The sequence below is a fragment of the Mustela nivalis genome (genome assembly GCF_964662115.1).
Source record: "Mustela nivalis genome assembly, contig: HAP1_SCAFFOLD_1388, whole genome shotgun sequence".
Taxonomy (NCBI): Eukaryota; Metazoa; Chordata; class Mammalia; order Carnivora; family Mustelidae; genus Mustela; species Mustela nivalis.
Window position 1 is genome coordinate 45,216 of NW_028135276.1, and position 72,089 is coordinate 117,304.

Here is a 72,089-nt window from a genome sequence, read left to right on the forward strand (position 1 = left end):
TCCCCTGTGGGGCCTGGAATTGGTGAGTCTCTCCTGTGGGGGATAGCAATGTGGTGTGGGTAATGGGCACTGAGCACCAGGCGCCCCATTCCAGCCTCCCCTTCTGGCTTCCCCAGTCCACTTTACTGGGGCTTCCCTTCCTGCTTTGGACAGTTCTAACCAGCTTGTGGTGGAACGTTGTGGAAAAACTGAAATTCCAAAACCACTGCTTCTACTGCACCTGAGATACAGGGGCCCATGATTTAATCCTCCCACGAGTCTCTTGCTAACATGTGTTCTCTCCCTGTTGGGTGACCTGGATTTGGGAGGGCTTGGCCTCCATCCCAAAGTCTGATGTTCTCTCTGCTTCCGTGTCGTCGTGCTAACATGGATGTTTGGAGGAGTCATTTCCTCTGCGGTGATTTCAAAGTGCAGTCAGCTTGTTATAGCAGCACAAATACGTGCTGTCTCCACACTCAGATTCCCCAGCCGTCATTTCTTTACCATGTTTTGCCACTTCACACGGGATGCTTCAGTGTGTTTGATCCCACACCAGGACAATGTCCTGCAGAACCACCACATAACCTGAAATGAGGACATCATTACAGAACCCATCCAAGGGTTAGTGTTAGGAACCAGGGACATGGCAGGACTGATCTGAAGACCCCATGGAGAGCTGTCTCGGTGGCTGAGTTGACAGTGGAGGTGAGGGTGAGTGTCTGGCTGTGGCTTTGTGTCCAGGAGTCAGCTCTGTGTGGGTGTGTTCTCAGCTAGGCATGCAGATTTCTGCTCCTCTGAATCCTTTCCGGAGTTCCAAATGGCACAGTTTCCTTCTGGGCGGCAGGCTGAGTCCTCTGGGATTGCCCATGTGTCCCCAAATTGTAGGGCACCTACTGCAAGGCCTTTGGGGTCAGAATCCTGAGAACTAAACCAAAGGTTATGGTTAGGGCCCACCACATGGCAGGCCCGATCTTCCAGCACTCTGTCCATCTTTCTGGGGGAGGGGGCAGTCGAGGGATTTGTTCAGGGTGAGTGTCAAGCTCCAGGTTTGCATCCAGTGGCCTGCTGAATATGGGGGTGTCCAGAGGTAGGAATGCAGATTTCAGTTCCTCTGAATCCTTTCTGGAGCTACAAATGGCATGGTTCCTTTCAGGGTGGCAGGGTGAGTCCTATGGTGTTCCTCGCTGTCCCCAATCTCTGAGGCTTTGGAGCCAGGCCGTTGGGGACAGACCTCTCAGGACAGAATCTAGGCTTAAGAGTTTGTGCCTATGGGCATGGCTGCACTGATCTGAAAGCACTGTGGCGAGGATCAGAGGGGTCTGAGTTGAGAGCATGGTTCAGGATCAGTATCAAGGTCTGGGTTTGTGTCCAGGGGACCGCTGAATGTGGGGGTGGTCTCAGATGTCCAAGACGATTTCCCCTACTCTGAATTCTTTCCAGCATTCCAAATAGCCTGGTTTCCTTCTGGGTGGCAAGCTGAAATCTCTGAGATTTCTCAGGTCTTGCCCTTGCCCTTGCAAGGGCAAGATACTTTTTACAGTAAAAGAATTCACCAGATGAGCTGAACAGCAGAAAAGACACAGCTCAAGAGTTAATCAGTGAACAGGAATATCATGCCAAAACCTTCTTTGATAACACACTACAGAGCAAGGGAAGATAGGAGAGAAAGCTGAGATATAAAGGACAAACCCTCCAAGTTTCCAACATCATTGCCTACTTGTTTATTTCCATTGCTGTCAGCTTCTTCCCAGTCAAAAATAAGTCACCTGAGCCAGCCTTTTTTCTTCCTGAGATTGGGGCACTGCAAAGCCCACCAGAGGGGCCAAGGGCACCCCTGTACCTGCTGAGCTGAGCCCATTTGTACCTCAACCGTGAGAAGGTACCAGCCTGTCCCCCTGGTGCTCCATGGTCTGTGGCAGTCCTTCCTTCTGGACCCTGCTTTGCTGCTCTTTTTTCGCTAACCCTGGTCTCAAACTAGGGATTGCTCCTGGAAGAGGAACTCAGGGAGATGAGGCTCAGGAGGGTCTCCCTGCCTGGAATCTCCGTGTGAGGAGTGCGCAGCCAACAGATTTTGCCCAGGGACTTGCAAAATGCAGAGAGGCAGATTTCTTTTCTCTCTTTCTCTCTCTCTCTAGCCTCATACTAACCAGGAGTTCTTAGAACTTTCTTCAGTGACTTCTAGGTGTAGCTTGGCCACTTTTTCACAGAAAGGCCACTTGAGCATGATGAAACACACGTATAAGCAATTACTTTTAAAAAAATAAAAAGAATAAGCCAATGCACACAGACCTTTGACAGCAGCACAGGACGCTCAAGGGACCAGAGTCCCTACCTTGGGCAATAGTGGTAGAGGCCGGGTTCTGCCATGCAGGTCTCTAGACCTTTGGCAGTTTCCACGATTGCAAATCCAGACATGCAGAATCCTGAGGGACAACCTACTAACTGCAAAAGAGCAAAAAATCATCAGGATTCAGAGAGTGGAAATCCATTTGTACTGGAAAAGAAAGAAGTAGGCTTGCTGTGAATCCAGCAGGGAGGACAGGCATAGATAAAGGCTGGTGTATGGGTCACGGAAACTATTGTTTCTCAAGGGTCCTGCTGTCTCTGTAAAATGCTATGAGGACTGTCTCTTGGGGACCTCCTGCTTTCCTACCAGTGACACCCCCAGATTCTGCTTTGCTAGTCCCATGGATTCCTGGGGATACCCAGTTGATAAGCTACGCTGTCCTCATGACAACACTTGCTAATGGACTGAATGTTTGTGTCTTGTCCCAATTCAGATGTTGAAGCCCTGACCCTCAAGGAGTGCCATCAGGAGGTATGGGCTTTGAGAGGTGGTGAGGTCATGAGATTGGAACACTTGTGAATGAGATAAAAGCACTTCTGAGAAACGACCTGAGAGATTGTTCTGCCAGCTGTCATCCATGCAAGTCTACAACAGAAATATGGGCATTTATAGATAATGAAGCAGTCTCTTGCTAGATATCAGATCTCCCAGGATCTTGCTTTTGGACTTCTCAGTCTCTAGAACTGCAAGGAATAGTACATGTTTTGCTGTTTCAGCCACCCAGTCTGTCATCATGTGTTGCAGCAACTTGAACTGAATAAAGCAGAGCCCAAGTCCTGGTTAATCCCTGCTTCTACTCATTTCCCCTCAGAAAGAGCTTCTAATCCAGAACTGACCTCTGCTTTCCATACACGTGCTTCAGACTCCTTCTGTGAGAGCCCAGACTTTGTAAAAGACTCCTCCCTCATGGCAACCAGCATTCTGTGACTCCTGAGGACTGTCCTCCCTGACTGTATTGAGTCAATCAAACTGATTTTGATTCTGGAGTCCCAGGATCAAGGACTGCATCAGGCTCCCAGCTTCATGGGGAGTCCGCTTCTCCCTCTGACCTTCTCCCCTCTCATGCTCTCTCTCTCACTCTCTCTCTCTCTCGCTCAAATAAATAAATAAAAATCTTTTAAAAATCTGATTTTAACAGACCATAAGCTTGTTCTTGCTGGTCTTTGGAAGATTAGGCATTAGCCCTTCGGAGAAAGTTCTGAATGGCTGCTTCATGAAGGGGTGAACTGTGTCCCCAAAGTCTCTTTTTGCTGCCTTCTAATCACAGATGCTGAGACAAATCCTCCCAGGTGCTGGTTTTTCAAAGCACTTAATGCTTTGGCTTTGAAGTTCCTCACCTGACAGTTCTGCTTTAATCAGTTTGTGACAAAACAGCCAATTGGTGGTGGATGCAAAGTGCACTGATAAAGTTAAATGCCTAGAAGTAAAATGGCTATTTGTGTAACTGCAACATATTTTGCATTTAAAAAAATTTTCAAACTATTTTCCAAAGTGGTTGTATCATGATATATGCCAACAACAGTTTAGATTTTTTGTTGCTTCTCAATGTAGCTCAGACCAAGTACAATTAGCCTTTATAATTTTAGCCATTCTAATAGATACGTAAGCATGTCTCATTATGATTTTAATTTGTATTTCTTTAATGTCTAAATTTTGAGAAATTTGTCATGTGCCTCTAAGCCATCCATATACTTTTGGTGACATGTCTCTTCCATTATTTCCTTCACATGTAAAATTGGATACTCTGTTTGGTTATTAGTAAGGTTTTTTATTTTTATTCATTTTTTAATAATCAGAGTAGATATCCATTATCAGATATGTAATTTGGAAATCGCTTGTCCATCTTTACAGTTTCTCAATGGAGCTTTGATAGCTGTGTCTTTCAAGAAATATGCTACTTCTTTCCTGGTACACGGAGGTATGACTACAACATTATCAATGTTGACCTTTGCAAAGAAAATCATGGCTTAAGATATATGTAGTCTGCAGTTGTTGGGAGTGTTCACCATCCTTGCCTCTAACTCATCTCTCACTGCCCACACATTCAGATATGGGGGAATATTGATTGACAAAATATTAATTGCCAAATAACACTAGTTGGAGAATAAGAATAATGCAGGCACCTGATTATATAATATTACATAAATAAAATATGTTTTTATAAGTGCTATTAGAAGTAAATTCCTCAATACTTGAATCACACAGAATGATGGAATCCTAGATTTTTTTTTCTTGTATTTAGTAAGAAAATGATCATGCCTCAAGTATATTAAAATGGAATAGGGAAAATTAAAAATTGTTTTAAGATGATTTGCGTGTGTTGTGCGTATATGAGAGAGAAAATGAGAGAGAAAGATAAAGAGAAAGAGAAAGGGAAAGACAGAGAGGTGGCTGCAGTGAATTGATGAGTTGGAGGAGAGATTTTAAAGTTTTGTCTTTTGCTTTCTATATTTCTTTTTCCTTAGGTTCAAGAGAACAATCAGTAATATCTCAGAAGCCTGCTGGTAACATCAGCAGAAAGAATTAGAGGTTCCCAGAAAATTTAAGATGACATATAGTTTTCCTGACATAAGAAAATCATTTTTTGTCCCCAGCTATTTTCAATGATCTATACCCCACCTGTGTACTTGCCCAAGCACACTTCTTCCAAAACTTCCTGGGAGGTTCTTAAAAAGAAATGCAAAAACCTCACTCCTTAAGGATTTTGAGGGAACAAGGCAATGGGAAAACTAACAGTCACCACCAGACCAGGAAATAGCCTAAGCTATTGAGACAATAAATCAGTGGTAAAACTCCTAGTGCTATTTCAAAAGCAATCAAGGCCTTTCATTCCTTGTCCCAGAAAATGAGCCCAAGACCCCATCTAGTTTATATCTGCTCTTGAAGCCTGCAGAGTCCCTTTCCCTTGTCCAACAGTTACCTCTGCTTTATTCTAACGTTGAAGTTTCTGCCCTCGGTGGAATACAAGCTTCATTCAGGTGAACATGCAATACATATTGCACAAATACATATGTGGATGTGCATGCATCCACAACCTTATGACCAACCATACACGCGATAATAAAACTCTCCCTTCTGAGTATTCATCTTAAATACTAAATAAAAATCTCTCTCCTGTTCAAACAGTCAAGGCTTTGGAACTTATTCCCTGTGATCTCCTTGTATGTTGTAAACAAAGATTCCTTTGTTTGACAACTCCACCTGTTTCTGTGATTCACCAAAGACTGACCTCAGTTAGTTCAGTTGCTGTAATGGCTTTCACTACTCTGATTCTACCTCTGCAAGTCTCCAAATTTAACTATTTTTTCTCCCAATTCCGCATGTTCTTGGCTTTAAACTGCAACTCTGAAGAGAAGATTTGCTTGTTTAAAAAAAAATCAAGAAAAGTGAGTTGTAGTCAACATTGTTACTTTGAACTTCCTGCCCTAAGGGGCTCTCCTGTTCTTTCTCTTTGACTTCCTGGACTAAAACGACAGAAATTTGGCAGTACATCACTCCCCAATCCAGATTACTGCCAGAACAGTTTATACTCTTAGAAAAATATTAGTTTAAAAGATCACATAATTAAATACTTAAGCATGTAGTGTAATATAGTGGTTTACAAGAAATATATTTTGGTCATCTGAATATTTGGTTTTCAACCATGGCTACTGACTCACAGCTCCTAAAACTCTTGGGATTTCCTGTGATAAGGGTGAGAGAGGTGTGTTTTGTTATGTTAATGAAGTGACCTTCAGACCTCACTCAAGGCAAGGGCTGTTTGCCTGAAGGACCAACCACTTGGTGAAAGCCTTCACAACTTTTTGCCCAACGTGCCTCCCCTTCCTCCCAATACAGGATTATCTGGGGAGGGAAGAGGATCTGGAGATTAGATCAGCAAATGACAATGATTTAGTCAGTCATGACTATGTCATGAAGCCTCCACAGAAAACCTGAAAGGACTGGGTTCAGAAAGCTTTTAGTTTGTTAAATGTATGAAAAGGCAGGAAGAGTGGCAGTCTTACAGAAGGTAATAGAAGCTCTGTGCCCATTCTCCATACCTTGCCCTGTGCACTTCTTTATCTATCTATTGATTTAAATCTTCTATTATATCTTTTAATAAGCTGGCAAACATAAAGTAAGTATTTTTCTGAGTTTTGTGAGTCCCTGTAGCAAATTAAAAGAACGTAAGAAGTAGGCCACTGGGACCTCCAACCTGTAGTTGCTCAGTCACAAGCACAGGTAATAACCTGGGGCCTACAGTGAGACTGGCATCTGAGGTGGGGTTGGAGATAGTCTTGGAGGACTGATCCCTTAACTGATGAAATCTTACACTATGTTCAGGTAGATAGTGTCAGAATTTAGTTGAATTCTTGGAGATCCTGCTGTTGTCTAAAAATTATTTGGCATTGTTGGTATGATGTCCTAAAGCCCAAAAAGATATAGCTACCTCAAAATAAGAATACGGTTGACAGCTTATATATAATAAGTGAGTATTTCAGGGATTTAAAATATACCCAATAAATAATGTAAGGAAATAAGGAAAGACTTTGAAATAAAAACAAGAATAAGAACCTAGTGGTACTAATAGATTAAATATATGTAATCTAGTTGAATTAAGAATACAATGGATAGAATACGTAATGGATTCAATAGAGATAAGAAGTCAGTTAAGGATATAGTCATCTGGATACCAGCAAAGCATTAAAATTATCAATATAAAAGAGGTGTAAGATGTAGGTGATGTGTGTGGATCAAAAGCTAGAGAAGAAATTAGATTTCCTTACTACTCATAGCCTGTTGACAAGTCCTTGAAGCTCCTCTGGGGACTCAGCTGCTTCCATGTGGACACATCCACTCAGGGCAAAAAGCATTCTTAGTCCACCCCCCAGGATACTGAAAATCTACTTTCACATGTAAAAATTACTTTGGAACCTTCTTTATCTCTACTCCCCACCCCTGCCCTCAAGATATACATTGGCAATCATCTCCCAAGCATATACCCACTGATATACATCAGAAGAGTCTCTTCCCTGAGTTTTTACTAAATAGTAAGAAATGACCTTTCCCTAACAATAGCTAGCCCCCTCGAGGTCCTGGAAACCTTGTTTATAAAATACCTTGGAGGCTTGTGCTATCCCTAACCTCCTCCCAAATTGAAAGTATATAATCAGCCACTCTTCATGATCCTCTCTCTCTACTCCAAATAAATAAATAAATATTTTTAAATAAAATAAAATAAATGACTTTTTTTAAATGAAAGAAGAAAAAGGAAAGAAATATTTGAATATTAATGTACATCTATTTCTCAAGCATAAAATAGTCAAGACACTGGATTAAAACTTATATACAAGAAAAGAAAGAAAATATTCATAACTATAGTTGACTCTATGAATCCCAAACTAGGACATACATACCAAAGACACATAAAAAAAATCACAAGTGTTAGAGAGAAAAAAAATAATTCATTAATAAAGAAACAAGAATCAGACTGACAGAAATTTTTTAAATAACATCAGATATAAAAAAGAATGAAGTAATAGCTTTATTATCTTGAAAAAAAATCGCAAATGGAAACATTTAGATCCTTATAAAATGTCATTGGCATAGGAAGGCATAATAAAAAAAAATTTTCAGGAATACAGACCACAGATAATTTGCCTTAATTTGTGTAGGCAGCACTTAAATACTAATATTATTTTAACAGTTAAAATATACTCTATGACCTTTGAGGTTGGGGAAAAGAGGATGACCAAGTCATCTTGAAATAATTCAGTTTTATGAAAAAAGTAAAAAGATAAAAAAAAGACTTGTAGAAAAGAGAGATAAAACATATGCATAATAAAAATAAATAAATAAATAAACAGCTGGAGTGCCTGGGTGACTTAGTCGGTTCAAGTGTCTGCCTTCAGCTCAGGTGATGATCCCAGGGTCCTGGTATTGAGCCCTGCATCAGGCTCCCTGCTCAGTGGAGAGTCTGCTTCTCCCTCCCATTGAGAAAAAAAATTTGACTTATTTATTTGAGAGAGATAATCTTTAAATTTTACTTATTTATTTGAGAGAGAGTGAGAAAAGAAAAACATGCACACAGCAGAGGGAATAACAGAGGGAGAGGGAGAAGCACGCCACTGAGCAGGGAACCCCCTGCGGGGCTCTATCCCAGGACCCGGGTATTATGACCTGAGCTATAGGTAGACACTTAACTCAGATACCCCAATAAATACAATCTTTTAAAAAAAATTAATAATAAAAATAAATAATATTTCAGATAGTATGATTTTTTTACTGTCATACTTGGTATAAAAACAGGATGACATACTTGTCTAATTATAGCAAAAGACTTTGATAAGTTTAGATGCAGTAGTACATAAAAAATTTAACTTCTTTCATTAACTGATAATTTAATTAGATTAAATTAAGAGACATCAAAATTTAGAGAATCTAATAGTCCTGATCTATTAATAAATGTAGCCATCCTGACCCCAAAACAAGAGTCTTCAGTAAGTATATAAGCATAAGTTGAACATTTACACAAACAGGCCATTATTTAGGCCAGAAGTATATGCCAATAAATTCCTAGAGTTAAATATCAGGCTATATTTTCCAAGAATAAGGCGATAAAATTAGAAAACAATGACCAAAATATTAAATTCATATAATTGGAAGTTAACTTCATACCTAAAAAGAAATAATACAGCTAATTCAGAAATTTTTAGAATTACAGTACTTTGGTAATATCAACTCTCAAAATGAGTGACGGACAGGTGGGGCTAGCAAGAGACTCGTGGGAGGATTAAATCATGGGCCCCTGTATCTCAGGTGCAGTAGAAGCAGTGGATTTGGAATTTCAGTTTTTCCACAATGTTCCACCACAAGCTGGTTAGAACTGTGCAAAAGCAGGAAGGGAAGCCCCAGTAAAGTGGACTGGGGATGCCAGAAGGGGAGGCTGGAAGGGGGCGCCTGGTGCTCAGTGCCCATTACAGACATTTACACCTGCATCCAAGATAGCAAGATACCCGGGAGGCCCCTGAACCAAGAAAGTGACAGCCCTGCAACAATGATGACAGACAGGGAGGGGTACACACGGAGATGGGGAGGCACTGTGCTCAGGGAAGTACCCACACTGGGAAAATACCTACTCTCCCCAAAACCGGCTACAGAGTCCTCACTCTGGCTCCAGAATTTCCGGACTCAGCACAAGCCTGGAGTGGGTGTGGACACAGGAAGGACCCCGCAGGGCTGAGTTGGGGAGAGCACAAGCACCGAAGCAGGCGGACGCTCCCTGACTGCAGACCATCTGAGGAGCCCCAGGAACGGAATCCGCGAGCACACAAACACAGACGAGGACCGAGGAGCACCCGAGCCCAGAAAGGGGGGACCCCACAGCCCCGCGCACAGCACAGCAGGAGGCCACGTCTCCTCACACAAAACGACGGAAGCCCCAGTGTCTACACAGGGCGCCCATTCTCTGTGGGGTCCTGAGACCACGAACCCCTTGACAGTCCACTCAGGGACTTCTCCTCACCTCCTCCAGCGTCTGGTCCTTAGGAGGTTGGACTGCTGGCAGTGTGGTCGCGTCCTCCACAACGGGTCCGGTCAGTGTGGATGCAGAGCCACACCCTCCTCAGCTTGTCCTGTCAGGGTGGGAGGCGCCCCACATTCTCCAGAAGTCTCCACAGTGCATTCTGAAAAGGCAGGGCTCAGGTCCCAGCTGTGGCTGTGCAGCCTGGGCTCAGGGCGGGAGCTGGGGTCTGGCGCCCTCTGCAGGCGGTGGAAGGCAGTGCAGGACTGTGGAAGCTCACCCTTCAGTGGAAGGTCCTGCTCCCTCCTGGGGTCCAGTTTACACCATTTCATTCCGGAACTTCAAGCTGCATGGAGCCCAATACCCCCCAACTTCCCCCCAAATAGCTAAGGAACAATGAATTGGAAACAATGTGGAATTACAACAGTCCTTGACCCAAACAGTGTCACTGAACATGGCCCTGATGCAGACCCACACTCTGACCTCAACTTGGTCTCAAGACTGGACCCTACCCTAATCCAAGACCCTAACCCTAGCCCCCGACCCAAACAATGTTCACAAGAATCAAGAGGTAGAAACGGCAAATATCCATCAATGGCAAGTGCATAAGCAAAGTGTGGTGAAGGGTTTGAATTTGGGTTCAGGTTCAGGTTTTAGTCAGAGTTCTAATCAGGCTTTGGGTTTAGTGTTACGGTGATGATTTAGAGTGAAGGACAAGGGAACAGAGTTATAGTTTAGGGATTTAAGTTTATGATTTAGGCTTTAAGACTCAGGGCTTATGGGATAAAGTTCAAGGTCAAATTTGGGGTTTGACTTCATGCTGAGATTTGGGTTCAGGTTTCATGTCTTGGAGGTCTGGTTTAGGGTTTGGGTTCGTGGTTCAGGGCTTGGATCCAGGGCTCAGGTACAGGCTTTGGGTTCCATTCCAGGTTTGGGATTTAGGGTTCTAGTTTGGGCTTTAAGGTCAGCTTAGGTTTCAGCGTTGGTAGGGGTTAAGGTTAGGTTTAGGGATGACACATTTTCTTCACTTGTCATCATGGACAAAAAAATTCTATCTGAAGTTTCTAAGTCAGAAATGTATTTCCTCTGGGGGTGCCAGGGTGGCTCCGTGTGTTAAGCCTCTGCCTTGGGATCAGGTCATGATCTCAGGGTCCTGGGATCGAGCCCTTCATCAGGCTCTCTGCTTGGCGGGGAGCCTGCTTCCACATCTTTCTCTCTGCCTGCCTCTCTGCCTACTTGTGATCTCTGTCTGTCAAATAAATAGAATTAGTAAAAGCTATTATATGATCTTTTACAAACCATTTCCTATCTTTGCATTCTCATGTGCCAAGACAGACAGGGATTATTTAAAACCCTGAAGAGAGTGCTCTTGCTTTTAAATTGCCTGTAACCTTCGTGTAATAGATTTATGATTGATGATAGATTTAGTTAAAATATAACTATTTAAAATATTTACTCTCAGTAAACGATTTCAACCTATGCTCATTTAAGTAACTTGGTGCATAATCTCTTTTCTATTAAACCATAGTGCAAGGACCAATGCCGCGTTCCCGAGAGAACCCCAAGCTATTTTTCTAGAATGGCCATATGCAAATATATCAGGCGTCCTGTTTTCACTCCCTTTGTGGAGCACCTACCCTGGAGGTCATGTAATAACCAATGACCAAAAAAACAAACAAAAAACCCAAACATCCAGGTCGAAGTGCCATCCCTGCCTGGAGTGGAGGAGACTGCTCAGACAGATCCCAGGCAGGCATCTCAGCCCAGGCCTGTGCTGGAGAAGCTGGTTCCTGGCTTTGGGCGCAATCTGGAAGCCAGCAAACTGACCCAAGAGTGCAGCTGGTGTTTAGGACTGAGGATATTTTCGGAGCCAGGCTGCCCGTGGACACCGGCTCAGGGAGCCATGCTAGGAGTCTGCCCAGCGCAGGCGCTGGCAATGGGGCAGCATGCTAGGGCATAGCCCTGCACCCCACCCAGGGCTCAGGCCTCAGGAGTGAGGGGGCGAGGCCGGCGCAGAGATGGGTCTTTGCTAATTTCCAAAGCTGGAAGTGAGCTCTCAGAGGACTCAGGAGGGAGGGGGGCGGGGGCGGGGCGGGGGCGTGGCGGGGGCGGCCAGGAGAAGGCGCTTTGCTAATTGCCCAGGCGGGAGGAGGGGCGCACAGCGCCAGGGTGCTGTGCTACAGCCCAGTCGGGACTGCAGGACCCACCATACTCGCTGCCCCTGCGCTCCCATGCTCCAGCTTAGCCCCAGAGGCCGCGGTGTCACCTTCTCGTTCCCGCCGCCTGCTGCCCCTCCCTGCCCCATGGCTTCTCTGGAGGACCCTCTGCTCACAGGTAAAGTGACACCGCGACGCGCCCTCACCTGAAGCAGTAGCAGTGCTACTGGGCTTTTCAAGGAAGTCAGGCTGTCCCTTGGGACCTACTGGAGCCCACTTGAGCCACAGGAGCCCACAGGAGGGGGGGAGAAGTAAGATGCCACCGGGTCCTGTCCTGAGCTGCTCCCAGCCACCAGCCTCACCACATGGTGCAAGAGGGACCCCAGAACAAAGGAAGGATACAGGCCAGCATGTCTGCTGGTGGCCCTGGGCACTTAGCTCATTGCAGTGAACCACACCGCCTCCTCAACCCACGCTTTTAAAGCCTCCTTTTTCGTTTCTGGCTTTCATGTCTGTAGGAACATGAGCCAGATCTAACTCATCTCCGACAGAGAATTCTGACTCACCCCGTGTCAGATTTTTATGAGTGGCTGTGATAGAGTAAGATAGCAATGCTCCAACCAACGGACAGTTTCCTCCCACTTGACCTCAACAGTCTTATACATTTTCTTAGCGAAAACATCTTGTCTCCTTCCATTAAGCTCATAACGTGGTCTAATAGTATACATGCGCCTTCCTTAGATGCGAAGCGATACAGAGGTCCTTTTTTTTTTTTTTAATTTTACAAGGTAAAGTCAGTGAACACATCCAACTTGACGAATACATCTCTAAAATGTCAATCCAGGCAAAGCTTTTTCTGCCTACAGTTTGGAGCCTACCTGGTGACATTTTTAAAATGCTTTCAGTCCCTCAGTGAGGCTCTTAGAAGCTAGCCAGGGCTTACTACGTGCCAGGCACTGTGTCAGGTGTTGGAGCTAAAGGGAAGGAGAGCTTGGAGGCTGGCTGGGGAGGGACATCCATGACACAACCACAGCTAGAAACGGAGGCCAGTGCTAGCAAAGAGAGAGCAGGCTGCATGGAGAGTGTGTACCATGGGGCTTGTGAGCTCACGAATAAGTGGGAGTAACTGGAGTGGGGAGATGGGGGAGAGAAGAGGGTCTTCCCATCAATGGGAATCACCTGTGCTTGGAGGCAGGTGCCATGAGAGGTCTCCACAGGAAAAAGGAGGCAGTGTGGTTGAAGGGCAGAGAGATGGGGCAGAACAAGCATCTGTCAGTTGGAGGGGTATGAAGAGACTGATGGGAGGATTATGGGTGCCTTTGGAGGACTGAGAATTTGTTAGAAGATCAGTGCAGATTTCTATGGAGACAAATGCCAGGAACTGATAGGTCTTTGAAAGGTCACTCTGGCTGCCTTTTGGCAAAGGGGTTGGTAAAAGGCACTTGCAGGTGTGAACACACCAGGTGGGAGGTGAGTGCAGGAAATCAGGTGAGGGAGCATGGGAACTTGATCCGGGGGTATATAAGGGAGAATAGCCTTTAAGGAGTTCCACAAATTGGCACCAGCTGTGGCTTCATTACAGAGCTGGAAGGGGGAGGTGGGTGTGTCCTGGGGGTTACAGAAATTACATGAGAAAGGGAAGTCTTTTTAGATCTCTTTTTCAACTAGAGGAACTCTCACCTTATTGATAGAATTCCAGAGTGGGAACCAATGATATGAGGACATCTTTGAAAAGTCTGAATATGTTCTTCGACATCTTTGCAAGTGACGAGGAGACCTTGACCTTAGGAGGCCTTGGCCCTCTTTGTAGCCAAAAAGATTTCACCTACAGATTTGGGTTCTCCCTTTTAAAGTCAAGGAGTCAGTCCTTCCAAAGGACACCTCCTATCATTTTACCCTCTCATCATACCTCACATGCTGGCATCTCCAAGACCCTCTGTTCCAGGTTGAGAGTATCCACTTTGGCCGGGCTGGTCTTGCCAAGAACACCACCACAGGAAATCTAGAGCCTGTAGTGCTATTAATAACATCATCTAAGACTGTGTTTGCTGCCCTCATGGCTTCTTCCCACCATGACTCACTGAAGCTTTTAACACATTGTATCCATTAAGCTATAGTTCCCAAAGCTCATCTTCTCTAGTGCCATTAATTTTTAGGGGACCAGGCAAACCTTAAACTTGTCCCCCCTAATTGGATCCCTGTGCCCCCACAATCTATTTGAAAGCCTTTCACCATGATTCTTGAATGAGATCTGAGACCACTGCTGGTACCTAACACTTCTTGGCACCTTGTCTGTTAGGTTCTTGGAAGAGGAGATGGCTATGGAGGTGAGTGGGAATGGGAGTGGGAGGATTTCTCCCTTCACTTCGCTTTTTGTGTTTTCAAATAATGGGTTTTGAGGGGGCGGGAAAGGTTAACCAGACCATTTATTTTCCATCTCCCATCGATAAAATGTTTACCACTCCCCACTGGAAGAATTTAGATCTTTCCTTTGAATCTCCAGGAAAATCTCCCAAACCCAGACCACCACCATATGGATTCAGCCATCTTCTGATTCACCTCCAGATTGTCTCCTCCTAACTGCTCAAGCCACAGGTTAAGGGCGAAATGTTCAATGCCCAAGCAATTAAGTGGGGAACACGTTCATCTAAGCAATTGCATGCAGCTCTCTATCTGCATACAGGGGGTCTCTCCCAAGCCTTTCCAACCTCAGCAAAAGAAGACAAAGCGGCAGCAGTCTGGGGTATATATCATTCATTCATTCCTGTGTTCAACACTCATGGCGGATCCCCACCAAGACAGTGGGAGAGCAAGGACTGGAGAAATCCTGGAAGCTGAAGTCTGAGGAGGATTTCAAATTCAAGTCAGAGATGAAAGAAACATCTGGACTTGGTCCTCAGGTACATGCAGTATTCTGAACTGAAGCTAGAACCAGAGACCATTCTAATGAAAGGCCTCTACAGGTGGGCTCTCACAGGTGGGCTCCAACTCAGTTTCGTGTATATTCATTCATGAAATAGCTCTTTGGGTCAACATGCAGAAGAAAACCATTTCAGAAAACTGACAATGAGGAGAGGAAAGGGAAGCCAGAAGGCTTGTGAATGGGGAGAAAGGAGGAGCCAGGGCAGAAAACCAAGAATCCCTCCCTGCCCTCCTTGCTGCCAGGGAGGTCTGAGGGACTAGTTTCCACCTGGGATCCCAAGTCCAGAACAAAAGCAGCGGGGCCACCGCGGGGGAGGGAAGGGGGTCCTCAGCACAGGCACATGGGGCTTCGGAAAGATGGGGGCTAGCGTGCCTGCTGGCGGGGGGGCACCTCGCAAGGCGCTGTCCCCAGCCCGACCCCATGAGGACCCGGGTTTGGCGCAGCGCCCAGGGTGGTCCCTGTGCCCTGGGGTTCGCGGGAGGCTGGGCCTCCACAACCCCCCTCTCCGCCCCCAGGTCGGTCCGTGCTTTCTGCTCCAGGTGAGGGCGCGGCGCGGTGTCACTTTACCTGTGTGCAGAGGGTGGTCCAGAGAAGCCTTGGGGCGGGGAGGGGCAGCAGGCAGCAGGAGCGGGACAGCGAGGCTTCACACGGGAGCGCATGGGCGGCGAGTCCGGTGGGTCCTGCAGTCTCGACTGGGCCGCAGCACAGCACCGCGGCGCTGCCCGCCCGTCCTCCGCCAGCCCCTCCACCTCCTCCCAGACTCTCAGCCACATCCTCTGTGAGCTCACTTCCAGCTTAGGCAATTAGCAAAGCGCCTTCTCCCCGCCGCCCTTGACCCGCCCCCGCCCCCCTCCCTCCTGAGTCCTCTGCGAGCTCACTTTTTGCTTTGGCAATTAGCAAAGCCCCTTCTCTGCGCCGCCCACGCCCCCCTCCCTCCTGAGGCCCCGCCCTGGCTGGGGCGAGGGGGAAGCCCCGGGGGCTGCAAGCTTTGCCAGCGCTGGCGCTGGGCAGCCTCCTAGCCTGGCTCCTTGAGCGGGTGTCCACCCGCGGCCTGGCTGCAAAAAGAGCATCAGTCCTGTTAACCCTGGCTGCACTCTCCCGTCAGTTTGCTGGCTTCCAGATTGTGCTCAAAGCCAGGAACCAGCTTCCCCAGCACAGGCCTGGGCTGAGATGCCTGCCCAGGATCTGTTTGAGCAGTCTACTCATCTCCAGGCAGGGATGGCACTTCCACATGGATGTTTGGGTTTTTTTATTGTTTTTTGGTCATTGGTTATTATTACATGACCTCCAGGGTAGGTGCTCCACAAAGGGAGTGAAAACAGGATGCATGATATACCCCTCACCTCCCATGCTGTCTTTCTCTTAAATAATAAGCACTGCCGAACTATCTGAGATTCTGTACCTTCTCTCCAGCCATGAACCTATCACTGTCTTTAACTCTTGAAAACTTCATTAGACAAATTAATGTGGTGAAGGAAGCAATATGAGAAAGCCTATTAATCTGATGAGCATGGAACTGAACAAACCCTATAGATACTTTCCCTTTGATTTCTAGCCTATCAATACCTACAGTGAGTCACATACACTCAAGATTATTGTTTTTATTGTATACTTTATATATTCATTGATTTTGGACTCGTTATCATTTTGTTGAAGTGTTAAACTATGGTAATAAACAAACTTTTAATTAACTTTTCCTCCTACGATACAAATATAACTTGCACTTGAGCTTTAGCTAATTTTATGTTCTAAAATTGCCAAAACAAAATGATCAAGGTTTCTAGATTATTTACTGTATTTTCTACTATATAATATTGTTCTATCTCTTCTGTATAAAGAAAATGAATGCTTGGGGCTCTTGGGTGGCTCAGTGCATTAAAGCCTCTGCCTTCTGCTCAGGTCATGATCCCAGAGTCCTGGGATAGAGCCCCACAACAGGCTCTCTGCTCAGCAGGTACTCTGCTTCCCTTCCATACTCTCTGCCTGCCTCTCTGTCTACTCGTGATCTCTGTCTGTCAAATAAATAAATAAAATCTTTAAAAAAAGAAAATGAATGCTTGATAACTAAATGAATGCTTTACTGAACAAATTAAATATGGCAATAGCATTTTCTTTTATCATGCTTCACATATTAAACAATAATATTATATCACTAGTCTCCAAATAATCTACTCGCATAGTCATTTGGAAGCTTTTAGCAAAAGAATTCTTTTTTTTTTTTTTTTTTTAAAGATTTTATTTATTTATTTGACAGAGAGAGATCACAAGTAGGCAGAGAGGCAGAGAGAGAGAGGAGGAGGAAGCAGGCTTCCTGCCAAGCAGAGAGCCCGATGCGGGACTCGATCCCAGGACCCTGAGATCATGACCTGAGCCGAAGGCAGTGGCTTAACCCACTGAGCCACCCAGGCGCCCCAGCAAAAGAATTCTTCCTCCTGATTGTAGTATAAAAGCCACAGAAATATACAGAAGACTCCTAGGATAGAAAGTTAAATCCAGTTATCCGTGATGCCTTGAGTAGGACCTGACATATGTATGTCCTGGGATGCACTAGTAACTGTTACATGTGATAGGATTATATTTCATATATATAGTTTCATTTACTTCACAAAGGACATATAAATTTGAGAATAAAATATTTGATGAATCTATAAAGTCTATATTTATTTTTAACTAATGTGGTAGAATTAAGATGTTAATTTGAAAAAAAATTCATTGAACACATACACATATTCAATTGTTTTTATATATATAAACAGCATTATTTATTTATTTAAATAAATGCATTGTCAGTAAAATCCATTTACTTATCAATCATAAGGGTAATTTTAAGTACTAAGAATAAGAAATATGTGAAAAGATAAGTGTTCAAGAGTGCAGTTTGTGGTAATTAATACAATATGATAGGCTCATAAAAAAGATATATTACTTGAACTTAAAAGCTTCTATAATTAAGCGATGACCACTTGAAATTTGTAATTAGTCATGCTGCAGTTTTTCCTTGCACTAATTGCCCTTCCCCAGAAGTTCATTAAGAATTTCTGTGAATGTCCTTATGTTTAATCTCATTCATAGATTCCACTGCTGCTCATAAAACAAAGCCAAAAAGAGAGGTAACTCTATGTGGCACTCCATCCACAAGCAATACATTCATAAATAATTAAAAAGCTCTCTACTTCATTTGTTACCCATTCAGCTAATAATTTAAATGAGTAACTGAGGCCATTTTACCAGCACTTTTAATAGAATGCGACTCAGAAACTTCACAGTGTTATTTAAGAAGAAATGCTCACGTGTTAAGGTTTTTATTTTTTTTAAATCAACAAAATAATTTTCAAATATTAAAAGCAAATGTCTCCTTTTCCTCCAAGTTTCCTTGCTATGTCAAAGTTACAAATAAATACATTAAAATCGTATTTTGAGTAGTAGATAAAAACAAAAGTTTTGAAACTGTGGGTTGAGTGTATGGGTTAACTTGTATAAATATGTGAACTCAATGTATTTAGACTTTATTAGATTTTTTTTTTAGACTATTTAAAAATACATGCTCAGATAATGACAACATTATTTTATTCATTTTAATAAATTAATTAATTTATTTAATTATGTTTAGATATTTATTTATTAAATTAATAATTTAATATTTAATAATCTAAATTTGAAATATTTTAAATTCTAAAAATATTTATTTAATTAAATTGATATATTTAATATAAATATTTAATAAATTATTTAATCATTATTATAATTATGCAATACATTATGTATTGTGTAATAATTGCATTTTAATAAATAAATAAATGTATTATTTACATTATTTTATTTTATTTTATTTTATTTAGTTGACAAAGAGAGGGAGAACGCAAGCAAAGGGAGCTGCAGGCAGAAGGAGAGGGAGAAGTAGGCTCCCAGCTGAGTAGAAAGTTCAACCTGGGGTTCCATCCCACGACCTTGGGATCACCACCTGAGTCGAAGGCAGATGCTTAAGTGACTGAGCCATCCAGATGCCCAAGGCTTTGTATTCTTCGCTTCTAAATATTGATGCTCCTTCATCTCTGGAGTTAGTAAATTGATGTTGAGAATTCATATCAAAGAATTGATAGTAGCTGTTAAACAGAAACATATAATTTAAGGGGAAAAAAAGAGCAGAAGGAAGAGAAAGGCCAAAAGTCAAAAGCACATTAATATAAAATTTAATTAGATAAAAAAGCTGATATTCCTGAAGGGGGCTAATAAAAGAGCTGCAAAGAGCTGATAGGATTAGGAAAATTGTCCACTCCTGGTCATTTCATAATTTTAAACTATTCCTTATTAATAAATATACTTAGTTCCAGAAACACAATCACATAAGAACATTTCCACCAAGTTTCCTCTAACAGCATTTACAAATTAGACGTTCAAACAATGCAGTTCATTACATGTTGCATCTGTATCTTAAAGTTTAAACACTTTCTGTGACACATTTTCTAACAATTAAAATTAAAATATATATATACATAGATATATATGCATATATATCTATGTATATATATATATACCTTATCCCTAAATGGAAAAAATATATATATAGAGAGAGAAACCTCATCCCTAAATGAAACCTTTCTTTGTTTATTAGCTTAAATAGGTAAATTAGCAACAACAACAACAACAAACAGCTAATATTATAGAGGTAGGAACAATTGACCTTTTCATTCATTGCTATTTTCTAAAAATTCCTATTTTATTTTTTTCTCAAGTCTGTCATAATAATTTTCTAAATCTCCTGCCTTTTTCAATTTTTTTCTTTTAGTGGAAAACTCTATTTCATATTTATTTTCGCTTCCTCCACTCTTTGCTCTAATAATTCAATGTATTATTAGATTTTCTGTTTTTCTCTTTATCCAGATATATCTTTTCTTTCTTTCTTTCTTTTTTAAATAATTTGATTTGCTGGCATTTTACATCAGTACATGCTTTCTTATGGATGTTAGAAATGTCTGTGGAACTACTAGAAGAATAAACTTTTTTACCTTTAAGAAGTTTACAGTCTAGAGTGCCTGGGTGGCTCAGTTGGTTAAGTGTCTTCCTTCAGCTTAGGTCATGATGCCAGGGTACTAGGATCCAGTCCTGCATCAGCTGCCTGCTCAGCAAGGAGTCTGGTTCTTCCTCTCCCTCTGCCCCTCCCTCTCTCTCTCTAATAAATAAATAAAATCTTTAAAAAAAAGACTTACTGAAATCTGAGACTGAATTACTAAATTCAGTCTTAATAGAAGACAGCTAAACAAAGCAATGATCACAACTGGAAAATTTAGCGAGATCATGGTTTAACATTTTTGGTTGACACAGGACCTCTTTCAGAAACAACTTTCCCTAAATATCAATTTCTTTTTAAGGCAAAATATTTTGACAAGAAATCCAGATCCTTCTGATCGTTTTCATATCAATTTAAGGTGACATCCTCAGAGTATATAATCAAATATGTAATTATTCTATCTGTTGCCTTGTATATTGCCTGTATCTTTTTCAGACTCAAAGTTCCATTGAGGTAGAGTTTTTTTTTTTTAGCAGAGATTTTTAAAGTGTTTGATATATACAAGATGCTTAATAAGTGTTTACAAAGCCTATGTATTACAGAAGCCTTAAACAGGCTTTAAAATAATGTAGGTGATATTAGTAGTCATATCAAACAATTTTTAGTTTTCAGTCATGTAAATAACTACATTTCTGAGAGACAGAGAAACATACAAATGGTCTGGGTCCAGTAGGATAATGCTAGCATGTGTTGTAAATTCTTTTATATGACCTTATTCTTGCAAGAATTGATTATGTGGCAGAAAAAAAGGTATCACTATCTTATACTTTATTATTTAAAGAGATTTATGGAAGTCTTAATTTCTTACACTACCCCTTTGTTTCAGTGGACCCAATTGCCTACTTTCCTCTCACCATTACGTAGGCAATTTAGGCAGCAGCAAAAATCTCCTACAAGGCACTATAAAATAAGGCTTGTTCTAGATCATGGGTTTGTCCAAAGGGGAATGTTAAGGGGTAGAATGGATGATGGATGCATTGTGGACTTATAACTTTAAGATTAATACTGTTATGCCCCAATAATGGGTCTATGATTAAAGGAGCGAGACTGATGTAAAGCAAAGGTCAAGCAAAGCTTTATTTGATGCCAAGCATCAAGAATCTAACCGAACGTTCGGGGCCACACCTCTTATGAGAGAAGGCAACCCTTTGCTGTTTCACAGTCTAGCTTTTAAGGGCAAAGGCCATGCAGTCAGGCCTGGCCACGCACAGGTGACCAATGAGATTTTAACACACACAGGAAACTCCACAGTGAGGCTAGATGACCAATTGAGGTTCAATTTACCCTAGTATAGACATTTGACCCAGCCTATTACACCTTGATTAGGATTGGTGCAAAAAAGTTTCCCAAAGGGCGGAGGAGTGGGGCATACTCCTTAGTATCTAGGGAGACAATATGCAAACACCGCCCCCCTCCCGCTGATTGATGTCTCCACCTGGCCTGACCCACCCTTGTATATGGGCTTTGTTTCCTGGAGCTGATTTCCAGGACTTGTTTTTAAGTGAATCCCCTGGGGGAAGGGGAACAAGGACAGTTTAAGGGTTAACCTCAATGAAAGCCTCTTGCTAAAATATAAAAATATAAAATAGGTCCTTACATTACAACAACTCAGTAGGGAAAGTCCCAGTGTGGTGATAAAAGAAGTGAGGTAACTTGCATTGCACATTTTTTTTTAAAAACGTGTAAGTTGTATTTTTCCGTGCCATGACATCATTCCTTATCTTCATCTCTGTCTACTAGTTTAAAACTAGTTAAACAAATTGAACAATTTTTTAAAAAATATTTTATTTATTTATTTAAAAGCAAAAGCCAGAGAGAGAGAGAGAGAGCATGAGCAATATGGTGCTCGATCCCAGGACTCTAGCGATCCTGATTGAGCCAAAGGCAGACACTTAACTGACTAAGCAGATGAGACTCCCACAAACTCAACAATTTTATAAAATTTTTATTTGTTGGGGTGCCTGGCTGGAACAGTCAGTAAAATATGTAAATCTTTATCTTGGGGTTGTACGTTTGAAATCCACCTTGGGTGTAGAGGTTTCATTTAAAAATAAAATCTTTAAAAAAATTTTTTTTTCATTTTTTTATTTAAGCCATTGTATGGCAGTGTTGATCACTATATTGTACACCTGAAACTAATATTAACCTTATTTTAACTAACTACAATTTAAATAAAAACTTTAAAAATAAAATAAAAATAATAATCATAAAAATAAAAAAGAGGAAAAATTATTTGGCAGGCAATTTTCTTAATTGCATTATTATTTATTATTATCATAGTCTGTGTGTGTCGGTGGGAAGTGGCTGGTATTACAGTGAGTTCCATATCTGTGTTACACTGAGGTCCATGTCTGTAGTCAGTCTTTTTTTTTCTTTTAGTTTATTTTCAGGGATCCAAAATTCATTGTTTATGCACCACACCCAGTGCTTCATGTAAAAAATTCCCTCCTTAATACCCACCACTGGGCTCACCCAACCACCTGCCACCCTCCTCTTCAAAACCCTCAGTTTGTTTCTCAGAGTCCACAGTCTCTCATGGTTTGTCTCTCCCTCCGATTTCCCCCAGCACACTTCTCTCCATCTCCCAGTGTCCTCCACGTTATTCCTCATGTATTGAGTCTTATAAAAACTTTTATTTCTTTCCCTATTCTGCTTTGCATATGCTTACCTTAGATTTTAAAATGTTATAAACCTCTCCTGCCTGGTCCATTTTCTCTCTCTTCTTTTCATGATTTCTCATGCTCTCCCTGCCAACCCCACATGCCTTACAATATCTGGATATGACTAATTTCTTCCTGAGCTACTTTATTCTACTCTGCCATATGGTTGCCCTTCCCTCTTCTGTACCATAACTTCTATCCCCTGCATTTGTGCTTTAACAATACCTAATTCTTTTCACTACATCTGTATCTTTGAGGTCAATACTCAGTAGTGCAATCGCTGGGTCATAGGCTAGCTCTATTTTACTGGAAAGAAGGGCCATATGCACTCCAGTGTTCATAGCAGCAATGTCCACAATAGCCATTCTGTTGAAAGAGCCAAGATCCCCTACAACAGACAAACGGATAAAGAAGATGTGATCCAAGGATACAATGGAATATCACTCAGCCATCAGAAAGGATGAATACCCAACTTTTGCATCAACATGGATGGGACTGGAAGAGATTATGTTAAGTGAAATAAGTCAAGCAGAGAAAGTCAATCATCATATGGTTTCACTTATTTGTGGAACCTAAGGAATAGCATGGAGGACATTAGGAGAAGGAAAGGAAAAATGAAGTGGGGGGATTGGTGGGGGAAATAAAACATGAAAAACTATGGACTCCAAGAAACAAACTGAGGGTTTTAAAGATGAGAAGGATGTGGGGATGGGTGAGCCTGGTGATGGGTATTAAGGAGGGCACATATTGCATGGGGCACTGGGTGTTTTACACAAACAATGAATCATGGAACACTACTTCAAAAACTAATGATGTATTGTATGGTAACTAACGTAACATAATTAAAAAAAAAAAAGGAGGGGGACAATACCTAACACTCAATATTTGCTAGTTTCTTGTTTACCTCCTTTTAAGAGTAAGCTCATTAGTGTTTTTTTTTTTTGGTTTGTTTGTTTTTTTTTTGTCTCAACTAAAAGAAGAAAAATAATACACATTATTTTGAAAACTTTTTGAACAGTGTACAAACGTTAGTCAAGTCCACAATGTCTCATCTCTTCTTCCTCCTAACATGGCTAAGTTGAAAAACCCTTTATCTGGGAAAAGATCATTCTCCTGCCACCTTGTGTAAGATTTTGGCTTTAGGTTAGATTATCCTTTCTTTCCTTTTCTTTTTTTTTTTTTTAAGATTTTATTTATTTATTTGACAGACAGAGAACACAAGTAGACAGAGGCTGGCAGATAGAGAGGAAGGGAAGCAGGCCCCCTGCTGAGCAGAGAGCCCGATATGGGACTCGATCCCAGGATCCTGAGATCATGACCTGAGCCAAAGGCAGTGGCTTAACCCACTGAGCCACCCAGGCGCCCTCTTTCCTTTTCTGAAAATAAGTTGAAAATATTAATAGCCTCAGTTTCTTCTTCCAAAATATGACTGCTTCTTTACCAAGTGCAAAAGCAACCCATTTTGACCATAGTAAATAGCTTGGACCTACTTTTTTTGGCTCACTGTTTTAGTGAGACAAGTGGAGTGAAGATGACACACCTTTTCCAAATGTATTAATAATTGGTAGACCATACTTCTAAATTGAAGTTTTGTTGCCATTAAACTACGACCAGACTCGCTATAATTACAGAGGTAAATTCTTTTTATTTACTATATTTGAAATTACCATATAATACCAAAATAAAATTATGATTATGTGAAGAGTCTGTAATATTAAGAAGATGACTTTGAAATGATTGCTTATCTAAATGAAATTTCCCATTTTATAATCTTGTATAAGCTTCCGTTGTCATTTCCTATTTAGAATCTATTAGAAGGCACTCTTATTTTCCCTTAAGTGGGAAGTCAAATGTGGAACAAATTCATCCCAAAGGAACTGATTCTATGTTCCACTGAAGACCAGGTGGCTTCCATGTGGCATTTTGCCTCTTGCATATTGTTCATCTCCTACAACAAATGGGGGTATGCTCTTTTTTTTTTTTTAAAGATTTTATTTATTTATGACAGAGAAAGGTAGCAAGAGAGGGAACACAAGGATGAGGGAAATGGAGAGGGAGAAGCAGGCTCCCCACTGAGCAGGAAGCCTGATATGGGGCTCGAACCCAGGACCCCGGGATCATGACCCGAGCCGAAGGCAGATGTCCAACCTGCTGAGCCACCCAGGTGCCCCGGGGGTATGCTCTTTATTAAACTAATTCAACTCAATTAGAGACATTGTCTTCAAGGGATAACATCATAGAGACTAGAATCAGCATCATACTTTTGGGAAAATTGGGCCCAGGGTATTTGTTTTGTTTTGTTTTGTTTTAAGATTTTATTTATTTATTTGACAGACAGAGACCACAAGTAGGCAAATAGCGGGGGGGGGGGGGGAGGGAAGCAGGCTCCCTGCTGAACAGAGAGCCTGATGCAAAGCTCGATCCCAGGGCTCTGAGATCATGGCCTGAGCCGAAGGCAGAGGCTTAACCCACTGAGCTACCCAGGTGCCCCTGGGCCCAGGTTTTGATGGCTTCTTTCCTCAATCTTATAAAACCTATTTGAACTCTACTGGATGCCAGAACTGCTTAAAAATATTTGGTCCCTTGTAATTTATCCTTCCAGTATTCAATGCACCTGATCCATGTAATACCCTATAGTATTTTTGTCAAATGAAGACTCTCAAAGTGTGATTCTTGGGAGACACTTTTCAATTGGTTGCTTACATTTCTGCATTTATTATTTGTTCTAGGCCATCCTTTGAAGATGGTTGTATTGAATAGACTTGGAAGACAGAAATAGTATCTTTTTTTTTAACTTAACCTGTTGTGTTTGCAAATATTTTCTGCCTCTGTTTTGATTCTTCTTCTGAGAACTGAGGCTCAGAACTGATATATAACTCCCATCCCTACACACACACACACACACACACACACACACAAACACACACACACACACACACACAAATACTGTTAATATTCTGGCTACCTCTATTGCTGTGAATAATAAACTATATTACTTCTGAACCATGAGTCTGCGTCTTCTATCAACACCCAAGAAACTACGGCAGACTCATACACCAGCTTTCAAATAAGGGAAAATAATCTCAGATGCTTTATATTTTTTGATAGTGTTACCTACTTCTGAACATATGACTGAACACATACATATAAAGCTGGAGCCATGACCATTTAGAGCTTCTTCTGTGGAAGAACTATGCATTCACTAGTAAACAAAAGTAGTTTCATCTTTTTTTTTTTTTCCTCCTGGACACCATTTCCTCTCTCACACTGTTGCTCAAATTGGATGGAGTCTAAGGTCCTTTGAGGACATTTTTTTTAATGATTCAAAATAAAATAGGAAGAGTCTAAAGTGCTAAAAATACTTCTAGATAAAAGGTATAAGATAATGCCAGAAAGGATAGTAATTTTATCTAACAACTGCCTGTTCACCCCTTTTTTGTTCAATAACTAATCTCCAAATTCCTGACTAAATCCCTTTTGTAAGCCAGAATGTGAGCTAAAAACTGGGATTTTAAAAAATTTTCATTTGAAATTCAGTTAGTTAACATATATGTTTGTATTAGTTTCATGTGTACAATATAACATATAGCACTCAGTGCTCATCATGACAAGTGCTCTAATTAACCCCCATCACTTATTTAATCCATAACTCCTTTCAGATACCGTCAAGTAACCATCAGTTTGTTCTCTGTAATGAAATGTCTGTTTCTTGCTTTGTTTCTCTTTCTATGTCTTATTATTTCCCCTTTGCTTGTTTGTTTTGTTTCTTTTATTCCATATATGAGTAAAGGTATTTGTCTTTCTCTGACTGACTTATTTCACTTTTAGCATTATACTGTCTAGTTCCAACCATGTTATTGCAAATGGCAAGATTTCAGTCTTTTTTATGGCAGAATAATATTCCATTGTATATAGATACCACTTATTCTTTATTCATCAATTGATGGATACTTGGGCGCTTTCCATATCTTAGCTTTATAAATAATGCTGCTATATACATAGGGGTGCTAGCATCCCTTTGAAAAAGTTTTCTTATATTCATTGGGTAAATACACACCAACAGGTTTGTTGGATCACAAAGGACTTCTATTTTTAAATTTTATGGAAATTCCATACTGTTTTCAAATATGGCTGTATCAGTTTGCATCACCACCAACAGTTCACAATTGTTACTTTTTCTTTTTTTTTTTAAGATTTTATTCATTTGACAGAGAGAGATCACAAGTAGAGAGAGAGAGAGGAGGGAGCAGGCTCCATGCCTGGCAGAGAGCCCGATGTGGGACTTGATCCCAGGACCCTGAGATCATGACCTGAGCTGAAGGCAGAGGCTTAACCCACTGAGCCACCCAGGCAGCCCCCACAAGTGTTACTTTTTCACATCCTCTCCAACACCTTTTGTTTCTTGTAGTGTTGATTTTAGCCATTCTGACAGGTGTGAGGTGGTACCTCTTTCTAGTTTTGCTTTGCAATTTCCTGATGATACATGATGATGGCCATCTTTTCATGTATCTACTGAATATTTGAATGTGTTCTTTGGGGAAACACTTGTTCATGTCTTCTATCCATGTTTTTATTGGATTATTTGTTTTTGGATGTTGACTAAAAACTGGATATTAAGTAACACACAAGACAGGTTTCCTTGAGCTTAAATTTTATTTGCATGAGTATCATTAACAGGAAAAAATATGCATATGTGTATGTACAAGTGTGTTTATGTATACATCTATCTATCTATCCTCTATCCCCTGTCTTCTAATTGTGGTAAATCCTGTAAGGTGGGGAATGGGATAGTCTGAAGAAATATGCTTCTGGATATGCTGGGTAAGCAAATTTAATTGCACTCAGATGCATTGGATATAAGTGAATCACTCAAATGAGTTATTTAATATTATATAGAAACAAATTAAAAGTTTATGTAGTTGAAAATAATAGGTAGTTAAAATAATTTTTTTGTTTGTTGTTTTTGTGTCTTTTTTTGTTTATATATACTATGGTGTGAATGTTTATGTCTTCCAAAATCATATTATGAAATCTCACTCTGGAAGTGCTAGTATTAAAACATAGGGGCCTTTGGGAGGTGATTAGGTCATAAGTGGGATTACAGTCCTTTTAAAGGAGACCCCAGAGAGTTCTCTTGCTTCATTCATCATGTACGTTTACAGTGAGAAGATAGCCATCTATGAGGAAGTGGGCTCTCCCTGGATCTGCCCATTCCTTAATCTTGAACTTCTCCGTTCTAGAACTGTGAGAAATAAATTCCTGTTCTTTATAAGCTATTAAGTCTATATCATGTCCGTTATAGCAGCCTGCATGCAGAAGGACACTATGACCTAAAATGAGAGCAATAAATATAAAGTTTCAGTAAAGTCAGTTGGTACAATGTTTTTTTTTACTTAGAGAAGACATGCTGCTTCATGTTAAACCTTGATATTGTATATGTTTCTTGAAGGGCCACTTCTTACTCCTTTGTGTGTTTTCCACAAAGTCCAGGATGATGCCTTACATAAAGGTAATATTTTATAAATACTGTTGGAAATATATACTTCTCTAAAATCTTATTTTGCCTACAGATTACTTGGATCCACTTTGCCTTGTGTAGAATATTTGAAATATATTAAGAACAGAATGTCTCTCTAAATAACATTTAGAATCATCATTAGTTTATGACTCCTGACTCATTTGTTTATGCAGTGATACTTACTACAAGAACACTGAAGTTTGTAATATAATTTTGAATTAATCACCAAGCTAGTTTATTTTAACTTATGAAAAAATAATTTCTCATGTTGGTTTAATTCTGCTCTTATGTTATGGTCATGACATTTTCATTAAAATAAAGTAGAAAATAGAAGTAAATAATAAATGAAAAATAAAAACTAAAAAATAAAAAAATAAAAGCAAATCTCTTGTGAAATGTTAAACTTTTCTTACTTATTTTGTTTTGCTTTTCCTCTACCATGCTGGCAAAGCTGTATGTTGTAGATAGGTACAATTTTATAGGTGCTAGGTTTGTTACTTTTGCTAAAATTTTCAAAATATAAGGAGTTGAATAGTCATGGATTGTTTATTAAACTCCTTATCTACACATATAAAAATAAAACAATGATGGTGACCTGGGTATTTCTAAAATTGTATTCTGTTTTTCCATATTATGGTTTACAATGTAATTAATAAAGATTCTGCATATATTAACATCCATCCCCTTCTATCTCATCTGTATGTCCATACAGAGCATGTATGATTTCTATTCATTGCTATGTTGTGGTGAAGAGATTGTCTGAAGTAGCCTATATTTATGCAGGTAGATCTTAAGCTACGGTGCTCTTGTTTATTTGCTTGTTCATGATCAGTATGTCTGAAAGATGGTAACTATTGCATCAGGTGTGACGCTTAAAAAATATTATTGGTGCCTGATACACTGTGATGAAATAGGTAAGTCGATTCATAATTTGTTAATTAAATTAGAAAAGAAATTCCTTTGGATTTGTTCTTTATTAAGAGTTTTTTTTTTTAACGAATGCCTTGGGATGTTTTTTGTGTAATATATATCACATGCCTCAACCTTTAAATTTGAATTTAGAAAAGAGTTATCAGAATGAGCCTAGAAAATATTGTTATGGGGGCGCCTGGGTGGCTCAGTGGGTTAAGCCGCTGCCTTCGGCTCAGGTCATAATCTCAGAGTCCTGGGATTGAGTCCCACATTGGGCTCTCTGCTCAGCAGGGTGCCTGCTTCGTCCTCTCTCTCTGCCTGCCTCTCTGCCTACTTGTGATCTCTCTCTGTCAAATAAAGAAATAAAATCTTAAAAAAAAGAAAACATTGTTTTGAAATATTTTTGTTCTGTTATATTATGTTAACTTAGGAAATAATGGTAGTTATTTTTATTAGCATTTCCTACTTTCCACATGCTCTTACAGATGAGATATCATGTTTCTCCTACTCTTTTTATCGTGGTTGTTATATTCTTCATGATCAATAACAATCAATGAAAATTCACAACATTAATTTTCTTTGGGAAAGTGATATTTTAGCAGGAATCCATGACCAAAAATTTTAGCTGTTGTTCTTCCAGGAGATGAGACTATCAATGTTCCCGAAATTTCAAGAAATAGAACTTATTAATTGTGTTGGTTGATGTTTATTGTCTCTGAACTTAGAGGTGCATAATTCAATTTAAAATTTATTTTGGGGGCGCCTGGGTGGCTCAGTGGGTTAAAGCCTCTGCCTTTGGCTCAGGTCATGATCCCAGGGTCCTGGGATCGAGCCCCGCATCGGGCTCTCTGCCTAGCAGGGAGCCTGCTTCCTCTTCCCTCTCTCTCTGCCTGCCTCTCTGCCTATTTGTGATCTCTATCTGTCAAATAAAATAAATAAAATCTTAAAAAAAACGGAGTGGACCTTATGGGGATGCTTATCTGAAATTGAGGGACATTATAAAAAAATAAAAATTAAAATTTATTTTGAATTGAAAACAAGATCTTACTGAAGTTTAGGCATCCCACTTTATATCAGGCCTCCAGTACATTCTAATTTATTTATAGAAAATATCATAAACATGAATGACACTTTTCCTATTGCATTTATATGAAACTGCAATGACTCAAAGATGTCATATTTGAAAAGCACTACCTTTCTATATTTTCTGTTTCCTAGGAGGAATGGATATACCATTTTAGCTCAATTATCCAACAGTATTCAAAACCACCATGAATTTTAAAACATACTTATTACACCCTAAAAATCAAGTATGAAAATGTATAAACAACCAAATCTCTATCTGTAAATGAAATACTCCCACACAGACAGGTTTTAAAACTTTCTATCTTAAGGAATTTGGTAGCACAGACTCAGGGTAGTAATTTCAGTGCCTACAGTATACTTTCAGGGAGAGAGTAATGTAAGCTCTGAGTTACTTTCTGCCTAGAGATGACCTAATAGTGGTTCTGGCATTGTTTGTTTGTTTTTGAAAATACGTTCCTGGGCGTCATTCAGAAAATGCAGAGTTTGGCATCTATATAAATTAAGGATGATCTTTTTGAACTTTTGTCTTTCATTACATCAAATTAACATAATTGTACAGAAATTCCACTAAATTAAGCATTGTTAGGAAATGTGTAAATTGGAGCTACTCAAATTAGTTGCTCTTTGAACTATGTGCTGTTGGTTCAGGATTAGATAAGGATTTTGAAGGCAAACCTAAATCATTGCTTCCTTTTTTGAGAGATTCTCAGCATATTTTCTTAAAATTAGCTGAAATTAACAATGTGTTTAGTCGCAAAGTGATTTGCATTTTTGCACAAACTCCCTATCTCCTTGAGAATTATAACAGATATTTCATGAAACATCATTGATCTTTACTTTGTTACACTGCTGTAAAGTACATTCAGAGTTGCCAGTTAAAGGTGTTAGTGTTGAGATGAAATGTCATGCATTTTTCTTCACTTCCATGCAAATGAACACAGTAATTTATTAAGACACAATGAAGAAAAAAAAATTGACAATGAGTTCCAGATTTTAAAAATCACTTGCCATTCAATCCAAATTGTGAGTTTGATCAGTTACCGAACACTTTATAATGCACCCCCGGTAATTTTACAGAGATTACTTTTTTCTTACCAATTCTTGATTATTCTGTCTTGCAATGCAGAGAAAGCTAACTAATTTAAAATAAACTTCCGTTAATTTTGATTGTTATAAACTTAAAATTGACTAATTTCCATATACAGAGTTTAAAATGTTCACAATTTACATTAAATATATATTTTGTGTATATATTACCTTGGAAAAATTATACTGAAAATTGAAATTAAAATGATGTTGTATATAGCTGCAAGAAGCCGCCTGTCCCATTTCATCTTACTATATAAGTTGTGTCAGGTAATTTATAAAATCCCTGCTGCATAACAAATCTATTTTTTCTTGGAATGGGTAGTAATGTTTCTTCTTATTTCGAAATAAGAGTTGGTCTATGAGTGCCTCTGCAACTGTATTTTCCCTAAGTGGCTTCATGGTCTTGAACTGAGAAAGCTCAGAGCATTAAACATCAAAGTAATATATTTTGACATAATTAGACATCAAGGAAATGCAATTAAAATGACACTGAGATATCACTACACACTTACCAGAATGGCTAAAATAAAATATAATGACAAGCCCAAAAGAAAAAAATATACCATTTGATGATACACAATGGCAAGTTGTACCATAACTTAACCATCTCAGACTAGTGTAGTGTTAAATTTGTTTTTCTAAGCCATGTTTTGGGTCACTTACCACTTTTCAAGGATATAAAGTGCTATCATTTTACTTAAAACTGTGAAATTTGGTCAGATTTAAATTTCAATTTATGTTAAAACATTCTGTAAACTGTGTTAGTCTTTGACATTTGTTCCCTCAGTTCAGTGAATAACACTATATCATATTCTGAAAAATACGCTTATTTTTATTTTGAAAAATATCTCTTTTTCCTCTTATGGTAATTATTAATATGAATTAATAGTAGAATTTGATATGGTCCAATATGACCATAAATACTTTATTGTATATTATCAAATTTAATAATGAATATAATGTACTTCTTTGGACAATTTTTAAAGACCAGTCTACTCTTAAAACAAAAAAAATGGATTCCCACCAACAGCCACTCTGGAAAACAGCATGGAGGTTCCTCTAAATGTTGAAAATAGAACTGCCCTATGACCCAGCAATTGCACTATTGGGTATTTACCCTAAAGATACAAATGTAGTGATCCAAAGGGGCACATGCACCCGAATGTTTATAGCAGCGATGTCCACAATAGCCAAACTATGGAAAGAACCTAGATGTCCATCAACAGATGAATGGATCAAGAAGATGTGGTATATATACACAATGGAATACTATGCAGCCATCAAAAGAAATGAAATCTTGCCATTTGCGACAACATGGATGGAACTAGAGCGTATCATGCTTAGCGAAATAAGTCAAGCAGAGAAAGACAACTATCATATGATCTCCCTGATATGAGGAAGTGGTGATGCAACATGGAGGCTTAAGTGGGTAGGAGAAGAATAAATGAAGCAAGATGGGATTGGGAGGGAGACAAACCATAAGTGACTCTTAATCTCACAAAACAAACTGAGGGTTGCTGGGGGGAGGGGGTTTGGGAGAAGGGGGTGGGATTATGGACATTGGGGAGGGTATGTGCTTTGGTGAGTGCTGTGAAGTGTGTAAACCTGGTGATTCACAGACCTGTACCCCTGGGGATAAAAATATATGTTTATAAAAAATAAAAAATTAAATTAAAATAAAATAATAAAATAAAATAAAATAAAATAAAAATGGAGATGCACTTCTTTAGTTCACACAAATTTCATTTTATTATATATAACCTCAGATAAATTTCAACAAATCATAATTTATTAAAATCATGTCTACTTAAAAATCTCATAGAAGAGTTAAACCATCAAAAATAAAAATAAACACACACAACACACACACATCACCCATGTATTGGCAAATCACAATTGCTGTAACAATACATTAGGCATTCCACAGTTAAGGGCTATCAAAATTTCCATCAGTGACAAAAAGATTTGTATCCAAATGGACTGATTTTCCAGAATCCAAGAAAAAGTCTCCTAGGATTTATTTAAAGGTAAATATTTGAACAAATACTTCTTAAATTTAGGAAATTCAGAACATACGATTAAAGAATATTTGCAGTGCAGACTATATTCAATCCTTCCTTCAAAATGTGCCTTTGAGTACATAATTCTGTTTTCTCGATCTAAATTGAGCTGTCTTCCGAGGAAGTTTTCCAAAATGTGTGTCTCTGTGTGATAAATGTTCTAAGACCTAACATGCTTCATTGTATTTTACTGTGCTCTCAAATTTAATCAATAATTTGGATTGATGTATAATACCTAGTTTCAAATATCTTTTCCATCTATAAAAACTCCCAGCTGTCTCTTTATATGCTATTACTATTGAGAATTGTGCTGTCGGTATTATTCTTGTACATTTTAGGTGATCTGTTCTTCTCTTGGGCATCATTTATGCTCTTCTCTGTTTTTGATATTCTTAAAACTCACCATAATGTATATGAGTGGTTTTTAGTGTGTGTAGTTTTTGTTTTGTTTTGTTTCTGATATCTCATGTTTGGCATCATTTTAAGTCTGGTATCTTTTATCTTTCTTTAATTCTCCAAAATTTATCTCAGTACTTATTTAAATATTTTCTTTATTTTTTTTTCTCTTCTGCTGTATTTGGGCAGAAGTCATTAATTTGTTTGTTTGTTTTTCCCAACTCATTTATTTATTTTACAGCTATATTCATCTTAGTCTCCATTTATTGTATTCTTTATTTCAACAATTTTCACTTAATTTATATTCACAGTATAGTATCTTTCTTTTCCTTGTATATGTATATCATTATTTTATCATATACTTTTAAGCTATTTTTAAAAATATTTTATTTATTTATTTGACAGTGAGAGATCACAAGTAGGCAGAGAGGCGAGCAGAGAGAGAGGAAGGGAAGCAGGCTACCTGCTGAGCAGAGAGCCTGATGCGGGACTTGATCTCAGGACCCTGAGATCATGACCTGAGCTGAAGGCAGTGGCTTAATCCACTGCGCCACCTAGGTGCCCCTAAGCTATTTTTTTAATTCCTGTTCCAATAACACTTGGATTGCCATATAAAGTTAACCACATCATCTTTTTTGGTAAGTAATTGTACTTTTTATGTGCATAGTTATTTTGGTCTATGAGTTCAGCTCCTCTTAGGATCATCAAATCTCTGTAAAGTCTGGGTATGCTAGGATTTTCTAAGCAACAATAAAATACATTGAAACCTGGTAGCTTAATTATAATAATGTTTTCTTTCTCAATCATTCACAATAGTATTCCATTCTGAGTAGCTTCCTTCTATTTTGCAGCTATAGTGTTTGGTAAAACTTGAATTGTGATATCACTGTGATAATGTGAATTAATCGGGTTTTTCAGAGAATCGGGAAGAGAAAAAAAGGAAGATATTCTCCAGGGCCAACTCCAGAAGTGACTATTAAAACATCTGTCCAAATTCAATTGAACAAAACTCAGAAATGCCATCTCCAGTGAAATACAAAGAAGTTTATATATAGTTCTGGGCACACACATCTCATTTGACCCAATGTTGTACATCAATAAAAGACTGAAGGCCAATCACCACTCCATGGGAGAATTTAAAAATAAATTTACTATTGAGGCCAAGAATTCAGAATCACAAATACATCAGAATAATAACTGCCTTCACTTGATGTTATTCTATAAGATAAATCCTGCGATCAAGTTTCAATTTTAAATTCTTACAATTTTAAATTCTTAAATCCTTATGAAAAGGCATCATTTGGAGGGAGCAGTTTTCATAATTTATCATCCATCAGCCTTTTTTTAAAGATTTTATTTATTTATTGGACACACAGAGAGAGAAAGAGAGTGAGAGAGAGATCACAAGTAAGCAGAGAGGCAGGCAAGCAGGGAGGGAAGCAGGCTTCCTTTTGAGCAGAGCCCGATGTGGGGCTGGATCCCAGGACCCAGAGACCATGACTTGAGATGAAGGCAGAGGCTTAACCCACCACCCACGTGATGAGAGAGCCACTCAGGTGCCCCTCATCCATCAGTCTTAATTGATTGGAGGAAAATGTGTGGAGGAATAATGCCTTAGGGAGCTAATCTCTCTAAAGAATTTTCAAGTCTTTACCCCTTCAAGGTTTTTGTACAGTTCTGATAGCCTCTAAACATCCAGCGGATTTCTACAGTGACAGGCCTGTTAAAACCTGTCTTCAAACCAGGAATAGAGCTTGAAACATACCAGTCAAGGGCAACTTTGAGTCTTTTAAGGAGTTTATCATCATTTCTTTGTTTTTGGTTCATATCTGAAATAGTTCCATATTACACTTGCATAATTCTCCAGAGCTGACTTTGAAGGAGGCATTCAGTTCCAGCTAGTTCCATATTTTGGCAAGAACTATACTTCTATATTAAAAAAAAACATATTTTAGGGCGCCTGGGTGGCTCAGTGGGTTAAAATCTCTGCCTTCGGCTCAGGTCATGATTCCAGGTTCCTGAGATTGAGTCCCACAGTGGGCTCTCTTCTCAGCTGGGAGCATGCTTCCATTCCTCTCTCTCTGGCTGCCTCTCTGCTTTCCTATGATCTCTGTCAAGTAAATAAATAAGATTTTTAAAAAAACATATTTTATACCAGTTATTCATGTTTATTAACTAAGATATCACAATACAAATAATACAAACAGTTGCTCTTTATTAATACCTTCAACCAAGATCAAAAAATATGTCATATTTTCTCCAAAAATTTTATATCATCTGATAGGTGAGATATATATAAAATTACATTTAAAGTTTTAAAAATATCAGCAAATATTTTCATTTAAATGCCAATTTGAAAAGAAATCTACTTTTCCAAACACGACTTTTTATCCTATTTATTTTGAATTTTGTCAACAACTGATAAAATGTTTAGCGAGACTATAAATGTTAGATCGAAAAGAATGATTAATAGATGTAGGTTCAAATTATTATGTCCCATTAAAAATGATTTAGTCTTTGATGAACATCTGTTTGGTAATATGTTGTATCCAGATATAGTAAATTAAAGACATATATAAAATTATGGGAAATGACACCTTCCGTTCGATTATGAGTAGAGCTTTTTTTTTTTTTTTTTTTTTTTTTTTTTTTTTTTATTTTTTAACTTTTTATTTTTTATAAACATATATTTTTATCCCCAGGGGTACAGGTCTGTGAATCACCAGGCTTACACACTTCACAGCACTATGAGTAGAGCTTTTAAAATGCTATTTGTCACAACCTGTCATCTTGTCATTATGTAGCATTATGTAGCAATTAAAAAATGTATACTCTTCACTTCGAAGTCTTTTGGAAATCTAAAATATGACTTTCTATGGTTTGTGTCTCCATATTGCTTTATTGCCAGTTAAAACAAATCCACATGCTTTGATTCAAAGGTAATAAATTCCTCTTATTTGGAAAAGGGATGTTTATTTTTGTTCTCTCACCCTTAGCAGGTGGTTTCATTTTAGCACATTCAGAGTTATAATTTCATGCTTATTAAAAACATTTATTTTGATCTACATAGATGAATAAAACTTTTGTTTTATTACATTATTTGCCAAAAAATCTGTAATTTTTAAAAATGTATTTCCTTTGAAGGGTTATTTTAGAGCATTCAAAGAGGATCTAAGAGTGTGGTATTATGCAGTTTTTAAGTAGGTATGAAATGGTTAATTATAGGATTGTTTCTTTAAGGCTTATGTATGTTGTCCATTATATGCTATAAAATATGATGAAAGTAAATTTAAGGTATGTTTTACATAGTTTATTTTATGGAAAAAAATATTGAAATGACTTATGAAATTCAGTATACTCTCAACATTAATTCATTTTGAAATTTACCAGTTGTCTACTGAACTATTATATGGCAGATATTACTTCAGACTACACTGGTAAATGAAATACTTGGCTTTGTAGAACTTTTATTTTAATGGGTGAGGCAATTAAAAGCTATGAACCTTAATAAAAATGGCATAGTGCATTCAAAAAGGAAGAGTACAATGGGGAAAAAGAAAAATTCGATCAGGGTAAGAAAAATCAAGGTTGCTAGGCAGGGGATGGGGGGTTAAAATTTTTATTAGGAAGATCAGGGTAGTTACAATGAAGCTGACAATTGAACCAAGGTATGGAAAGGTGATGAATTTGCGCAGAACTATCAGCAATAAGGTCACTCCAGACAAAGGAATTGGCTATCTTGAAGGCCATAAGGTTGGATCATGCCTGGCATATCTGAGGAATAGCAAGGAGGCCACTGTGAGTGACTGAAGAGTAGCAGGGAAAGAGGTCACAGAGGTTAAATGAGTGGCTAGATCATGTAAAAGCTTAGAAGTCATTGTAAAACTCTGGCTTTTATATTTGGAAACTTACTGTGTGATAGAATTTCTGCTAATAACTGAGAGTTCAAATGTCCATAAAATTTCAAGGATTCTTATTCTAGTAAGACAGAATAAAGAGAAAGAGTTCATATTTTCACATGGTGTAACAAATGCTCGGAGATCCAAGTGTAGGAAGCTATGGGAGCACAGAAGAAGGCACTAAAATCACACCATATATTTGATGACTGTGACTATATATAAATTTGTATTTTCTAGATTTTTTGTAGTCATGGAATCACACAGTATATACTATTCATTGCCTGGCTTTTCTTTTCTCAGCATCATTACTTTGAGAATCTCCAATTGTCTTTGCTCTATTGATGGACATTGATGAACATTTCCACTGTTTTCAATTTTTAAAAATAAAGCTGATATGAAATTCATAAACAAGTCCTTGTATGAACATAGGGTTTGTTTCTCTTGGTGAAATGCCTAGAACAAAATGGCAATTTGTGTAACTGCAACATATTTTTCATTTAAAAAAATTTTGAAACTATTTTCCAAAGTGGTTGTATCATGATATATGCCAACAAAAAGAAAGTGAGAGAGAAAGAGAAAGAAAAAGAGAAAGGGAAAGACAGAGAGGTGGCTGCAGTGAATTGATGAGTTGCAGGATAGATTTTAAAGTTTTGTCTTTTGCTTTCTACATTTCCTTTTCCTTAGGTTCAAGAGAACAATCAGTAATATCTCAGTTGCCTGCTGGTAACATCAGAAGAAAGAGTTAGAAGTTCCCAGAAAATTAAAGAAGAGATATAGTTTTCCTGACATAAGAAAAGTCATTTTTTGTCCCCAGCTATTTTCAATGATCTATACCCCACCTGTGTACTTTCCCAAGCACACTTCTTCCAAAACTTCCTGGGAGGTTCTTACAAAGAAATGCAAAAACCTCACACATTAAGGATTTTGAGGGAACAAGGCAATGGGAAAGCTAACAGTCACCACCAGACCAGGAAATAGCCTAAGCTATTGAGACAATAAATCAGTGGCAAACCCCTAGTGCTATTTCAAAAGCAATCAAGGCCTTGCATTCCTTGTCCCAGAAAATGAGCCCAAGACCCCATCTAGTTTATATCTGCTCTTGAAGCCTGCAGAGTCCCTTTGCCTTGTCCAACAGTTACCTCTGCTTTATTCTAACGTTGAAGTTTCTGCCCTCGGTGGAATACAAGTTTCATTCAGGTGAACATGCAATACATATTGCACAAATACATATGTGGATGTGCATGCATCCACAACCTTATGACCAACCATACACGCGATAATAAAACTCTCCCTTCTGAGTATTCATCTTAAATACTAAATAAAAATCTCTCTCCTGTTCAAACAGTCAAGGCTTTGGAACTTATTCCCTGAGATCTCCTTGTATGTTGTAAACAAAGATTCCTTTGTTTGACAACTCCACCTGTTTCTGTGATTCACCAAAGACTGACCTCAGTTAGTTCAGTTACTGTAAGGTAATATCATGCATATCCAGTTAGTTGATCATTTTGTTCAAGTCTTACATATCTTACCAATGTGATGACCATTTGTCTATGTAATCTTAAAATAAGGGTGTTGAAATTATTTTCCATTTGTCGTCCAAGGTAGAAGTTATGATTTTTGTTCTTCGTTTTTCCCTATATATCCATAAATCTGTTGTTACGTATTAAAAGTCAAGAATTATTATACTCCCTGATGAATTCATCCTTTTACTCTTCTGTAATTTTGACTTGATCTTTATGTCTGATAATGAAATTTGCTTTAAAATCACTTTTCATTATCTTGATATAACCACCAAAGTTATAGTGTGATTAGAGTTAATATAGCATATTTTTTCTTTTACTTTTTAAAGCACTTCTATATTGAATCCCGACAAAGAAACAAAACAGCTTTTTAACTCTGGAAGCATCTTTCTAAATTATCTTTTTTTTTTTTTAATGAAGCAGTAGCAATATTTGTTAAGGGACCTAAACTGAAAGTAGGCTTAGAAATTTATTTATTTATTTATTTATTTAGTAAAAATTTTTATTTTATTTATTGAAAGCAAGAGAGAGAGAGAGAGAAGCACACAAACAGGGGGAATCATGTGCAAAGGGAGAGGAAGAAGCATGCTCCTTGGGGTGCAAGTAGTCCCATGCAGGGCTGGATCCCTGTACACTGGAATCATGACCTCAGCCAAAGGCAAACATCTGCTTAAACAACTAAGTCATCCAGGCACCCCTAGAAAATTTAAAAAAAAAAGACCTTTTAAAAACATTTTGTATCTTTCTTGTTTTTTTTTAAATATTTTATTTATTTGACAGACAGAGAGACAGGAAGAGGAACTATAAGCAGGGCAGAGGGAAAAGGAGAAGCAGGTTTCCCACTGAGCAGAGAGCCTGATGTGGGGCTCCATCCCAGGACCCTGGGATCATGACCTGAAAAGAAGGGACACTTCTTGGAGGAAGCCACCCAGACACCTCTTTTCTTTGTTTTAAATATATGGCAACTGATGCTTCCCAGCCACGAGGAGCATATTACCCATTGATTAAATCTTTGATAACAACCTATTTAAAAAGGTGTGTAAATATATACTTACTCAGATTTATACACTTTGTGTCTTCTTCATAGTTTGGGGCTGGACCCCATGGTCACAACACTGCTTCCAGTCTTTGCCTTCCCATCTTTTGATACCAGGTATTTGGTCAGCAAAGCAAATTAGTATCAAAATTAATAAGCCCTTGGCACCATATCTCTGGAGCAGGGCTTGCTCTTAGCCAAGGCCCAGAGCAGTTGACCTCCCCTCGCTAGTGCTATAGCCCCAAGGACTAGGTCCCTGCCACCAGAACTCAGTCTTACATGTTATGCTAAGCAGACAAAACCAAAACAGGAAAGCTCCGACAGCTTTCACTGGCATGCCTCATCTCCAACTCCCTCGACGTCTAGGCAGTACCAGATGACAGGGAGGGGTCTTGGTCCAACATATGGGAGGGAAGGAAGTAGCCACGAGCAAGTACCTGCCTCTCTGTTCCTTTCTTTCATGAGCAGGTTGTAAGGAGGAGGAAGAGGAAGGGGAAGAGAGGTGAACTTCAAGGGGTGAAGGCCTCAGGTAGGCAGCTGGCTCCTGCCAGTAGGAAAGGGACAAAGGAGAAGGCAGTGAGTCTTGCAGGGAGGGTGGGGGGTAAGGGTTACAGCTTATGATGGAATCTGGACAGGAGTAATAGGGATACTAGTCATTTGAGTCCACCATTGGCAAGCTGGGCTGGGTGTCAGGGCAGATAGGCCTCCCTGGGCAACGGCACATGAGAGAAGGTGGAATTCTTCTCTGAGGAGCAGGTGGAGCTTTGGGTGTTGGGAAAGCATAGACAGTATTGTTCCAGGGCCAAGGACAGGTCCGGGTACTCCTGGTTGGAGGTCAAGGCCACAGTATGATCCATGTCTTCTACCAGCAGCTTGAAGGTACCACATGCCAGCCACCCCTCATTATTGTGTCTAACTCTCTGGTGCACTTATTGGCTTATCCATCAAATGACTCCTTCAGCAGCTTGAAAACCACCTCCACAGGCACTCCAGGATATGGGAGGCTTCCAGAGTGAAAATTTTGCACAGGATCACCCCAAAAGACCAGAAGTCACTCTGGTGGATGTAGATCTGGTCAAACATGGCCTTAGGGACCATCCACTTCACAGGCAGTCCACTGTTGGTTCTCATTTTATAGTAACTGATGTGGTGATATCTCTGGCAAGGCTGAAGTCTGAGATCTTCATCATGTTGTCCTTTGTCACCAGCACTTCCCTGGTGGCCAGGTCTTGGTGTATGCACTTCTTGGAGGCAAGGTACTCCATGCCTCAGGCTACCTGGTAGGCACCGGATACCAGGTCCTTGGAGGAGAGTTGCTCTGCTGCATTGTGGCTGATATTGTAACAGTACTCCAAGTCAGGAGGCCTCTGGGCCTGGAGGTACTACTGTATGTTGTCTTTGGAGGCATATTCCATGATAGTGTACGAAGGACCATCCTGTGTGCAGGACCCAGCAGGTTGATGGTGTCCTTGTGCTGTCCAATCATCTTCATCATCTCCATTTCTGAGATTAGGTTTGACAGGTCTTTCTCTGTTGCATCTGACTTCAACATCTTCACAGACACTTTAGTCAAATGGTTGGATTTGTCTTTGTCCAGCCCAATGGCCTCCTTCAACACCACCTGCCCAAAGTAGGCTTCTCTTAGGGGTATGCCTAAACTGCCTACAACCAGCCTGCCTCAAGGCAGTTATGAACTCTAGATTATCCTCAAAAACATTAAACCACAAGCTAAAAATTCTCTTCACTAGGTCTCTGTCGCAGGTCTAATTTTCTTATCTTTCATCATTTATCTTTTTCCTAATTCTTATTTTCAGTATAGTTTATTTGGCTTCCAGGTGTTTCCCCGGGTTTCTGTATGCTGTTTCATAGGGAAGAATTATCCTGTCATAAAATTATTTCTTGAGCATTCATTACATCTCTCAGTTAAAATGGGTTCTTTTATGGTATTGATTCATTTGAGTTTTCTCAAGATGGGAAGAATTTTCAAAATGGTGTTTTCCTCAAGGTTCAGAGTATGTCTTAGCCTCATCTTTACTCTTTTTGAAATTCACTTTTCAAATTCTTGTCCCTCTTTTTATCTTTTTAAATTAAAATGTTTTCTTTTTACTATTTTTTTATTTGAGTGTAGTTGATAGTCAGTGTTACATTGGTTTCAGGTTTTCAATATCTCCATACATTATTCTATGATCACTACAAATATAGCCACCATCTGTCACCATATAACACTATTATAATATCATTGACTATATTCTCTACACTGTCCCATATCTCTTTTTAAAATCTCTGATTTTTATGTTTTCTGTTATTCCAATTTTCGACCATCATTTTACTTGGTTACTTTAATAAAATATGCCTGATTACACACTCTATGCTGAAAACCATAGCATTTGATTTATAGTAGTCTCCTGCTTTTCTTCTTCTTCTTCTTCTTCTTCTTCTTCTTCTTCTTCTTCTTCTTCTTCTTCTTCTTCTTCTTCTTCTTCTTCTTAATTAACATATAATGTATTATTAGCCCCAGGGGGACAGGTCTGTGAATCACCAGGTTTACACACTTCACAGCACTCACCACAGCACATACCCTCCCCAATGTTCATAACCCCACCACCCTCTCCCTAACCTCCCCACCCCCCCGGCAACTCTCAGTTTGTTTTCTGAGATTAAGAGTCTCTTATGGTTTTTCTCCCTCCCGATCCCATCTTGTTTCATTTACTCTTTTCCTGTTCCCCAAACCCCCCACATTGCACCTCCATTTCCTCATATCAGGGAGATCATATGATAGTGCCTTTCTCTGGTTGACTTATTTTGCTAAGCATAATACCCTGAAGTTCCATCCATGTCAACGCAAATGGCAAGATTTCATTTCTTTTGATGGCTGAATAGTATTCCATTGTGTATGTATATATATATATATATATATATATATATATATATATATATATACAAATATCATTCATTTGTTGATGGACATCCTGGTTCTTTCCATAGTTTGGCTATTGTGGATATTACTGCTATAAACATTTGGTGCACGTGCCCTTTTGGATCATATACAGTCTTCTTTACCTCTATCAGAACCCCAGGAAGCTTTATTTATTTATTTACTCACATAAATAGATGATCCAACACAACGTTTTTTGATGTTCAAATGTATTATAATGTCTTACCGCTTAACACTATGCTTACTGCTCTCTTTCACTGTCTGACTAAATCCTCATCATCACTATGCCATTTAATGAGAAAGAACATTTGAACTCAGAGTTCTCTCCATATCAGGGAATGAAGACTCCACCCTTCTGTTTGTGCAGGTAAAATAAATGTTGATGTCTGTCCTGCACATACCCCATCCTGTTCACCAGAATATTCACCATCAAAATATATACACAATGAAAACCATACCTCACCACTTCTATTACCACCCAGCATGCTAAAAACACCATCATATGTTCCTGAATTATTGACTTGATTGATAACCCCACTTCCACACATACTGCACTCCTTTCTCCATGCAAATTTATTTTGGTACAGCAATTTAACCTAAAAATCAAGTCATATGATTTTATTCTGCTGTTGAAAGACTTTTGGTATCTTCTGCTTTCATATTAAATAAAAACTGAAGGCGTTTCAATGTACTAGAAGGTCATACATCAATAAGTTCTTCCTCTCTCCACCACTATGAACTCCTCATTGGCCTCCTTGCTTTTCCTCAAAAGTAACAGACAAGCTGTTCACACAAAGTCTATATACTTACTTGCTCTGCCTAGAGCAATCTTTTCCTTTAATATTTGTATAACACTCTCCTTCACTTCCTGGGTCTTTGTGCAAATAACATCTCATAAATGAGATATAACCACCCAAAACAAAATAAAATTAACTTTCATCCCAGCATTCCCCAATGGCTTTTACCTTTCTTGTATTTCTTTGTATCACTTATCACCATCAACCATCAATTATTATTCTATTACTGGTTTATTTTCTTATTTGAGACAGAGAGAGAGAGAATTGGGAGGGTGCGCAGAGGAAGAAGAAAACACCCCAGCCTGCTGGTGAGTTACATCCCAGGACCCTGAGATCATGACCCAAGCCAAAGGCAGTCACTCAATGGACTGAGCCACCCAGGTGCCCCTCTATTATTGGTTTATTTCACTATTATATTTCAAAAGAATGTGAGCTCTTTGTGGTCAGGTATTTTATATGTTTTATTAACTGAAGTATTCTCAGAAAGGTAGCTGGCAGATTGTAAGGGCTCACTAAACTGTATTTTGTTGTTATTATTGGGCTCCTTTATGGGCTTTACCTCTTACGCTAGAAGTCTATCCTTCAGATGTAAGTGATAAGAATAGAGCCCTGCTGCCTGTTCAAATGTGTAAAAAGCCTGTATTAAGTGGATATTTTAAAAGCTAAATGAATGGCTTAATAGTTGTATATAGGGGGAAAGGGAACATATTTTCCACAGTTTAGAAGTGGAGTTCTTTTATAGAGTTCTTGTACAAGCCTACACTATGGAACGATAATGGGCAGTTGTACATTACAATTATACAAACACTTTGGTAATTTATATCCTTTTTTTATAATTCTTGACTGGATCATTTAATTCCTTAGGAGCATTATAGCATTTCAACTTTTCATGTTCAATAAACTTATTGGGGTTGCTACCTTTTTTATTCAAATGGAGAAATAGTCATGATTTAATCTAAATAAAGTGTTATTGATTGTGTTGTTTTCTAGCAATGAGTCGCACATGCTAGTTTAAAAGTTTTGTTAAATTCCCAAGTCTGTCACTGATAAAAGCCATTTGTAGATTAGTAACTTGATCAAAACGGAAAAGTTATGTAACACCAATTGTTATACTATCTTTGTTTCCATCTTTCATTGTAATAACACCCATCTTAACTCTAAGTCAAATCATTGCCAGATGGATTTCTGGCATTGATTGCAGGATATGAAATCTAGTATAACTAAAAGTTTTTGGTATTAGTAGCATATAAATCATTTTAGAAAAATATATGTATTTGAATATAAGATAAAGTTTTAAATTATTTGGCAATAGTAAACTAAACTTTTTTTTGTAAATTTTTATTTTCTAAAATTTCATTGAGCTCTTTTGCAATAAGAAACAAGTTACAAAAAATTAAGGTTTATTTACCCCAATTCAAAATTATTAGGAATATAATCATAGAGGTTGAAGTATTTAAAATATTGAACCCAAAATGTTTTATTAGGTAAATTCATGAATGCTGAGCATTCACTGTTAAAATATACTAATACTATTGATAGACTGGTAGAAGCCTAAAATCAAATATTTATTAAATATTTATATCCATATCTTTTCATAGCTTGGTAATTCATTTCTCTAGCATTAAATAATATTCCATTGTTTGCATGTACTACACTTTATTGGACCTTTCACCTATGGAAGTATATCTTGGTTGCTTCCAAGCTTTTGTCAGTTATGAATAAAACTACTATAGACATCTTTGTGGGTATAGATTTTATCTTCTTAGGATAAATACCAAGAGCTGCTACTGCTGAATCATCTGGCAAGAATATGTTTAGTTTTGTAAGAAACTGCCAAGTTGTTTTTCATTCTTTATTCTCAATAGACATGGAAGAACATTCCTGTTGCTCCACATCCTCACCAACATTTCGTGTTCTGTTGTCAGTGCTCTGGATTCTGGGTATGTACTGGTTTCTCTTTTTTGTTTTAATTTGCATTTTCCTGATGACATATGATGTGAAGCATCTTTTTATATGCTTATTTGCCATCTGTAATATTTTCTTTGGTGAGGTATCTGCTAAGGTCTTTGGCTCATTTTAATCAGGTTTTTCCCCCATTGTTGAGTTTTAAGGGGTCTTTGTGTATTTTTGATTAACAGTCCTTTGCCAGATGTGTATTTTGCAAATTTTTTCTCATAGTCTGTGCTTTGCCTTTTCATTCTCTTGGCATTGTGTTTCACAGAGTAGACATTTTTAAATTCAGTGCTTGTGCTTTTGTAGCTAAAGTTATTGTGAAAACCAAGGTCATTTAAATTTTCTTCTATATTACCTTCTACATGTTTCATGTTTAGGTTTATAATCCAATCTGAGTTAATTTTTGTGAAGAGTGTATGATATCTGCCTGGATTTATTTTATTTTATTATTTTATTTTATTTTATATTTTTACATTTAGCTTCACCATTACTCCAGAACCATTTGTTTAAAAGATTGTATTTTGCTCTCTTGTATTGCTTTTGCTTTTCTATTAAATATAAAATATAATTGATAATATATATTCTGTTGCTTTAATCTAGTCTTTCTGTGGTATTACAATATCTTGCTTACAATTATCATTATGGTAAACTTTTTTTTAAGATTTTATTTATTTATTTGACAGAGAGAGAGAGATCACAAATGGGCAGAGAGACAGACAGAGAGAGAGAGATGAGGAGAAGCAGGCTCCCTGCTGAGCAGAGAACCCAATGTGGGACTCGATCCCAGGCCCCTGGGATCATGACCTGAGCCGAAGGCAGAGGCTTAACCCACTGAGCCACCAAGGCGCCCCATCGTTATGGTAAACTTTGAAGTCAGTCCTCAGTCTTTGTTCTCCTTCAACATTATGTTGACTATTGTGAGTCTTTGCCTCTCCATATAAACTTTAAAATAAGTTTGTTAATATTAAAAAAAAAAAAGAACTTGCTGGAATGCATTAATTGTATAGATAAACTTGGAAACCAGTGACCTCTTGAGCTTAGCAGGAGATAGACCATGGACATCAGTTGTCACAGTGGTGCCTCTGGCAGAACCTATTGCAAATCCCTAGGCAAAATGACACCTCAAGGATCTGAGAGAATGTCTAAGAAGTACTTGATACATCCCTTGGGTATGGTTTATTGAAGTGTCCACCTGTCTGAAAGCTGGGGAATCTAGATAAGGGAGGGAAAATTAGTTATGATAAAACATATCAATAAACATCAATAAATTTTGTAAAACTAAATGTCATGGCTCATATACAATATGACCAACAGAGGGACCATCAGAAGGAAAGCATCAGTTATGTTTATTGTGAAATTTTTTATTCAAAATAAAGAAATGTGAGGGGAAGACACAATGAGAAAATTACCATTTTTTAAATGGTAAACTTCTTATCAAATGGAATAGGTTTTATATTCTAAGTAGTATATTGAAAAGTAAAACATTGGGGCGCCTGGGTGGCTCAGTGTGTTGGGCTGCTGCCTTTGGCTCGGGTCATGATCTCAGGGTCCTGGGATTGAGCCACGCATCTGGCTCTCTGCTCCGCAGGGAGCCTGCTTCCCTCTCTCTCTCTCTCTCTCTTTGCCTGCCTCTCTGCCTACTTGTGATCTCTGTCTTTCAAATAATTAAATAAAATGTTTAAAAAAAAGAAAAGAAAAGTAAAACATTAAAAAATACAATTTTAATGAAAGAAATCATTTAATTTTAAATAAAGGTTAAAAGTAGCAGAACCATTTTTCTTATAACTGGGAAACACATTGTATATACATCTATCAAAAATAACTTGTCATGGGGGCGCCTGGGTGGCTCAGTAGGTTAAAGCCTCTGCCTTCGGCTCAGGTCATGATCCCAGGATCCTTGGATCTAGGCCCACATCGGGCTCTCAGCTCAGCAGGGAGCATGCTTCCTCCTCTCTCTCTCTGGCTGACTCTGCCTTATTGTGATCTCTGTCAAATAAATAAATAAAATCTTTTATAATAAATATTTGAAAAAATAACTTGTCATGTCTGGAATCAGGAGCATATGGAAAAAAATAATATCTGAGGACAATACTTCTGCCATGTTTTGTGCCTTGCTAATATTTTTAAACAGTCAGGCAACTTTTAGCTTTATTGAAATACCTGCTAAGATACCTGCAGTGCCTTTTGGAGCCCTATGACTATAAAAATTAATTGCAAATATTCAAAATGTTTACTATGGTGTCACTATTTAGGGACTCCACCAAGTATGTTTCAGAAGTAAGCATAACTGTTACTCTTCCATAAGGCAAAAGGGCATATTTTCAGGAGTTCCATCTGCTGTACCAGGAGGTGAATCAAGTAATGATTTTTGTCTATAAAATAATTCACTTTTCAATCTAACATTCCTCATTCCACATTATAATAATAAAAACTAGGAGGAGACTAAAACAAACCAACAACTACAACTACAACAACCAGCTTTTCCTTCAGTGGAAAAGTAAATATAACCTTAGGAGTAGCCTGAAATTTATTTTTAAATATTTTTAAGATAAACGTTTTTGTTAGAAAACCATATATTTTATATTACTAAGAAATAACAGGCAACGTTTTATTAACTTCTAAAAAGTCTAGTTACTAATATTTATCTATTAACTCATCTCTTTATGAAGTAGAGCATGATCACACCTCTTGTATCTACCCAAGTTTGTATGCTTTGGTTATTTTATGTTTGCTATTTCCTTGCTTAATTTTTACAATATTTGATACATAATAGTATCTTTAAGTCCATCTATGGTTTCACAGAATTTGTTTGAACTTCATAAAAATGTACCATACTTTTTGCACTGTCCTTGTTTTACTTCTCTATTAGCTTTCCAAGTTTTATTCACTTTAGAGTGTGTAGCTATCATTTATTTTTACTCCTCCATAATGCTATGTTTACAAATTTGTATTTATCTGTACTTTTAAAAATATCTTAATTATATACCATTTCTCATCTCACGTAACACTCATGTTACTTCTACACTTATCAGATATTATGTAACTGAAAACCACAACTCAGCAACAATAGAACACCATTTTTCAAAATTAAATGGCTTACCAGAATTCTTTAATTCTATCCTTTATTTGTATTAGATGACCCTTTATTCTGGTATTTGGCATTGTTCATATGGAGGAAAGCTTATAAGTTGATATTCCATAAATAGAAGGATTTATTATGATTGATTAATTATTTTCATTTAGAATGCATAGAATATGGTTGATTTAATATTTCTTTCTTACTCTCTGCCTGGAACATAGTGCTATCTATGTAATAGCCACTAAAATATTAAGTTAATTACCTAGACTTTAAACTGCATATTAAGAGGAATAGCATACAGAACTCTTCTCAGATTGGGACACCTGGGTGGCTCAGTCAGTTAAACGCCTGAGCCTTTAGCTTGGGTCATGATCTCAGGGTCCTGGGACTCAGTTCTGCAACAGATTCCCTGCTTAGCCGGGAGTTTGCTTCTCCCTCATCCTGCTGCTCCCCCTGCTTGTGCTCTCTCTCACTCTCTCTCTTACAAATAAATAAAATTAAAAAAATAAATTCTTCTCAGATAGCTAATATAGAATATCGTCTTTGTATTCATCAAAGGGAAAGTGCCATATAATAATGAAATCCAGACTACTTCAAATTCACTTTTTAACCAGTAAGAAAGTACTGGAAACAAGCCAAAAATGTCTTCAATGAATTAAAGAAATAGATTGATTTTCAATATCTTAATCTTTCTAAAATAAATTGCAAGATTTTTATACTAGATATCAGTGTAAATATTCATTATACAAGGATATTCTAAAAATAAACCCGAGAAAACTACTTGACATATATGATGACAAAAACGAGTTTGACCAATGTCAGTTTGGGTAAAACTTACAACACCTACCACCTGAAACTCTTGTTCTATATGGTGCCATCTTGTGATGCTGGGCAGCGGCAGTGAGCCACAGCTCCCAGTCAGCTAGAAGATTACAGGGGTGAACACCTGATATTCCTACAAGCATTCTATATATAGAATATATATATAGAATATATATATTCTTCTTTTTTTAGTGTAATATTTAATGAATTGCATGTGATATTTGATACTTTGTTATAAAATAGGCTTTGCTTAAGATGATTTTGCCTAAATGCAGGCAAATGTAAGTGTTCTGAGTATGTTTAAATAAGCTTAAGGTAAGCTATGATATTTGATAGTTTAGGGGTATTAAATGCATTTTCAATTTTTTAGCCCCCTTGTAAGCTGAGAAACATCTCTATATGTATATGTAGCCTTGGTATGGCTTACATATTATTGGCATGAAACATCTAGAACAGTACGTGTGCCATAGAATTGTCTACAACATCAAACAAGTTTCTTGAAAACTTGTGCCAAAGGGGTTATGTCTTTAAGGATTCTTATTTCAGAAGGGTTCTCTCAAACGTAAGATTTTTCAGAAGTTAAGTGAAAATCTGACCAAACTAAACATTTTTCCATTTTCCCTAGTGAGCAAAGATAGCTAAAATCTATCTGCCATTTTCAACACTGTACTCAACGATTGTAATTCTAATTTAAGAACAGATTATTTATATCAAAACCACATGTTGGCCTAATCTTATACAATATTCATAAGTCACACTCAGACCCTTGGACACTTTTATTTGTTGAGTCTATATGGTACTACGGACATTCATCTGTTTTGACCTCATAGCTTCATGTATGTCTATACTTTTGAAAATACATGCATCATAGTTCCATTGTAAAATGTCTGGGTTATAAAATGTGCTATGCTATCAAAATGGTAATAAGAACATACAAATGACCTGATGTAATGAACTGGACCAGATTGCCAGATATCACATTTCATACCAGAAAGATTCAGTGGTAAGTTTTAAAATGGCCAGCTATACATTGACTGAATTATAACTCATTTAACTTCTTTCTTTGTGTACAGTATTATACATTAGTCAGTATTATAGTAGATAAGTACTTTGGACAGATGTAAATATGCTGTAATAAAAAATGTTTTTATTTTTTCTTTTAGTCCTTTTTACTTGTAAGACTAGCCACAAATACCACGCTTCCCCCAAAATAATTTGCAATCCAAATTTATCTCTAAATGAATTTATTGCACAGAAAAATATATATATATATATATATATATATATATATATATATATATATATATATACACTTACAGAAGACATGTTCAAAAATAGTTACACAACAGCAGGGCCCTAAATGTAAGCAGTATAGTTGTTTTGTTTTGTTTTGTTTCTTTTAAAAAAAGAGGTTATGTGAAATATTAGGATTTTATTTCCAGGCGTAGTATTTCAAGACAGTTAACTACACCTATGGTGTCAACAGCCTCTTGTTGGCAGTATGATTTTATTGGCTCTATGGAATAACAGCAAGAATTTACTATTGCTTCTTTCTTTTATGACACACACAGAATAAAAAAATTGACACATTTGCTCAGGACCAACCAGAATCCTTTTACCTATCAAAATTGATAGGAGGCCTTCACTGCCAAAGTCACTGCTGGGTTTTCACAATTCATTGCAGACAATCTGCTACTCCCATTATGATAAAGGAGAGAAGAGTCATAATCAGGGAAGAAAGCTAGATTAATACTTGTAATTATCATTGAATATTTAGCCTGCTATAGGATTATTATTATTAGTGTCATTTGATAATTTTCTCTCATTTTATTAAACACAACTGTGAGTAATTACGCTACCTAATATTTCTCTGTATTGGCTGACTAGCTAGCAAACATTCATGAAAATATCCATTAGCCACACATATAAAATGCTGCATTATGATGCTGTTGAATCAGAACATACCACTACCTGATCCTGTAGCTCTTTGAGGATTTGCAAATCAATTAATTCTATGTTTATTGGATTCTTTACTTTTACTTTACAAGAGATGTTTGAAAAAGTACTGGGGAATCAACTTTAATCAGAGATACAAAAATTTAATTGACTTCTGTAAAGCTACAAAGATCCAAATGATGGGAATCCCAGCCCGTTTAGGTTGTGGACCACAGAGTATTCTTCTCTGTAATATTTTATTTTCTTCCATGTCTACTAACTCCAGTCCAAGTTCACTGATCTCTTTTTAGATAGTGCAAAACATGGCAAAGAATACCAAACAAGTGCCCAATATTCTACATTTATTACATCATTTCTAACATATAGAAGTGTGTTATCAAGGCTGGTTCTGTGAACGAACCTAGTTATGCTAAAGTGTGTTTTGTTCTCCAAAAATTAAATTCATGATTATCACACAATTATAAAATACTTGTGTCAAGAATTTTTATTCAAAAATTAATAAGAGAAGCAGATATTAAAACTAGTTCACATGGTTATTTGGGATATAAGCAGAGTTGTGCAGCAGAAGTGCTCTGGGCCCATAATTTGCATTATAGAATTTATGTTTTCTAATGAAAAATCACTAACTTGCATTATTGTTAACAAGAATCCTGTGCATTACCATCAGTTTTCTACATTATAACCTCTTGCTCTACAGTTTGTAAATAACTTTGTCAATAGCAAGCTAATAAACGGGGTGACTCCAATGGATTGAGATAATCTCCAGAGTTTCTGCTACATAATGAACAGGACTCCATTGAAAGGACACCTAAGAATTTATTTTGCCCAAAAATTTGATCACTTTTTTCACTGTCCTTACCTATTTTCCAAACCTAGTCCTTTTCAGTCTACAGACAACCCTGTATCTGACTGACTTGTTAATTCTGGGAATGTCTTGCAGATTAATTTGCTTGCCCGAGGTGGTTCCTCTAATTGATGTCTAAGAACCCTAATTAGTTAAGAAAACTTTTTTTTAACATTTTCATTGCTATTTATTATTATTATTATTATTGCTAATATCTCTATTATAAATAATTCACAAGGGCATCTTTCTGACAAAAGACAAAGAGCTGGCTACTAGTAGAAAAAGTACATTTGACTCTGTCAGTGAAAGTGGTAAAGGGATTTGAGAAAATAAGGCAAAGCAGTGGAATTATGTGTTAAAACTTTAAATATTATAGACACATTTACTTAATTTCTAATACTGCTTATAATTAAAAAAGATGTTTTCCATGAACCACGCATTACAACAAATATGTTGTTTATACAGATTAAATTTTCATCAAAAGGGACGCCTGGGTGGCACAGTTGGTTAAGCAGCTGCCTTTGGCTCAGGTCATGATCCCAGCGTCCTGGGATCGAGTCCCGCATCTGGCTCCTTGCTCGGCCGGGAGCCTGCTTCTCCCTCTGCCTCTGCCTGCCATTCTGTCTGCCTGTGCTTGCTCTCTCGCCCACTCTCTCTGATAAAGAAATAAAATCTTAAAATAAATAAATAAATTTTCATCAAAAAATTATAAGTGTATTTTTTTGCAGGATCATGATAAGCATTTTGCAGATGAGAAAAGTGAAATTTAGAAAAGTATGTCTCTTCAAATCCCTCATACAATATCTGGCCTAGATAGAAGGATATACTATCACAATTGAGGAAGATAATTGAGATTACTTAAAATGATAAACTTTACTGTATAGGGTTTTTTACAAGTTTGCCACAGATTCACATTTTTTAAAATATATATCTATTTGTGTAAAGAGAATGCACTGAGAAGTAAAAAGATAGTGATATATCAGTGCTACCAACTAATGGCTATAATATCATCACCTTATTTATGAACAATGAAACAGTGTGTAATAATTAAATAAATTTAAATAAATTCCTATTTATTTTATATATTTATAAATTTAAATGAATTCCTATTTATTTATTATTAAAGAAATTCCTCTAACAAACAGTATGTTTTGAAGGTTGCTAGCAGGAAAGTGTTGTACGACATGGAAGTAATCAGAAAATGTGATCTAAAATTCTGCTTTCAAGGGCGCCTGGGTGGCTCAGTGGGTTAAAATTCTGCTTTCAAGAAGCTATCACAGTAAGTACTGAGCATTAGCTATTATATGCTATGGATGAATAACTGAAATCTACATTTGAAACTAATGGTACACTATATGTTACCTAATTGAATTTTAAAAAGTTAATAAAAAAAACCACTATTTTATAAAACAATATTCCCAACAGGCTCTTTTGCTTTAAAATACTCACTTTGTAATGAGAGTCCTTACTTTTGTCTAGCCAATTCTTACAGCACTGTTTATCCCTTCCCTGCTTTATCCCTTCCCAGTATCAATAAAGGCTCACTTGGGTTACCTAGAAGCCATGAGAAAGCTTGTAATAGATCTGGCTGGTTTTCACCAGCAATTTGACCACCATGTGCACAGGGAAGTCTATTGATAAAGGCTTTATTGCAATAAGTTGCAAATACATGGATGATTTTGAATTCTCTTTCTTGACGTCTTGTTCCATGATAATAAATTTAGGGTGGCTTATTGGAATGGATGTTATTAACATATCTTCATAGTTATAAGCACATGGAATTGTAAAATAGATGAATGAATGTGGCATTACTGACAACTGTCCTCATTTTGAAATCAAATTACAGTGTACTAAGATGAGGAAGCAAAGCAGATTTGGGATTATGAGTGAAATAATTTTAAAAAGTATTAGGGGTATGATCGGACTATTGGGTAATTCAGTAGAAAAATGTCAACTGATTGAGATTCTGTGTTCCCTGCTTTCAGAGAGAAGTTAAGATAAATAAGTAACACGAGGAGACTAGGAAGCCAAACATAAGTGATAATTTTGTGCCAGGGTGTGTATACATCTGTTTATCTTCTTGCTTTACCACTAAGGTTGCTCCTAGAGGAGAGTTTAAATATGTGTTGGAGCTAATCTCTGTGGATTACACAAGAAACCACATCCTACAGCTCTCCCTGAAACACCCCTTATGATTTCAATGTAATTTGGTTTTTGCATTTTTAGAAATAACAAAATACTTTGCAAACTCATCTACTTTATTACCATCACAAGTGAGTCAGCTGACTCCACATTTTAACACAGTGACAGTCACAGAGGAATGGAGGAATGAGTAGAGTTATCAATATATGTGCTTTTAAGAAGTATGACAGGGTAGCAGCTATTTCCAGGAACCAAAACATGGGTCAGCAGCTGTGCAGGAAAAGTGATGGAATAAATGACTCATTTCAGAGGAGTTCTATAACATATTAGTTCTATAATGTATCTTCAGCCCCCAATTACCCGCTTTGATCTAAAGATAAGGATTTACAGTTAAGGTCCCATTTATGATTTGACTGGTAGGGTCTGAATCATTTTTACTATTGTTTTGACTATTACTTGAAACCTATAGTAGTACTTGGGATATGTGTTGTGTATTCTGTGAACATGTGCTATTTTTAGATTAGATAATTTCTGTCTCGAACCCCTGTTCATTTGTTTGTTTTTGTTTATTTGATAGTGGTTTCAGTAAATGGATATATCTGAAAAATTGCAAAGCCACTATTAAAATAAGTTATTATTATATATAGCATGGAATTGCACATTCCTCCTTTGAATCCGACAGAGCTTCACCATATCCTTAACAATTTGGGAAAAACATGCTATTATTTTTCTTTATAAAATTTCTTCTGTTAGGCTGCGATGGTTGTCATCAGCAGTAACTCCTCTGAAGGCTTTGTCAAAAGAGTTGAAAAAATTGGAAAGGTGTGTGAATGAAGCTGTTTGCTGAATATAAAGAAAAGAGCATTGAAGTACAATTCACACTCTTACTTCTCCTTCTATGCTTTCAGATGTTTGACATTTGAAAATTTTGCTTCTAGAAGAGATGCCCTATATAATTCTTACTTTAAGGAGCAAGTTGCTTTTATAATTTTTTTTATTATTCTACCATTCCAGTATTTCCATTTAAATTAAATTCAATACCATTTAAAAAAAATCAAAAGTGCAGCCAGTATTCAATTCCTGGGCTAAATAATTTTAGAAAGCTTTGTGTTATTGAACCTACAGGGTTTTTCTGTAGTTTTAACTCTTTCTTTCCGTGATTTTTCCCATTAGTCACGTAAGTGACTGCAATATAACAGACATTGAGGATAAAGAAGGACTGAATAGAACAATCCTTGGCCTCATGAAGTTGAGAATCTAGCAAGGGAGTCAAACAATTCAATCATTCAGAGACAATTTATTGAGTGCCTGGCCTAAGATGAGCACAACAAAACCCCAGCCCAGAGGAATCATTTTAATGGGAGAGATAGATAATAGGTAAGCCAACTTTAAAAAAAAAAAGTACTGATTTTTCTTTAATAGAGATGCATATTTGAACGAAATAAGCACATTTTAAAAAGAGCAGTGATTGAGAAGAGGTTTTTAAACTGAGTGGTCCAAAAGGGCCTCCCTGAAAAAGTCTGTTTTGAACAGATTTCTGAATATTATCAGCTAGGAAGCTGCGTAAAAATCTCAGGGATGGGTGATTTTTCCAGTCGAAACACTGTAAAGGCTCCAAAGTCACAATAGAGCTATAAGTTTCTCTAATAAAGTAACTTCTGACAAAGAATGAGAAGAAATAACTAACCCAGGTTTGAAAGAAAAGGGACAGACTTTCTATGGAATTCATATTTAATTAAAGCTCTAAAGGACAAAAATACAATAGAGCAAAATTCTGGTCACGCTGATATACCTAACGAAAGTTCATAAACAAGGTGTGGGTAGCAAAGAGTGTGTGGCAATGTTGGTAAGAACAGTGGGGAAGAGTCATCCCTGAACATGTTCTTAAATGAAGCAATTCTTGTGTTGTTTTAAAGGGTAAATTGGAGTTTGCCTAAGTGATTAGAGAAGGATGCCTCAGCTTATGGAAGTTCAAAGCCATAAAGATGTGATAAACTACTGCAGATATTTTCATGTATATTTGTTGTTGCTTCTAGTAATGGTGATCTAAAAACTCCTACTTAAGACAACTAAAAATACAGACAAAATAGCTTTTAAAGTTAAAAATATCAGAATGATTATAAAAATAAATGAGGGATTACTGGGCCAAAATACGAAATACAATGAGAGCCTAGAGATATATGCCCTGAAGCCATTTTAGCTATGAGAGCATTTGAAACTGCTAAAACACACTGAGCTGTGTTGTTCATAGACTCTTGATACTAGAGAAACAAAATTCAAAATCCAGCAGCAATCAAATTTGAGGACTTTGGTACAACCCAAATTTAACTTGAGATCCCCAAAGCACAAGGAGAAGCAGAAATAAGACTATAGCCTACCTTGCCTTCTGTGTAAACTGAGAAAGTCAATCACTGAATTTGGAGTATGATTGTCTTGTAGAGTCTCAGATATAAGAGAAAATCCTGCCAAGGAGGACCATACCATTATTATAGCTCTTAATTATCCCTACTCAATAAGAGTTTCAAATATAATGTCTTGAACATAGCAAAATGTAACAAAGCACACAAAGAAAAACCATTAACAAGATTTGATAGACAAAATGGGATTAAGTATGATGTTAAAATGATCAATAAAGATTGTAAAATGGCTTGATTACTCTGCTCAAAGAAATGAGAGGGGAAGCAAATTGAACAAAAAACTGACACTAAAAATGATATTGAGAAAGGTTTTATAAATGAACAAATGGATACTCTAGAACTTTAAAAATATGACAGCTAATTTAAGGTACCACAGGGGTGCCTGGGTGGCTCACTTAATTAAACCTCCAATTCTTTTTCCTTTTTTTTTTTAACACCTTAATTTTATTTTATCTCTTTCAATTTGGCTCAGGTCATGATGTCAGGGTTGTGAAATAGAGCCCAGAGTTGGGCTCTGTGCTGAGCCTGGAGTCTGCTTAAGATTCTTTTCCCTTCTTTTTCTATCCCTCCCTGCACTCTCACTTGCTCGCTCTCTCTTGCTTGCAAATAAACAGATAGATAGATAGATAATAGACAAAGAAAAATAAAAGCAGATTATGAAAATAAATATAAAGATTTTGAAATGAAAACAAGTTCAAAATAAAATAGAGAAGACCTACACAGCTAAAAGTTCATTCAGAAAATCTACTATTAAAGAAGACAGTATGACACAATGTTAAGATATCAAAAGATTTGAGCATGCACTTTACAGAAAGGGTAATCCAAATGGCCACTCATATATAAAAACTGTTTATCTTTATTATGAATCTGGAATTAAATTAAATTAAATTAAAAATAAATTAAAACCTAAAATGACATACTATTACACACTTACCATATGGGGCAACAGTAAAATTGCCTTGCAAGAATGTGAAAGAATGAAAGTGCCCATAATAAAAACATTTGAGGTAAGTTGGACAATATTTAGAAAACTTAAAAATAAAAATAAAAATTTGGTCCATTCCTAGAAATACAACATGGAACTAAATGAATATTTTCACCAGGATATGCAAACAGATGATTATAGCTATTTCATTCATAACGGCAGATCAGTAGTGGTCTATTTGCACAATGTTACATTAAATAAGAGAGAATATTAACAAACTGGGCGGAGGGGCTAGGTTGTTATCATAAACAGATCTTCTATGGTGCTGATTATGTTCTATTTCTCAAAATCTTTAAGTTAAAAAAGCTTTCAAATTTATATCTAGATAGATAGATGATAGATAGACAGATATCCCAGAAGCTGCAATGCTAGGCTAAGACCAGGCTTTAAAGGGCTTTTCTATACTCTACTAAATACTTGAAACCATTCATTATATCATAGCTCAGTGTTCAAATCTCCATTTGTTTCCTCAGTTTCCTAATATTTACCTTAAGGTGACCTGATCCAGACTTTTGATCACCTTTGTCTAAATATTTCTATTTTAACAAAGTCCTTTTTAACACTGAGAGACTAAAACTTAGAAAAATACTCTTTTATCTCACTAGAGTGGAAAATATATAGTTACCCATTAACTAATGATATCCATGTCTACATTAGATCAATGACATTTTTAATTCTTGGGAGCTTTTGGTTAAATGAAATTTTTAAGCTTCCTTTAAATGAAGCTTTAAGCCATCACCACATGAATAAAATTAAAGAACCAAATGAAAACAGGCCAAGTATTTACAGAGTAATAGAATGTGCAATGGTAAGAGTACAATTCTGAAATCATAAAGCCTAAATTAGTGTGATGCATTTTTGCTACCCATGTAATCATAAACCAGTTATCTAAAAGTGTTAGCCTCAGTTTTTTCACCCATGAAATGGTGATGATAATACTTATTATGCTGCGTTGTTGTGTGTATGTGATGAAGCATGGAGCATGAGAGTCTCATATTCCATGCTAAAATGATAGCTATTTTTATACTTATAATAATTCTAGTAATAGTAATTAAATTGTTCAAAATGGTAATATTCATTTATATTGAGGCATTGTATTGACTATTCATAGACACATTTACCAAAATAAATTTCATTTTACTTTACCCCCTCTGAGTATATATATTCCCTAATTCAATATGAATCTCTTTATGAATAATAATTATCATAATAAATATGCTGATTTGTCTTCTATTTATTTTTAGGGAGGTATCCTTTACTGTTGAACATAAAGAAACTTAAGCAAGTCTGTCTTATTCAAAATTTGCATGCTGTTTTCTTATGAAACTAGATTATAGAGTTGTATGAAATAAATTCATGCAGTTAAGACATTGATGTTTGGAAAACTGGGTGGTCAGTTTAGTATTTCAAAAGAAGATTTTAAATTTAAACCTTAAAACTGAGCTCTTTCAGCCTTATTTATAGACCATCCTTCATGTTTCATAAGTACTCCTCCATTGTAAACTAAGTAATACTTTTTGTCACAGTGTATATAATGAAAATGGATTTTATATTCTATTATTTCAGAGTTAGTTGCAGTTTCTACTGCCTTAATTCCTTTTATGAAAAATAGATTAATTCTACAAAAAGTTTATTCCAGCTTTATTGAAAAAAATCCACATATTTGTAAATTTAAGAAATGATTTCTTATAACATTGCAAACTTTTAACATTGTGTAAATTTTGTACAATTTGATAAATTGGTATACATCTTTATTGCAATATAATCTACATAAAAATGTTAATACATCTACTATCTCGTATAGTTGCCACTGTTTTTTATGCATGTATCGTAAGGATTTTTAAGATCTACTCTCTTACCAACTTTTATGTATATAGTATAGTAGAGATAAACTTCAGAGGTCTTGTGGGTTTTGTTCCAGACTGCCTCAATAAAGTGATTATCTCAATAAACTAAGTCAAATTATTATATTTTTTGGTTTCCCAGTGCATATAAAACATTATGTTTCCCAGTGCATATAAAAAATAAAAACTATACTGCCCTGTTCAAAAGCATTATGTTTTTAAAGAAAAACAATGTATATACCTTAAGTACACTAGTTCTTAGTTTTCAGTGGGTCATAATTACTGATCACAGATCACCATAACAAATACAATAATAATTAAAAAACTTGAAATATTGCAAGAATTACCAACATGTGACAGAGAGACACAAAATGAACAAATGTTGTTAGAAAAATGGTGGCAGCAGACCTCTTTTATACAAGATTGCTATAAACTTTCAACTTGTAAGAATGTGATATATGCAAAGTTTAATAAAGGAAAGCACAATAAAAAAAAGTATGTATATCTTATTAACTATGATCATCATGCTGTACATTAGATCCCCAGAACTTTTTCATATTATAGTTGCAAGTTTGCACCCTTGGACCACCTTACTCCACCCCAGGGTCACCCCTTGTCAACTCAACTCTAAGTTTCCATTAGTTTTCCTTTTCCTCAGATTCTGTATGTAAGGGATATCATAATACATAAATTAAAAAAATATATAAAATCTTTGAAATATTTCACTTAGAATAATACCTTCAAGATCCATCCATGCTGTTGTAAATGGCAGTATTTCTTAATTTTTCATGGTTAAGTAGTATTCCGTAGTATATATTTACCATACTTATTTTACTCATTCATCCATTAATGGATACTGAAGTTATTTCCATCTCTTGCGTAGAGTTAATAATTTTATAATAAACATAAGAGTGCAGATATGTCTTTGAACAGTGACTTCGTTTTCTTTAGATAGATACCTAGAAGTGGGATTACTGAATCATATGGAAATTTTACTTTTAATAATATGAATAATCTCCATACTGTTTTCCATACAAATTTATATCCCTATCACAGTGCATAAGTTCCCCGTTTTCCCCAATATTTACCAAAATTGGTTAGTTTCAATTTTTTGGTAGTATATATTCTAATATCTTGCTGTGTTTTTCAGAGGTAAACAACAACAACAACAACATAAGGACTTTGCCCTGAGATTTTTACGTTGAGCACTTTTTAATGCTCCTGTTGGTCATTTATATAACTTTTTTGAAAAAAAAGTCTATTGAGATCCTTTTGCTATTTTTTAAATTATATATTTTTTTCTATTTGTATCTGTTGGTTATTAACCTCTTTTAGGATAGAAGATTCGTAAGTATTTTCTTACATTCTGTGGATTGTGTTTTCATACTCTCTCCCTTTTTTTGGCAATGCAGAAACGTTAGTTTGATGTAATACCATTTATTTATTTTGGCTTTTTTTGCTTGTGTTTTTGGTCTGGTATCCAAAAAACTATTGGCAAGACCAATGTCAAGGAGAATTTTTCCTATGTTTTCCTTTAGGAAATTTAGTTTCATGCATCACCTTTAAGTCTTTATTCTATTTCAAGTTCAGACTTATGAGTGATATAAGGTTCCATTTTCATACTGTTTATGTGACTATTCAGTTTTAAATATCATTTATTGAACAGACTATATTTCCCCATTACATATGTTGGCCCCTGTCAAATATTAGGTGACTGTATGAAAGGATTTATTTCTGGACTCTCAATTCTGTTCTACTTGTTTATTGGTCTGTTTTTATGCCAGTATACTTTATTGTTTTGAGCATGAGGGCTTTGTAGTATAGTTTCAAATCAAGAAGTGTAATCTCCCTTCTTCATTCTTTCTCAGAACTGCTTTGATTATTTGTTGTCTTTTATGGTCTCATATAAACTTTAGGATTCTTTACTTACTTCTGTAAAAAAAATAATATTGGATTTTTTTTAAGATTTTTAATTTATTTATTTGACAGAGAGAGATGACAAGCAGGCAGAGAGGCAGGCAGAGAGAGAAGAGGAAGCAGGCTTCCTGCTGAGCACAGAGCCTGATGGGGACTCGATCCCAGGACCCTGGGATCATGACCAGAGGGGAAGGCAGCGGCTTAACCCACTGAGCCACCCAGGCGCCCCTAACATTGGATTTTTGATAGGAATTGGATTTACAGATGGTTTACGGTAGTATGGACATTTTAACAATGTTAATTCTTACCATTCATAAATATGAGCTATCTTTCCATTTCTGTCACCTTCAATTTCTTTATCAATGTCATAGTTTATGGAGTACAGATCTTTCATCTTCTTAGTTAAATCTATTCCTAAGTATTTTATTATTTTTGATGCTATTGTGAATTAGATTTTTTTCTTTATTTTTTCAGATAGTTCATCATTAGAGTGTTAAAATGCTCCTGTCTTGTGCTTACTTTGGCAGCACATATACTAAAATTGGAATGATGCAGAGAAGATTAGCGTGATCACTGAACAAGGATGACATGACAAACTGGGAAGCAGTCCTTAAAAAAAGGAAACAAAACAAAATTCTTGTCTTTTATATATTGATCTTGTATTTGGTAATTTTACTAAATTTGTTTATTCAAATTTTTTGTGAATTTTTAAGGATTTTTTAACATGTAAGTTCATGTTATCCAAAAAAAGAAAATTTAATTCTTCCTTTTTTTTTTTTTTTGGAGTCTCTTATTTCTTTGTGTTCCTTGTTTCTCTGGCTAGGACATCCACTACTGTGTCAAATGAGAGTAGTGAAAATGGACACACTTGTCTTTCTTCTGATCTTTAAGGGAAAAACTTTCAAACGTTTTTGATTGAATATGAGATTAGCTCTGGGCTTGCAATATGTGTTTTTTCTTTAATGGATTTTTTAAATTATTTTTTAAAATTCTTTATAAACATATAATGTGTTTTTATCCCTAGGGGTACAGGTCTGTGAATCACCAGGTTTACACATTTCACAGCACTCACCATCACTCATCATAGCACCTGCCCTCTGCAATGTCCATACCCCCACCATCCTCTCCCAACACACCTCCCCCCAGCAACCCTCAGTCTGTTTTGTGAGATTCAGTCTTTTATGGTTTGTCTCCCTCCTAATACCATCTTTTTATATTTTTCTTTTCGTACGCCCGAAACTGCCTATGTTGCATCTCCACTTCATCATATCAGGGAGATCATATGATAGTTGTCTTTCTCAGATTGATTTATTTCGCCAAGCATAATACCCTCTAGTTCCATTCCACGTCATCACAAATAGCAGGATTTCATTTCTTTTGATGGCTGCATAGTATTCCATTGAACATATATACCACATCTTATTTATTGATTCATCTGTTGAAGGACATTTAGTTTCTTTCCATAGTTTAACTATTGTGGACATTGCTGCTATAAACATTTGGGTGCATGTGCCCCTTCAGAATGCCACGTTTGTATCTGTAGGGTATATACCCAGTACTACAAGCACTGGTTCATAGGGTAGTTCTATTTTCAGATTTTTGAGGCACGTCCACGCTGTTTTCCAGAGTGGATGCACCAGCTTGCATTCCCACGTACAGTGTAGGAGGGCTGCCCTTTCTCCACATCCTCGCCAGCATCTGTTATTGACGGACTTGTTCATTTTAGCCATTCTGAACGGTGTGAGGTGGTATCTCATTCTGGTTTTGATTTGTATTTCCCTGATGCCGAGTGATGTGGAGCATTTTTTCATGTGTCTGTTGGCCATTTGGATGTATTCTTTGCAGAAATGTCTGTTCATGTCCTCTGCCCATTTCTTCATTGGATTATTTGTTTTTAGGGTGTTGAGTTTGATAAGCTCTTTATAGATTTTGAATACTGGCCCTTTATCTGGTATGTTATTTGCAAATATCTTCTCCCAGATAACTTCTGACAGTCATCTTTTGGCTTTGTTAACTGTTTCCTATGCAGTGCAAAAGCTTTTGGATCTGATGAAATCCCAATAGTTCATTCTTGCCCTTGCTTCCCTTGCCTTTCGCGATGTTCCTAGGAAGAAGTTGCTGCTGCTGAGGTCAAAGAAGTTGCTACCTGTTCTCTCCTCAAGGACTATGATGGATTCCTTTCTCACATTATGCTTCTTCATCCATTTCCATTCTATTATAATGTATGGTGTTAGGATGGTCCAATTTCATTTTCTGCATGTGGCTGTTCAATTTTCCAGACCCCAAGGCCAATGGCTCCTTCTCTTCCCCGGGGACAGCGTGCTGTGCCTTCCCCACACTTGCTCCTGGGGAGAGCAGTGACAGACGTGTGCAACCATGCATCTCTCTCAGGCAAAAAGGATGCCCAGGCAAAGAGAATTTCGCTCCATGCGGGTTTATTACACCGGGCTGTGGAGACTAGCTCCGGCAAGCAGCAGGCAGCATCCCACAGACCCGACTCTGATTTCACAAAGAATGCTGTGCTTTCCCAGAGGGGATGCCCCGGCAAAGAGGCTTTCGCTCTATGCGGGTTTCTCCCAAAGTGCTGCGAATACTAGGCTAAGGCAAGCAACAAAAGCAGCCCACAGAACCGACTCTGATTTCCCAGCGACTGCCATGCTTTTGCAGAGGTTTTCAGCTTGGCGCGAACCGCACTTCGCTGCTGCTTCCTCAGCAAGGCTGTGGTCCTTCGCTCTGTCGCGGCAGGAAAGAAGAGCCGCGGGAGAGCTGGTGCCTCTTGGGCCTTGCTTTCCCGGGCTCCAAGTGCTCGCCCGGGGTTCACCTTGCTAAGCCGAACTAAGCAGACACAGTCACAACCCTGCAGCAGCGTGCGTGGCCTAGCATGGCACTCTATGCCTATTACCATCTCCTGGCGTAGGTAAGGCTTTGCCTTTTGCTCCGGCGCTCGGGCAGACTCGGGGTAAAGGCCAGTGCCTTCACCACAGGAGAGAAGAGGCGACAGGATCCCTGCACAGTGCCCGAGCACTGGGATGGGGAACGGTGGGGACTGTCTCCACTCTTTCCCCGGCACACCCCCTGCCTCCCACAATGCTGCCATATCTTGGGGGAAGACGGCATCTGACAGCACGTTTCTCCATGGGGTTGTTTCTGCGAGTTCCGGGTATGGCACCTGGTGGCAAGCCCAAGTCTGCCCTTGGGACAGGTGGCCAAGGAGATGCTTTCACCTTGGGACCAGAGGCACAGGACAGGCCTGCCTTCTGCCCAGACTCCTTCCTCAGAGTGGAGCACGCACCCATGCCCTTGTCGTCCCCTCATGTCTCCTTAGCAGCCAGGCTTCAATCTCTCCGCACAGGGAGCAGAGGACACTTGTATTCTCATGGCCTGCTGTTCGTGCCTCGGCAGGCTATTCTGCTTCCAGAGCATTTCCAGACACCAAGGCCAAGGGATCCTTCTCTTCCCCGGGGGCGGCGTGCTGTGCCTTCATCAAAATTGCTCCTGGGGAGCCGGTGACAGACGTGTGCAACCATGCTTCTCTCTCAGGCAGAAAGGATGCTAGGGCAAAGAGGATTTCGCTCCGTGTGGGTATCTTCCACCATGTTGCCGGGACTCACTCAGGCAAGCAGCAGCAGCATCCCCAAACCCAACTCTGATTTCCCAACGAATGCTGTGCTTTCCTAAGGGAGAGGCCCAGGCAAAGAGGCTTTCGCTGTATGCGGGTTTCTCCCACCGAGAGACTGGGCTCAGGCAAGCAGCTGCAGCCCGCACAACATTTCTCAGCGAATGCTGTGCATTCGCAGAGATTTGGTTTGGAGCGAACAGCACTTCGCCGCTGCTTCCTCAGCAAGGTTTCAGTCGCGTAAGGGAAGAAGAGCTGCGGGAGAGCTGGTGCCTCTTGGGCCTCGCTTTCTCGGGCTCCATGTACGCGTCCTGGGTTCACCCTGCCAGGCCGAACTAAACAGACACAGTCACAACCGTGCAGTAGCGTGCTTAGCCTAGGATGGCACTCTATGCACACTAACATCTCCAGGTGTAGGCATCGCTTGGCCTTTTACTCTGGCGCTCAGGCCGACTCGCGGACCAGACCTGTGCTTCTCCCACAGGAAAGCAGAGGTGAAAGGATCGCTGCACACAGCCCGTGCACTGAATAGGGAGCTTTGGGGGACTGTCCCCACTCCTTCTCCTTAAACCCCGTGCCTCCTCCAAGCTTCTACATCCTGGAGGAAGACGGCATCTGATGGCCAGGTCTTTCTGGGAGTTGTTTCTCGAGTTTAGGGTAGGCGCCTGGTGGCAAGCCCATGGCTCCACCACGGTCAGGTGGCCAAGGAGCTGCTGTCTCCTTGGGCCCAAAGGCTCAGGACAGGCATGCTTTCTGCCCAGACTCCTTCCTCAGAGTGGAGCCCTTTCCCCTGCCCTAATCTTCCCCTCGTGTCTCCTTAGCAGCCAGGCTTCCTTCGCTCTGCAGTGACAGATGTGTCCCTTTCCTTAAGGCTCTTTCCACAGGCAAAACCGCGCTTCTCTCTCAGGCAGAGCGGATGCCCAGGCAAAGAGGATTTCGCTCCATGCGGGTTTATTCCACCGTGCTGTGGAGACTAGCTCCGGCAAGCAGCAGGCAGCTTCCCACAGACCCGACTCTGATTTCACAAAGAATGCTGTGCTTTCTCAGAGGGGATGCCCCGGCAAAGAGGCTTTCGCTCTATGCGGGTTTCTCCCATCGTGCTGCGAATACTAGGCTAAGGCAAGCAACAAAAGCAGCCCACAGAACCGACTCTGATTTCCCAGCGACTGCCATGCTTTCGCAGAGGTTTTCAGCTTGGCGCGAACCGCACTTCGCTGCTGCTTCCTCAGCAAGGCTTTGGTCATTCGCTCTTTCTTAGCAGGGAAAAAGAGCCGCGGGAGAGCTGGTGCCTCTTGGGCCTTGCGTTCACGGGCTCCAAGTTCGCGCCCTGGGTTCACCTTGCTAAGCCGAACTAGGCAGACACAGTCACAACCCTGCAACAGCGTGCTTGGCCTAGCATGGCACGCTATGCCTAATTCCATCTCCTGGCCTAGGTAAGGCTTCGCCTTTTGCTCCGGCGCTCGGAAAGACTCGGGGTCTAGGTCAGTGCCTTCACCACAGGAGAGAGGAGGCAACAGGATCCCTGCACACGGCCCGGGCACTGGGATGGGGAACTGTGGGGGACTGTCTCCACTCCTTCCCCGAAGCACCCCCTGTCACCCACAATGCTGCCACATCTTGGTGGAAGATGGCATCTGACTGACCGTTTCTCCATGGGGTTGTTTCTGCAAGTTCCAGGTATGGCACCTGGTGGCAAGCCCAAGTCAGCCCTTGGGACAGGTGGCCAAGGAGATGCTGTCCCCTTGGTAACAGAGGCACAGGACAGGCCTGCCTTCTGCCCACACTCCTTCCTCAGAGTGGAGCACGCGCCCCTGCCCTAGTCGTCCCCTCATGTCTCCTTAGCATCCAGGCTTCCATCTCTTAGCACAGGGAACGGGTGACACATGTCTGGCCACCGGCCTGCATTACATGCCGCAGCAGGCTATCCTGTTCCCGTGATTTTCCCGACCCCAAGGCCAAGGGCTCCTTCTCTTCCCCGGGGGCGGCGTGCTTTGCCTTCCCCACACTTGCTCCTGGGGAGCGCGGTGACAGACGTGAGCAACCATGCTTCTCTCTCAGGCAGAAAGGATGCTAGGGCAAAGAGGATTTCGCTCCATGCAGGTATCTTCCAACATGCTGCGGAGACTCGCTTAGGCAAGCAGCAGCAGCCTCCCCAAACCCAACTCTGATTTCCCAACGAATGCTCTGCTTTCCTAGGGGAGATGCCCAGGCAAAGGGGCTTTCGCTGTATGCGGGTTTCTCCCATCGCGAGACTGGGCTCAGGCACGCAGCAGCAGCCCCCAAAACATTTCTCGGGGAATGCTGTGCTTTCGCAGAGGCTTTGGTTTGGAGCAAACAGCACTTCACCACTGCTTCCTCAGCAAGGCTTCTGTCACGTCAGGGAAGAAGAGCTGCGGGAGAGCTGGTGCCTCTTGGGCCTCGCTATCCCTGGCTCCATGTTCGCGTCCTGGGTTCACCCTGCCAGGCCGAACTAAGCAGACACAGTCACAACCGTGCAGTAGCGCGCTTAGCCTAGGATGGCACTCTATGCACACTACCATCTCCCAGTGTAGGCATCGCTTGGCCTTTTACTCTGGCGCTCAGGCGGACTCGCGGACAAGGCCAGTGCCTTCCTCACAGGAGAGGAGAGGCGACAGGATCCCTGAACACCGCCCGTTCACTGGAATGGGGAGCTTTGGGGGATTGTCCCCACTCCTTCCTCGGCAAACTCCCTGCCACCAAAAACGCTGTCACATCTTGGAGGAAGATGGCATCTGACTGCCCATTTCTCGAGGGAGCTGTTTCTTCGAGTTCCGGGTATGGCGCTTGGTAGCAAGCCCAAGTCTGCCCTACGGACAGGCGCTGTCCCCTGGGACCAGAGGCACAGGACAAGCCTGCCTTTTGCCCAGACTCCTTCCTCAGAGTGGAGCACGCGTCCCTTCCCTTGTCATTCCCTCATTTCTCCTTAGCAGCCAGGCTTCGTCTCTCCGCACAGGGAGCGGGTGACACTTGTCTTGCCACTGGCCTGATGTTCCTGCCACGGTAGGCTATCCTGCTTCCCGACCTTTACCCGACCACAAGGCCAACGGATCCTTCTCTTCTCTGGGGGCGGCGTGCTACGCCATCCCCAGACTTGCTCCTGGGGAGCGCAGTGACAGACGTGTGCAACCACGCTTCTCTCTCAGATCTCAAATACACAGCATAACCCTACACCTAAAGGAGTTGCAGAAAGAACAACAAGGAAAGCCTAAACCCAGCAGGAGAAGAGGAATATTAAAGATCAAAGCAGAAATCAGTGAAATAGAAACAAAGAAACAAAAACCACAAAAAACCAACAACAACAACCAATAAACAATAGAACAAATCAACGATAGTAGGAGCTGGTTCTTTGAAAGAATTTATAAGATTGATAAACCCCTTTCCAGACTTATCAAAAATAAATGAGAAAGAACCCAAATAAATAAAATCATGAATGAAAGAGGAGAGATCACAACCAACACCAAAGAAATACAAACAATTATAAGAACATACTATGAACATCTCTACGCCAACAAACTCAACAATCTGGAAGAAATGGATACATTCCTAGAGAATTATAAACTACCACAACTGAACGAGGAAGAAATAGAAAACCTGAACAGACCCATAACCAGTACGGAGATTGAAACAGTCATCAAAAATCTCCAAACAAACAAAAACCCCGGGCCAGATGGCTTCCCAGGGGAATTCTACCAAACATTTAAAGAAGAATTAATTCCTATTCTCATGTTACTGTTCCAAAAAAAATAGAAATGGAAGGAAAACTTCCAAACTCTTTTTTACTGAGGCCAGCATCACCTTGATCCCCAAACCAGACAAGGATCCCATCAAAAAAGAGAACTACAGACCAATATCCTTGATGAACACAGATGCGAAAATTCTCACCAAAATACTAGCCAATAGTATTCAACAGTACATTAAAAGGATTATTCACCACGACCAAGTGGGATTTATTCCAGGGCTGCAAGGTTGGTTCAACATCTGCAAATCAATCAATGTGATACAACACATCAATAAAAGAAAGAACAAGAACCATATGATACTCTCCATAGATGCTGAAAAAACATTTGACAAAGTGCAGTATCCCTTCCTGATTAAAACTCTTCAAAGTGTAGGGATAGAGGGCACATATTATCAATATTATCAAAGCCATCTATGAAAAACCCACTGCAAATATCAGTCTCAATGGAGAAAAACTGAATACTTTTCCGCTGAGGTCAGGAACACGGCAGGGATGTCTGTTATCACCACTGCTATTCAACATCATACTAGAAGTCCTAGCCTCAGCAATCAGACAACAAAAAGAAATTAAAGGCATCCAAATTTTGCCAAATTGGCAAAAGAGAAGTCAAACTATTCCTGTTTTCAGATGATATGATACTGTATGTGGAAAACTTAAAGGACTCCACTCCAAATCTGCTATAACTTGTATAGGAATTCTGTAAAGTGTCAGGATAAAAAACCAATGCACAGAAATTGGTTGCATTTTTTTAAACCAACAAGACTGAAGAAATAGAAATTAAGGAGTGAATCCCATTTACAATTGCACCCCAATTGTAAATGGGATTCACTTAGGGTTTCTAAGATACCTAGGAATAACCCTAACCAAAGAGACAAAGAATCTATACTCAGAAAACTCTACAGTACTCATGAAAGAAATTGAAGAAGACACAAAGAAATGGAAAAATGTTCCATGCTCCTGTATTGGAAGAACAAATATTGTGAAAATGTCTATGCTACCTAAAGCAATCTACACATTTAATGCAATCCCTATCAAAATCCCATCCATTTTTTTCAAAGAAATGGGACAAATAATCCTAAAATATATATGGAACCAGAAAATACCTCGAATAGCCAGAGGAATATTGAAAAAGAGAGCCAAAGTTATTGGCATCACAATTCCAGACCTCAAGCTCTATTACAAAGTTGTCATCATCAAGATAGTAGGGAACTGTCCCCAAAACAGACATAGATCAATGGAACAGAATAGAGAGCCCAGAAATACACCCTCAACTCTATGGTCAACTAATCGTCAACAAAGCAGGAAGGAATGTCCAATGGAAAAAAGACAGCCTCTTCAACAAATGGTGTTGGGAAAATTGAACAGCCACATGCAGAAAAATGAAATTGGACCATTTCCTTACACCATACATGAAAATAGACTGGAAATGGATGAAGAAGCATAATGTGAGAAAAGAATCCATCAAAATCCTTGTGGAGAGAACAGGTAGCAAACTCTTTGACCTCAGTAGCAGCAAATTCTTCCTAGGAACATCGCCAAAGGCAAGGAAACAAGGGCAAGAATGAACTATTGGGATTTCATCAGATCAAAAAGCTTTTGCACTGCATAGGAAACAGTTAACAAAGCCAAAAGATGACTGTCAGAAGTTATCTGGGAGAAGATATTTGCAAATGACATACCAGATAAAGGGCCAGTATCCAAAATCTATAAAAAGCTTATCAAACTCAACACCCTAAAAACAAAAAATCCAATGAAGAAATGGGCAGAGGACATGATCAGACATTTCTGCAAAGAATACATCCAAATGGCCAACAGACACATGAAAAAATGCTCCACATAACTCGGCATCAGGGAAATACAAATCAAAACCAGCATGAGATACCACCTCACACCGTTCAGAATGGCTAAAATGAACAAGTCAGTCAATGACAGATGCTGGCGAGGATGTGGAGAAAGGGCAACCCTCCTACACTGTATGTGGGAATGCAAGCTGGTGCAACCACTCTGGAAAACAGCGTGGACGTGCCTCAAAAAGCTGAACATAGAACTACCCTATGACCCAGTGCTTGTAGTACTGGGTATATACCCTACAGATACAAACGTGGCATTCTGAAGGGGCACATGCACCCAAATGTTTATAGCAGCAATGTCCACAATAGTTAAACTATGGAAAGAAACTAAATGTCCTTCAACAGATGAATCAATAAATAAGATGTGGTATATATGTACAATGGAATACTATGCAGCCATCAAAAGAAATGAAATCCTGCTATTTGTGATGACATGGATGGAACTAGAGGGTATTATGCTTGGCGAAATAATCAATCTGAGAAAGACAACTATCATATGGTCTCCCTGATATGATGTAGTGTAGATGCAACATAGGCGGTTTCGGGCGTACGAAAAGAAAAATAAAAGAAGATGGGATTGGGAGGGAGACAAACCATAAAAGACTGAATCTCACAAAACAGACTGAGGGTTGCTGGGGGGAGGTGTGTTGGGAGAGGATGGTGGGGGTATGGACATTGGGGAGGGCAGGTGCTATGGTGAGTGATGGTGAGTTTTGTGAAATGTGTAAACCTGGTGATTCACAGACCTGTACCCCTAGGGATAAAAACACATTATATGTTTATAAAAAATTTTAAAAAATAATTTTAAAAATCCATTAAAGAAAAAACACATATTGCAAGCCCAGAGCTAATCTCATATTCAATCAAAAACGTTTGAAAGTTTTCCCCTTAAAGATCAGAAGAAAAACAAGTGTGTCCATTTTCACTACTCTCATTTGACACAGTAGTGGATGTCCTAGCCAGAGAAACAAGGAACACAAAGAAATAAGAGACTCCAAAAAAAAAAAAAAGGAAGAAGTAAA

General features: G+C 38.6%; 1 long non-coding RNA gene across 1 annotated transcript; it reads left to right on the plus strand.

The window, feature by feature from the left end:
* Positions 1-12,108: 12,108 nt before the first annotated feature.
* On the plus strand, positions 12,109-39,656 carry LOC309857839. The gene is made up of 3 exons (XR_014307936.1): positions 12,109-12,161; positions 28,084-28,143; positions 39,636-39,656. It is a non-coding gene; the product is annotated as an uncharacterized lncRNA (long non-coding RNA).
* Positions 39,657-72,089: the final 32,433 nt, after the last annotated feature.